General features: G+C 48.1%; 3 protein-coding genes and 1 long non-coding RNA gene across 5 annotated transcripts; 2 read left to right on the top strand and 2 right to left on the bottom strand.

The window, feature by feature from the left end:
• Positions 1-234: 234 nt before the first annotated feature.
• Positions 235-10,136, bottom strand: AVPI1 (arginine vasopressin induced 1). Of its 2 annotated transcripts, XM_003904084.4 has the most exons (3): positions 9,459-10,136; positions 2,312-2,608; positions 235-834 (listed from the first exon to the last, which is right to left on the bottom strand). In XM_003904084.4, exons 2-3 carry the CDS (start codon positions 2,596-2,598, stop codon positions 678-680), a joined length of 444 nt encoding a protein of 147 aa, XP_003904133.1. In that variant the 5' UTR covers positions 2,599-2,608; positions 9,459-10,136; the 3' UTR covers positions 235-677. The 2 variants fall into 2 exon arrangements, with proteins under 2 accessions (XP_003904133.1, XP_021799255.1); XM_021943563.2 differs by lacking the exon at positions 9,459-10,136 and having other exon boundaries at positions 2,312-2,843.
• LOC110744158 lies at positions 1,930-3,216 on the top strand. Its single transcript, XR_002524387.1, has 2 exons — positions 1,930-1,984; positions 2,838-3,216. It is a non-coding gene; the product is annotated as an uncharacterized LOC110744158 (long non-coding RNA).
• Positions 9,987-10,537, bottom strand: LOC110744157. Its single transcript, XM_031652139.1, has one exon. It carries the CDS (start codon positions 10,490-10,492, stop codon positions 9,995-9,997), a length of 498 nt encoding a protein of 165 aa, XP_031507999.1. The 5' UTR covers positions 10,493-10,537; the 3' UTR covers positions 9,987-9,994.
• A 27,109-nt stretch (positions 10,538-37,646) lies between these two features.
• MARVELD1 (MARVEL domain containing 1) lies at positions 37,647-42,883 on the top strand. The gene is made up of 2 exons (XM_003904086.3): positions 37,647-39,941; positions 41,931-42,883. The coding sequence occupies exon 1, from the start codon at positions 37,837-37,839 to the stop codon at positions 38,356-38,358; it is 522 nt and encodes a 173-aa protein (XP_003904135.1). The 5' UTR covers positions 37,647-37,836; the 3' UTR covers positions 38,359-39,941; positions 41,931-42,883.
• Positions 42,884-58,324: the final 15,441 nt, after the last annotated feature.

Here is a 58,324-nt window from a genome sequence, read left to right as displayed (position 1 = left end):
ACAGTCTTTCCCTTCTGATCCTGTGGATCAGGACTGCTGCAGAGACTCTCCCCTCTACTCCCAGTCCAACAGGCTCTGGAAAAGGAAGCTGTGGTCCAGGGGCTTGGCATGGGGCTGAAAGAGGAGAGGGAGGTGAAAAGGAGAGGAAGCCAGCCCTGATGTTTCCTTACTGGGGACACTCTTGCCCCTCCCACTCTGTTTCAGTTCCTCCCCTTCTGTGACAGACTCACACACTCTTGATGCAGATGTTTTTATTTGCCACTGAAACCACGGTTTCCCTGTGGACCCTGATGGTGCGGGAGTGTGGAACAGGCTGCTGGAACCATGGTTTACAGTAGTAGCAGGTAGATTAGTAGCATGAGTGGTGAAATGCTGTGTCTGAGTGCCTGTCACTTGGCTCCCAGGGGAATATCATGCAGCCCAGGAATAGTGTTAGATTGGGAAAGACTGGCAGGAACAGTCACTGTCTCTCCTCATTTTGGTGAGGAATGGGTCGCACGTAATGGAGAGCCCAGCAGAAGCATCCAGTCCTGTTCTGATGGAGCAGACCAGTGGCAGCGGCCTCTTGCTTTCATTTACCCCTTTGGGCTGCTTGCCTAAAGTCTCTCTTCCTTCTTCACCTCCCCAGGCCCTTTGGCAAGAGGGAAGACACTGCCATTCCTGGCTCTTTCCCTGGATCAGTGTCTGATCTGGTGGAGGTAGCTTGTGGGGCCTGGCTTCCTCCAGTTCCGGCGGATCCTGGCACTTGTCCTCCTAGAGTGCAGATACTGCTCACCGGAGGCTGTCTCCGTGGCACTCTGTGGGTCGGCCAGTGGAGAGTGGGGCTCCAGGATTCTGCAGAGAACAAGTGTATGATTAGCCAACATCAATAGGGAGAATGGAATGGGGATTTCAAGAGATTTTGTCATGGCAGACCATAAAACATATGATTTGGAGCAAAATGAGACGGGGGCTCTGGTCTGGTCATTCCTGCTCTGAGAACTGTCTGACTAGACAAAGTTTTCAGATTTCTCGGCAGTAGAAAGGGTTGGACCAGATCAGGTTGTACAAAACTCAACATTTCTTCATCCTCATCCTGTATTCATGGCAGATGTCATTAATTAGTCATGCTATTAAACTGGTTTGATAAGCAGTGACTACTAATCAACTGGAGTTAAATACAAGCTATGACACTGACTTGCCATCTCAGGACCTGATGACCTCCAAAGGCCTGTTCAGGTCTGATGTTCTGATTGTGGGCCCCAGAGAAGGCAGCAGAGAGATGAAGTGCAGAGCATCACCCATAGTGATTGGTTGAGGCCAAGTGGTTCAGCTCCATCCCTTTGGGTTCACTCTTCCTGGGCTGGCAGTGGCCTAGGCAAAGAAGTGGCCGACTAGGGAGACTGGGGAGAGATCTCAAGGTAAAAGTTTTTCAACACTTTTTAACCCATAATGCCTCAACAATACATTCCTAGGCTGTATTCTCTGTAATCCCCAGCCAAGATTTTAATTAGGCTTTTTTTTTTTTTAAGAGATAGGGTCTCACTCTGTCACTCAGGCTGGAGTGCAGTGACAGGATTATTGCTTACTGCAGCCTCAAACTCCTGGCCTCAAGCAATCCTCCTACCTCAGCCCCTGGAGTAGCTAGGACTGCAGGTGCATGCCACCATGCCTGGCTAATTTTTCTTTGTTTTTTTTTTTTTTTTTGTGTGTGTGTGTGTTTCTTCAGAGACAGGATCTCACCGTGTTGCCCAGGCTGGTAAGCTGAGAATCACAGCAAAATGGGGTGGTGCTACTAGGACTCAGGGATCTCTTTCCATGGGAGTTCACAGGGTTGTATATGACTCCACAAGTAACATCTGTCTTTTTTTTTTTTTTTTGAGACAGAGTCTCGCTCTGTCACCCAGGTTGGAGTGCGATGGCACCATCTCGGCTCATTGAAACCTCAGCCTCCCAGGTTCAAGCAATTCTCCTGCCTCACCCTCATGAGTAGCTGGGATTACAGGTGCGCACCACCACACCCAGCTAATTTTTGTAATTTTAGTAGAGACAGGGTTTCACCATGTTGGTCAGGCTGGTCTCAAACTCCTGACCTAGTGATCTGCTTGCCTCGGCCTCCCAAAGTGCTGGGATTACAGGCGTGAACCACCGCACCCACCAACAGCAATCTTGTAAGTGCCAACCAAGTGATGACACTGTGTAGACCTTATAACCACCCTAGTGTTAGGCAGGCACTTTACAGTGAAGCCACTAGCTCCAGGCCACACAGTCAACACAATGGTGGAACAGGCGTTGGTGCTCTTCCCTCAGCCGTCCAGTTCTAGGAACTTACCTGAGCCGGCTGCAGTGGTGTAGCGAGTGGCCCAGGGGTTTCTGCCTTGGGGGCCTCTTCCTGCGCAGCCTCTTGAGGGCCTCAGCCACACGGTGGTCCCCTGCACATTCCCAGATGATCTGTGCCCGTTCCTCGGCCAGCTGGTCCCCGCTGCGTTGAAACAGGCCTTGGATCTGCAGCAGCTCGGCATCCTGGAAGATGTTGGCTGAGGCCTGCTTGCGGCCCCGGGCCTCAATCGGGGCCTGCCAAGGGGGTGGCTCACTGACCACCGAGGCTGGGGTACCCATTGTGGATGCTCTGAGGATGCAAAGCATGGAGACATCAGCAACTCAGCTGGTCCTTCCCAGACCTGGGGGTTCTGGCTAATCCTAGGGCTTCTGATGTTTCCATTCTCCAGGAGCTAAACTGGAGGAAGTCTCTTGCCTTAAAATCACTTAAGTGCTTATGTGTCAGACACCTATATTATCTCATTTAGGATTCACAGCAACCCGTGAGGTAAGAACTATTGTTTATCCTCATTTTACAGATGAAGAAGTGCAACTCAGAGGGGTTAAATGACTTGCCAGTGTCACAAAGCCACGTGCACATGCAGAGCCAGCAGTTGAACCCAGGTCTGTCTAGCTGTAAATTCCATGCAGACACCAGGATGCCCAGTAGCAGCTCAACTGTGTTGAGTACTTATACCAGGCACCTGTAAGAGCTTGCCTTTCATAGTATCAATGAGATGTAACAAGCATAACAGCCCTGTAAGGTAGGTATTTTTATCCTCCTCATTTCACAGATGAGGAATCTGAGGAAAGGTTAAGTCATCCATGGTTATGCAACTAGGATGAGAACCCAGGCCTCTCTGATGCTGAGGCCCAGGTGCTGTAGCACACAGGTAAGAGAGGAGTTGTGGAACTGGGCTACCCAGGTTGGAATCCCACTTTATCCCCCTCCACCACTTATTTGGCGGGGCATCCCCCCTGCCTCAGCTGCCTCCCATGTCAAATTATCACCTGGTACTAGTACCTACTTTGTAGGATTAATATGAAGAGTGAAGGAAGACATAAAGTATATAGAATAGTGGTCAGTGTTTTCAATCTATAAAATTGAGACATCCTGTCTCCTATTTTCAAGACCTTGGGGATGAACCAAATCCATATAATTTAGCAAACATAGTATGAAATAAGCCAATCAGATCTAACCACAGTCCAGTGGACCTAATGAGCCAGAGGTGGAGGCAGAAGAGGAAGCTACAAAGGTTAGAATATACTGTCAAGGGTAGAGGCTGAAATTTATAAGAAGGTTCAATAGAAGTTAGGCTCTGTGTCAATGTCTCCCATCATATCCAGGAAGTGAAAATTAAATGATCTCCTTTGATTCTAGATAGTTCACTTTGAATAATAAAGGCCTAAGAAGCTTACCCACCACATCCTTGTCTCCAGCACAGCCTGGAAACAAGACTGGCATTACACAGAACAGGTTTCGAGTCCCAACTCTGACACCTTAAGCAAGTTACCCAACCTCCTCTCTGAGCCTGTTTCCTTAAATGTCAAATGGGGATAAGATTACCCACTTCTTAGGGTTATAGTAAGGATTAAATGAGCCTAGTATATCAGTTACCCAATAAGAGCTATAGTTGGCCCTCAGCATCTGTGGGTTCTACCTCCAGGGATTCAACCAACCTTGGATAAATAAAAAATTTAAAAATACAATGATATGGCTGGGCATGGTGGCTTACACCTGTAATCCCAGCACTTTGGGAGGTAAGGCGGGCAGATCACCTGAGGTCGGGAGTTCAAGACCAGCCTGACCAACATTGAGAAACTCCGTCTCTAAAAATACAAAATTAGCTGGGAGTGGTGGCGGGTGCCTTTAATCCCAGCTACTTGGGAGGCTGAGGCAGGAGAATCACTTGAACCCAGGAAGCGGAGGTTGCGGTGAGCTGAGATCACACCATTTCACTCCAGCCTGGGCAACAAGAGCAAAACTCCGTCTCAAAAAAAAGAATACAATGATACAACAATAAAAAAAAACAAATAAAAAATAGATTCATTGTAACTACAGAGCATTCACATTGTATTAGGTATAAGTACCCTAGAGATGATTTAAAGCACGCAGGAGGATGTGCACAGTCTATACGCAAACATGGTATTTTATGTAAGTGACTCAAGCATCCCACAGAGGAGCCTGGAACCACCCTCCATGGATACTGAGGAATTTGTAAATGCAAATCCTCCTCTGTTGGCCTCTGTGACCTTTGTACCTGAGTCAGGGGTATAGGTGAACCCTGCTTTCCTCCAAGCTGTGTGGCCACAGCCAGCTGATGACAGCCCTGCGCTCTCACCCCTCTCTCCCAGCCCCAGGCCTTTTGGGGAGAGGAGGAGCAGGTCCTGCTGCTTTCCCAGGGCCTGGCTGCCTGAGTCAGACCTCATTCCACAGCCAGCTACAGAGACAGCAATCAACAGCAACTAGCTTCCAAAGGGGGAAAAGGAACATTAAAATATGTTTAAATTAAAATATTTATATGCTCATCATAAGAGGCAAACAGTACAAAAGCTTATATATAAAAGCTTTTCTAATTTCCTATCAACCCACTTGCAGAAGTAACCCTTCCCCTAACCTGCCTTTTGTTCTCTGTAAGGGTTTGAATTATCTCCGCCCCACTCATACTCCCAAAATATGACTCCCTCCCTTGCCCTGGCTTTCTCCGCTTCTCACCTCAATAGTCACCCTCATTATTCCAATCATTTCTATTCTCACTTTGTCCCAGTTTCCAGGCCTTCTATCATAAAAACTCCACCCTGTTTTCAAAAGATTTAATAACTAAAATAAAGCTGCAGAAGACTTCCAGATGAGTTAACATCATGAAAACTGTACTTTTTATCTGGAAAATGGGAATTTAAAAATCTGCCCCTTCTTAGGTGCTATTATGAAAATCCAGTTAAAACCTAATCTATGTGGTAATTAAGCCCCCAGAGCTGGATGACATAAACACACTGTGACAAGAGGACAACAGTTGGGCCGGGCGCGGTGGCTCAAGCCTGTAATCCCAGCACTTTGGGAGGCCGAGGCGGGCGGATCACGAGGTCAGGAGATCAAGACCACCCTGGCTAACACGGTGAAACCCCGTCTCTACTAAAAATACAAAAAATTAGCCGGGCGTGGTGGCGGGCACCTGTAGTCCCAGCTACTCAGGAGGCTGAGGCAGGAGAATGGGGTGAACCCAGGAGGCGGAGCTTGCAGTGAGCTGAGATCGTGCCACTGCACTCCAGCCTGGGCGGCAGAGTGAGACTCCATCTCAAAAAAACAAAAAAGACAACAGGCACCAGGTAACACTTTTAGGCTGATAAAGAGAAATAAAAGCTAACTATGGGATATTTACTCTGGATCAGGCAATATGGATGATATCCTTTAATCCTCAAAACAATTCTAGGAGTTAGGGACTGTTATCCCATTTCACAGGGAAGTAAAGGGAAGCTGAGATGCAAGTATGACTACCAGTGGCTCAGCCGAAGCCAGAGGTGGTTGAAATGACTGCAGCCATGCTTTTATTTTTATTATTACATATATTTTTGAGAGCGAGTTTTGCTATTGTTGCCCAAGCTGGAGTGCAGTGGTGCAGTCTCAGCTCACTGCAACCTCCACCTCCCGAGTTCAAGTGATTCTCCTGCCTCAGCCTCCCGCGTAGCTGGAATTACAGGCATCCCCCACCACTCCTGGCTAATTTTTTGTGTTTTTAGTAAAGACGGGGTTTCACCATGTTGGTCAGGCTGGTCTTGAACTCCTGACCTCAGGTGATCCTCCCGCCTTGGCCACCCAAAGTGTTGTGATTACAGGCTTGAGCCACTGAGCCTAGTCAGCCCACGCTTCTAAACCCCCGAGCTGGCTTCACAGCCAGGCAGCTTAAAGAACACTTCATGTTTCTATGAAGAGTGCTTTCCTATTCCCACCTAATTCATGAAGGGGAAATCCTGCCAATGGAAAGGGAAGGACAATGAATTATCCCACCCGGTGGAGGCAGGGGTTGAGCTGTGGAATTTTGTTAGTCTGTTCACTAGGGTCTGGGCTCTTTCCTGGGTGGCAGTTAGCTCAGCCTTGAGCTGTAGCACTCTAAAGAGGAAGAGCCCGGCTTCCACAGAAGAAATTGAGAACTGCAACCCAGCCCAGTACACAGAGCCCTGGCTTACGAGTCAGAGGAGTGGGTTCAAGCCCTACTTCTGCCACTCACTGGCTGAAAGGCCTCAGGCAATTCACATCCCCTCTGTGGGTCGGTTTCCCTGTTACTGCTGTCAGAACAGCTTGATGTTGATGGTTTCTGAGGGCCTGCACAGTGCTGGGAGTCAACAATTCCATGCGCAGGTACGTCTGTACAGAAGGAGGAATGGAGCTACTTGTCTGCCAAAGCTAGGGGCAACATGTGTGGACAGGTCTGGCTAACTGGGTGCCAGGAAACTCCCCAGCCAGTAGCTCCCTTTCTCCTCCCTACTCTATGCTGTTTTGCTGCAGTGGGCCCTGGGGTTAGGATCTGGTAGAAAACAGAACTCACAGCTCTAAAGCTCCCTAGTGACCTCAGCTGGCTATGACCAAGCCTGGGGCAGAGGCCTAGGCTGGTCTGGGGTGGTAGGAGAAAGGGTGATATCTGGCCTCACCTCCCCAGGGAAAGAAGGGCAATAAGGATCATGTAGCAGCAGCTGCCTCGGGGAGGAAATGGCTTGGAGCCTGACTTCCCAGCAACCTCTCCCAGGACACCAAGGCTTTGACGCCACAGCTTCAGCGAGCTGCGTTACAAACATACCAAGAAACTCTTGCGGAGAATCTGAGCCTCCAGCCTCAACCATACCCTCCATGAACCTTGGGGAGGGCTTAGCACCTTCAGATTTTGAGGCCCGTCACTCTTTTTTGTTTGTTTGTTTATTTTTCATTTATTTATTTATTTTTTTTTGAGGCAGAGTCTCACTTTGTCACCCAGGCTGGAGTGCAGTGGTGCAAATCTCAGCTCACTGCAACCTCTGCCTCCAAGGCTCAAGCAATTTTCTTGCCTCAACCTCCCAAGTAGCTGGGATTACAGGTGCCCGCCACCACGCCTGACTAATTTTTGTATTTTTAGTAGAGACAAGGTTTCACCATGTTGGCCAGGCTGGTCTTGAACTCCTGACCTCAAGTGATCCACCCACCTCATCCTCCCAGAGTGTTGGGAATACAGGCATGAGCCACCATCACTCTTGGCTCTGCCTCTTATTCTGGGATTCAGACAGCAGAGTGAGGCTGGGAATAAAACTAGGCAGATTCCAGGTAGGATTAGATGGTAAGTTTTGGGAACACCGATGAAATGGCGAATCAGAACACTTTTATTATCAAAAGAAACTTTTCCTGCCTCATTCAATGTGTTCAATAGTTATTTTCCCTCCAATTTCCTGGAGAAGACCTTAGTCCGGGAAAAGTCAGTGTATACTTGAACAATAGTACTTTTGAAAACTAGAAAATGAAACCATGGGGCTATTAGATTACAAATGGACCTTTCATTTCAGAGCTGACATAAAAGAAGATAAGTATGGGTCTGTGTACAAACAAAGACCAATTGCAAAATACTTCAATTTGACACAACTAGGTTGAAAATGAACCCCAAAGGAAATACCAAACGTTGAAAATGACAAAGTTCAACTTGTTTTGAAACAGGCAGTAAGTGAAGAACTGTGGAACCCTAACAAAGAAATATATTTAAAAAGTGACTCACCATGCAATGAATTTGCAATATATAAATATGGTGTGCAATTGAGCACCCTTTGTAATATACGAAGTTCAGTTCAGACAGCTATTCTAGGAGAGTATCTCACTGTAGTCCAGGGAGGCCCAGGTAACCACGAGAGGCAGAACACATTTGAGTGAGCTGGCATCTCCTAGGTCCTCACGCAGGAGGAGGCACCCTTCCAATAACCCAGGTGATAGCAATAATCTCTGTAATCAGGGGCCTAGGGGCTCTTAGAAAAATTACTGGAGGCTCTGGCCCAAGACCCTAATCAACACTTGGGGCCCTGGCCTGCTACCCTACACAGACATGCCACTGGACAGCAGCCAAAATCTGTGACTCCTCAAATGGGAAGCCCAGTTCAAATGGCTGTGGGCTTCCCCACCAGCAGGGCCTAGCCTCAGGGAGGTATGCCTAAAGAACTGGATATACATTGGCCTCCAAATCTGTGCCCCTGGAGGTGGAGAAAGGAACTGGGCCCTTTCCCCAGACCAGTTCTCATATATGACCTGAAAATAAACTGCTACTAGATCTAGGGATAACCCTTTCAAGAGTTCTAGAACCCTGAATTCTGGCTGTGCTGCTAACTGGGTGACCTTGGATAAGTCTCAGTTTCCCCTGCCACAAGTTGCTCATCATCAAAATAGTGGGTATAAGGCCGGGCCCGGTGGCTCATGCCTATAATCCCAGCACTTTGGGAGGCTGAGGTGGGAGGATCGCTTGAGCCCAGGAGTTTGAGACCAGCCTGGTCAACATAGCAAGACTGCCTCTACAAAATTTTAAATAAGCTTTTTAAAATAAATGGTGAGAATAAATAACCCTTAGCAGGAAAAGGGAGATTAAGTTTGCAAGGGCATTCCTTCTAGCACCTGGTATACCACAGACATTCCACGTATGCTGGTTGAATGAATAAATGATGAAGGGAAAGGCTACCTGACTACCAGAGGCTATAGAATCATTGTCATTTTCATCATCACAGCAATCAGCAAATCTGTGTACTTTTAAGTCATAGCTTTATGATTAAAATCATAGAGGCAGCTTGTTCAGTGTCAAGCACAGAACAGAGCACGTTCAGATGGGTGCTTTCTTTCCTCCTCACATGAGGTGGCACTATTGTTACACCCATTTTACAGATGAGAACACTACACCCAAAGTCACACAGCTGGCAGGTGATGGAAGCTGGGATACGAACCCAGGCAGTCTGACCCCAGCACCCGGGCTCTCAAGCCACTGTTATTTTTGTTCCTACCAGATGGCTGAGGAGGTCTTCTGGGGAAAGTCAGGCCCAGAAGCCTTTCGGAAGCTATCTGCTTCTGTAGATTGTGGAAGGCACAGGGATCCAAAGTCAGGGCTCCCAAGCCAGCCTGTGCACTTCTGCACTCCACTGCCCGGTGGAGAATTGGAGAAGGTACTCACCACGCTGAAGGGCAGCTCCGACAGACCTCAAATGGGGATGGGGCAAGCTAAGATGCGCCCACTCCAACCTCTTCCACAGCCTTCAGAAAGGGCGGGCGCAGCTCTGGGCTTCCTGCTGCGAAAGTGCTTCCAGGGCCAGTCGGTGATCACAGGCAGCACAAGAGCGTGGCAGAGGGTATTCTGGCCGAGGTCCTAAAGCGACATCTCCAGCACGAGGAAGCCCCGGGGCTCAGACGTGGCCGCTTCGCAGAACGACGGGGCCCTAAGTGGATCTGGCGGTCGCGTCCCCCGGTGGCACCCCGGCTGACTGTCGCCCTCCGGCTCCCACGGAAGCGCCAAGCTGGGCCGCCGACCTAAGTACCTGGTTGCTTGAGGCGGGCCACACGAAGCTTCAAACTGGTCCAGACCACCTGGGTCACAGCCGCGGTTCCCGGGAGAAAGCGCTCCCCAGCCCCGGAACAGCCAATCCTCGGCCCGAGCCGGGTGTGAGCTCTCAGGCGAGCCTTCCAAACCCAAGGCGGAGTTCCGTGCGCCAATCATAGGCGGGAGACAGGGAGGGGGCGTGTCCATCTCCGCCCCCCGCCTCCGCTGGCCTCGAAAGCAGAGTGCGAAGCTTCCTCGAACCTAATCAGCGGCGGAGCGGCGGCGAGGGGGCGTGTCCACCCGGGCCCTGCCCACCGCCCTCGCCGCCCTAGCGCGGCGCCGGAGGCGCCCCCTTCTTTGACGTCAGTCCCCAGGGCCAGCGCGGTTTTGCCGGCGCGGCGCCGGGCGGGGCTGCATTCCTGCCCCAGGGTGCGGCGGCAGCTGTCCCTGTAGGGTACACGTGACGGTGCCCCTTCTCCTGGGCCCAAGGCCAGCGCGCACGGCACCGACTGACTTACGGCGCGTGGCCCTCTGCAGATCCACAGATTCTGCCTTTCAACTTCCCTCCCAGCCCACCCTTTGGCTCCGGCTTTGGAGAGGAAGGGGCAGTCTGCTGCAGTCCGACCTTGGGCGTCAAAGCCAGAATGTCGTGGGTTCAAATATTGGGTCATTGTGCGACTTTGGGCCGGTTACCTAACCAAGACAGTATTTTAAAGTTTGTATTCATTCGGAAATGTTCATTAGTGACCTGTGCTGTCCGAGTTCCTTGATAGGCAGTAAACAAGAGAGACGGAAAGACCTATAGCCCTTGTCCTGGGGAGTCTACAGCCTAGTAAGGAGGCAGGCGTTAAACAACCTAAAACATGGAGTATGTGATTACAATTGTGATCAATGTTATGGCTATAAGAGGATAATTATGGAGGAACCTAAGCTTCCTCTCGGAGGTTCAGGAGGGCCGAAGAAGCAACATTTAAGCTGAGATATAAAGAAGAGTTGAAATTGGTCAAATGAAGAGGAGTGGGTCTGGGGAAACTGCTTTAAGGAAAGAGGGAAAGGCATTTGGTTGGGCCAGGAGGTAGCTTGGCTCCGGAGGAATTAAATGCGACCCGGAGTAAGGCTAACAAGAGAGAGCACGATGGGAAACAGAAGGCAGAGGCAGGCAGAGAAGGTTGTATGTGATCCTCGGAGGAGTTTAAACAGGGAATGGCATTATATGTACTGTGTTTATGTAATGGGCATTTTATAGTACTTACCACGTACCAGTAGTGTCAGTCAGCACTTTGCAAATTTCATCCTCATGACAAGTTTGTGTTTTTAGAAGGTCACTCCGGCTGCAGCTTGGAACTTGGATTGGAGGGGGCAGGAGTGGATGCAGGGTGTCCAGTGGGCCTCTGATAAATGCTTGTTTTGTCCTTGGAAGATGAGATGTTCGTGCACTTGTTCAGCAATGCTCAGGAAAGGCTTTTGGGTCTCCCTGACTTCCTTTTTATATCATAACTGACCTCCTATCCATTTAAGCTTGATTTTTCTTCTTTAAAAATTCTGGGTGGGAAGAGGAAGAGCCAGCACATGGGGATTTGTGAATTCCTTGCTGCAGGGTGAAGGGGATGTTAGGGAGCTATTCGTCCTCACCCCGTGATCTCCAGTTCCTCTCTCTGTCCTTCTGCACAAAAATAGCATCAGTAAGTGTTGTTGTGCTGTGGCTAAAAGGGTTTTTTGTTCTGTTTTGTTTTTTTGAGACAGAGTCTCACTCTGTTGCCCAAACTGGAGTGCAGTGGCACCACCTCAGCTCACTGCATCTTCTGCCCCCTGGGTTCAAGCGATTCTTCTGCCTCAGCCTCCTGAGTAGCTGGGACTACAGGTGTGTGCCACCACGCCTGGCTAATTTTTGTATTTTTAGTAGAGATGGGGTTTCACCATGTTGGCCAGACTGGTCTTGAACTCTTGACCTCAGGTAATCCACCTGCCTCAGCCTCCCAAAGTGCTGGGATTACAGGCGTGAGCCACCATGCTCGGCCGCTAAAAGGTTTTTTGTTTTTTTTTTTGAAACGGAATCTCACTCTGTTGTCAGACTGGAGTGCAGTGGCACGATCTCGGCTCACTGCAATCTCTGCCTCCTGGGTTCGAGTGATTCTCCTGCTTCAGCCTCCTGAGTAGCTGGGATTACAAGCACATGCCACCACGCCCGGCTAATTTTTGTATTTTTAGTAGAGGCGGGGTTTTACCACGTTGGCCAGGATGGTCTCAATCTATTGATCTCATGATCCTCCCACCTCGGCCTCCCAAAGTGTTGGGATTACAGGCATGAGCCACAGCGCCTGGCCCGTTAAAAGGGTTTTTACAGTGGCTTCTCTTCACTTTTCCTCAAGCCCTGGGGAACTGTTGAAAAAAACAAAGAAATCAGCAATGTTCATCTCCAGTGGAAAGTATTGGTGCAGAGACTTTCAGCCAACTACTTGGCTAAGGAGGGGACTGAACCAAAGGCTGAGCTTCTGAGCCAGTGACTCCCACTGGCCCATTCTAATAAATAGGGAAGCCAGACTCTTGGCATATCGGTGCTGGGTGAACCTAGGAATTCTGATGCCATGAGCTTAGATGAGCATCCCGAGGTAGGAATTGGGAACTTGTGGTTTCTGGGTCAGATGTGACTAAGGCTGGGTAGAGCGTATCTGGTATCTCCAAACATTTTTGCAGGCATGTGACCATGTGCTTACAATGAAACCATTTCTATTGTTACAGCTTTGTGATTCAATACTTCTGGCGAGAAGATGGGGCACTCCACAGTTGTGTGGGCCATGTAAGCCTCACCAGAAGTGGAGTCATCTGAGACTCACAGAATGGTGCTGGAGACAGTAATCACCCCAGACAGGGCCCTGTTTAGAGAAAGTCAACTCTGGGGAATGGAAACCTCATGAAATTCAGGCCCAAACTTGATTTTACCCAGGGCCTAGATTAAAGTGAGTTTAGTGAGGAACTCCTTTCAGGCATAAAATTTAAGAGGGCACCAAAAAACTCAGGAAACCCAAGATAAATAATATCTTAACACAACATTTTTTAAAATCAAAATTAATGCAAAAAATCCATGATGAACAGAATATCAACATTTAAAATATAGGCAGGCTATTGTTTATGACCTTGCATTATTTTGCAATGGGAACAGTCACTACCAATGAGGCTTTATGAGAGTTGACAATAACGTGTGAACAGATTGAATAACATGGAACTTTATATGTAGTCATTTTTTTATTGGAATGCTTTTATCCACTTTTTCTATTTGGTTCAAAATATGGAAGGTAAGTGCATATAGGACATATATTTTTTCTTTTGTCTTGGGCTCAAATATGGTTCAACTCAGTACTGGTTTTTACCCTCAAAGGAAGTAAAGTCTAAGAAGGGAGTTCTAACTGTTTTACCTTAAGCAAATTACTTAATTCCTCTGCCTATTTTCTTGTCCTTTTTTTTTTTTTTTAAGACAGGTCTTGCTCTGTCACCAGGCTGGAGTGCAGTGGCCCAATCTCAGCTCACTTCAACCTCCACCTCCCGGATTCAAGCGATTCTCCTGCCTCAGCCTCCTGAGTAGCTAGGACTACAGGTGTGTGCCACCACGCCCACCTAATTTTTGTATTTTTAGTAGAGACGGGTTTCACTATGTTGGCCAGGATGGTCTCTATCTCTTGACCTCGTGATATGCCCGCCTCGGCCTCCCAAAGTGCTGGGATTACAGACATGAGCCACCTAGCCTGGCCTATTTTTCTTGTCTTTAAAATGAGAATAATCACACCACTTTTCAGTGTTGCTGTGAAGACAACTTGAGGTACTATAGGCTGAGTTCCTAATATACACCTTGCTATAGACACTAAACCAGCACTGGACTCCTTCCCTCTTTCTATCCTGCAAGAATGGTTCCTTGATGGGGCTGACACTTATTCCCATGGGTTTCTTATTGCTATTTGTCCTGTTCTGGGCAAAGTAGAGAGAAGTTTTACACTTAACTGACATGCAACGGTGCAACTTTTGAATTAACTCTGATTTTCTTGATTAATAATCATAGACATTCTAAACTTTTTAATAAAGCCCCTTCTGCTTACAACATTACATAAGGCAACTAGACTATAGCCCTCTTCTATCAACTGACAATCTGGACAGGCCAAAAATAGCAAAGTCCTTATAGAAAAATGGTACATGCCAGGCGCGGTGGCTCACGCCTGCCTGTAATCCCAGCATTCTGGGAGACTGAGGTGGGTGGATCACGAGGTCAGCAGTTTGAGACCAGCCTGACCAACATGGTGAAACCCTGTCTCTACTAAAAATACAAAAAAATTAGCTGGGCGTGGTGGCGGGCGCCTGTAATCCCAGCTACTTGGGAGGCTGAGGCAGGAGAATCACTTGAAACTGGAAGGCTGAGGTTGCAGTGAGCCAAGATTGCACCACTGCACTCTAGACTGGGCAACAACAGCAAAACTCCATCTCCAAAAAAAAAAAAAAAAGAAAGAAAGAAAAAGTAAAGAAAAGAAAAAAGAAAAATAGTACATTATAGAAGCACTAAAAAAGTACACTATTCATGTAGATTAGAATTAAAGGTCAATATTGTGTCTGCCTACTGTAACAAAATACCACAGACTGGGTGGCTTAAACAACATTTATTTTCTCACAGCTCTGAAGGCTGGGAAGTCCAGGCTTAAGATGCCAGCCAATTTAACTTCTGGTGAGGGCTCTCTTCTTGGCTTGTAGATGGCCACCTTCTCACTGTGTCCTCACATGCTGAAAGAGAGACAGAGAGAGCATATGCGAGTGGGCTCTGGGGTCTCTTCTCTTCTTACAAGGACATTCATCCTTATCTTTTCTTTTCTTTCTTTTTTTTTTTGAGACAGAGTCCTGCTCTGTTGCCTAGCCTAGAGGGTAGTGGTGAGATCTCGGTCACTGCAACCTCTGCCTCCCTGGTTCAAGTGATTCTCCTGCCTCAACCTCCCAAGTAGCTGTGATTACAGAGGCATGCCACCATGCCCTGCTAATTTTGTATTTTTAGTAGAGACGGGGTTTCACCACGTTGGCCAGGCTGGTTTCGAATTCCTTTCCTCAAGTGATCCACCCACCCCCGCCTCCCAAATTGCTGAGATTACGGGTGTGAGCCACTGCTCCTGAAAAAGGACACTAATCCTATTGAATCAGGGCTTCACCCTTACAACCCTGTTTAATCTTAATTACTTCCTTGTTCCCAATGGAGTTACACTGGAGGTTAGGGCTTCAACATATGAATTTTGAGGGGACACAATTCAATCCATAGCTAGTATGAACTCATGGTTTTAAAGATATAGATAAATAGATACAAAAATAAATATAACTGGGTGCAGTGGCTCGTGTCTGTAATCCCAGCCACTCAGGAGGCTGAGGTGGGAGAATTGCTTGAACCCAGAAGTTTGAGGCTGCAGTGAGCTATGGTTGTGCCACTGCGCTCTACCCTGGGTGACAGAACAAGACCCTGTCTCTAAAAGTAAATAAAGCCATAAATGTGTGTGTGTGTGTGTGTATATATATTCACATACATGTACATATATGCATATATATGTATATGAACAATCACATTCACACACATATATACTCCCCAGCTCTGTTGGTGAAGAAGGCCTAGAAACAGGGATAGTGTAGTGGGAATAACCACACTTAGCACCCAGATATTGACTTCTCAGTAACCATTCTCTACAAAAAGGGACTATGGATCCTTGGAGAAATGGTTGACTCTAGAATGAAGTTGAGAAGATTCAAGATGAATGAACCTGGAACATCTTGTTGTGCCAGAAGGTAAGGAGGTTCTCAAATAATAATGGAGACATATCAAAGGACCAGGAGTCAGGTTAAAAGGGCTCCCACTGGCCAAAGTGGGGCAATTAGGCATCAAAATAAAATATAACAGTAATAAATTGTAATGTAATAAGAATGTTTAAGTCCGCAATAATATCAATCAGTAAATAAAAAGGGAAAAGAAGAAAGCCCTTCCTTACAGTAGAATGCTCACTCATAAATGTAGAAGGAATGACATAGTTAGAAAATCATCAGTGGTTACTAGAATTAATGGGTGAAAGTTTATTGATTAACAGGGTACTTATATAGTCTAAAAAGTATCTCTTCACAAATTACTTATTAATTCTAAAGAAAAAAGTAGTGACTACAGTGGAGAGACCTAGCAGACACCAAGTTAATCAAAGATCAAAGTTAACATCACCAATGCTGGGGCAAATGATCATAATGTGCCTCCTGATACAATGCACTGGGAAAGACACAGCACCACTTCTGTGATATACCTGCTAAAAAATACATAATCAGTCAGGCTGGGTGCGGTGGCTCATGCCTGTAATCCCAGCACTTTGGGAGGCTGAGGCAGGTGGATCACAAGGTCTGGAGTTTGAGACTATCCTGGCCAACATGGAGAAACCCCATCTCTACTGAAATACAAAAAATGATCCCGGCATGGTGGCGGGTGCTGGTAGTCCCAACTACTCGGGAGGCTGAGGTAGGTGAATCGCTTGAACTCGGGAGGCGGAGGTTGCAGTGAGCCCAGATCGCGCCACTGCATTCCAGCCTGGGCAACAGAGCAAGACTCTGTCTAAACAAACAAACCATAATCAGTCTGGATCAAATCAGAAGGAAACATCAGACAAATCCAAAATGAATGATAGTCTATTAAAGAACTGGCCAGGTGGCCAGTCTTGGTGGCTCATGCCTGTAATCTCAGCACTTTGGGAAGCCAAGGAGGGCAGATCACCTAAGGTCAGGAGTTCGAGACCAGCCTGGCTAACATGGTGAAACCCCGTTTCTACTAAACATACAAAAAATTACCCAGGCATGGTGGCGCACGCCTGTAATCCCAGCTACTAAGGAGGCTGAGGCAGGACAATAGCTTGAACCCGGGAGGCCGAGGTTGCAGTGAGCTGGGATTGCACCACTGCACTCCAGCTTGGACAACAAGAGCAAAGCTCCATCTCAAAAAAAAAAAAAAAAAAAAAAAAAAGAACTGGCCGGGCACAATGACTCATGCCTGCAATTCTAGCACATTGGAAGTCTGAGGCAAGAGGATTGCTTGAAGTCAGGGGTTCGAGACCAGCCTGGGCAATATAGCCAGACCCTGTCTCTAATAAATAAATAAATAAATAAATAAACTGGCCTGTATTCCTCAAAACTGTTGAGGTCAAGAAAAACAAAGGAAGACTGAGGAATAGTTCCAGATTGAAGGAAACTAAAAAGACATGAAAAGTAAATGTAATGTATGATCCTAGATTGGGCTGGGCAAAAAGAAATAGCAATAAAAGACATTGTTTGACAATTGTTGAAATTTGTACATGGACTGTGAGAGAGTATTATACCAATTGAAATCTTCTGATTTTGATAATCATGCTGAAGTTCTGCAAGGGAATGCCCTTGTTCTTAGGAAATACACATTGAAGTATTTGGAGTTAAAGGACAGGATGTTTCCAATTCAATCTCAAGTGGTTCAGAATGAAAGATAGCCTGCTCTGAAAGACAGAGAAAGGGAAAGAGAGAGAGTATCAGAACAACAGTCACATGGAAATTTCTTGCATCATTCTTACAACACTTTTGTAAATTTAAAATTATATTGGCCGGGCGTGGTGGCTTACACCTGTAATCCTAGCACTTTGGGAGGCCAGGGCAGGTGGATCACCTAAGGTCAGGAGTCCAAGACCAGCCTGGCCAACATGGTGAAACCCCGTCTCTACTAATAATACAAAAATTAGCCAGGCATGGTGGGCCACACCTGTAATCCCAGCTACTGGGGAGGCTGAGGCAGGAGAATCACTTGAACCCAAGAGGTGGAGGTTGCAGTGAGCCAAGATTGCGCCATTGCACTCTAGCAGGGGCAACAAGAGTGAAACTCTGTCAAAAAAAAAAAAGAAAAAAGAAAGAAAGAAAGAAAGGAAAAGAAAGGAAGAAAGAAATTAGATCAAAATTAAAAGCAACCAAAAATACACCAGTCAGTCAAATAAGTGTTTACTAGGAACTAGCAAATCAGGGTTAAGCAGTATGGCAAGCAGAGTAAACAATTATTAAGCAGCATCTACTTATATATAAATATAATATAAATGCACACTTTAACAATAGTAATTCCTCCAATCCATGAGCTTGGGATATCTTTCTACTTATTTATGTCTCTTCAATTTATTTGTTTATTTATTTTTGAAAAGAAGGGAATTGTGCCATTTGTACCAGCACGTGTAAACTTGGAGGACATTATGCTAAATAAGGTAAGCCAGCCACAGAAAGGCAAATATTACATGATATCACTTATATGTGGAATCCAAAATAGTTGAACTTAAAGAAACATAGAGTAGAGGAATGGTGTTGCCAACACCTAGGGAGTGGTGGAATGTGAAGGTGTTAGTCAAAAGTACAAGCTTTCAGTTATAAGATGAATAAGTTCTAGAGATCTAATGTACAGTATGGCAACTATACTTAATAATAATAGTATATACTTGAAATTTGCTAGGGGAATAGATCCTAAATGTTCACATCACCTATACACACAAAAAGGTAACTATGTCCGGTGACAAGTATGTTAATTAGCTTAATTGTGAGAATCATTATACAAGGTATATTTATAAGGTATTGAAACACCATGTTGTAACCTTAAGTATATACAATATTCTCTTTTTTCTTTTTCTTTTTCTTTTTTTTTTTTGAGACAGAGTCTTGCTCTGTTGCCCAGGCTGGAGTGCAGTGGCGTGATCTCAGCTCACTGCAAGCTCCGCCTCCCAGGTTCATGCCATTCTCCTGCCTCAGCCTCCCAAGTAGCTGGGACTACAGGCGCCCACCACCATGCCTGGCTAATTTTTAAAATAGTTTTAGTAGAGACGGGGTTTCACTGTGTTAGCCAGGATGGTCTCAATCTCCTGACCTCATGATCTGCCTGCCTTGGCTTCCCAAAGAGCTGGGATTCCAGGTGTGAGCCACCGCACCCGGCCACTTTTTTTCTTTTTTTGAGACAGAGTTTTGCTGTTGTTGCCCAGGCTGGAGTACAATGGCATGATCTCAGCTCACTGCAACCTCCACCACCCGGGTTCAAGCATTCTCCTGCCTCAGCCCCCTGAGTAGCTAAGATTACAGTTGCCCACCACCACACCCAGCTAATTGTTTTGTATTTTTAGAGGATATGGGGTTTCATCATGTTGGTTATGTTTGTCAATCACACCTCAGTAAAGCTGGGGGAAATAAATACATAAATCATATGTAAATTGCTTGAGGTCAGTAGTTCTCTGTTAGAAGACGGAGAACACGTACATCATCAGGATGCTTTTGACTTCAAGTAACAGAAAACCCAACATCATCACTCAAGGTTCTGGCAGGAAACATTCTAACTTACTTCTCTCCCTCCTGTCTCTTTTGGGTGTGTTTTATTGGCCATAGCCAGTTGAAAGCCAGAGGAGAAGGGAAGTCCCTGATGTAACTGAAGTGAGTCAGCCCCCAGGGCAAGAGCAGAGTGGAAAAATGGCAGAAAGTAGATCAAGAGGGGGTAAAAAGAAGATACTGCACCAATTAAACTGAATTACACAGGAGAAGCTTATTCTCATACATATCATGAAGTCCAGAGGCAGGGAGATTACTGGAACGGGTCATTCAGCAGAGCAAAGGTGTCATTCATTTTTCTGCTCTGCTTACTCAGCACACGGGCAGTATCTCTCCTCATGTACCCAAGAGGGCTGCAGCAGTTCTGTGAGTAAAATTCAACCAGGACTATATTCATTCTCACGCATTCCTTTCTTTAAGAAAACGACTACTACAAATAAAAATAATACCTAGAAATTAACCGAAGAGGTGAAAGATTTCTACAATGAAAATTGTGACAACATTGATGCAAGAAATTGAAGAGGACACAGAAAACTGGAAAGTGATTCGCTGTTCATGGATTGAAAGAATCGTTATTGTTCAAATGTCCATACTGCTTAAAGCAATCTACAGATTTAATGCAATCCCTATCAATCAAAATACCAATGACATTCTTCACAGCATTAGAAAAAAACCATGGGAGGCTGAGGCAGGAGAATAGCTTGAACCAGGGATGCAGAGTTTGCGGTGAGCCAAGATCACTCCACTGCACTCCAGCCTGGGCAGCAGAGCGAGACTCCATCTCAAAAAAAAGAAAACAAAGAAAAAACCCTAAAATTTAAACAGAACCACAAAAGACCCAGAATAGCTGAACCATAAAGCCTCACATAAAGCCACAAGAATGGCTTGTACTCTACACTGAACTTAGTACAGAGCCTTCTCTTGCTCTGATCCCAATTCAAAACTGGTAGCCATGGAGGGGACTCCATAAATATGGTGAAGTAGTACACTCAGATGTGGTATGTTGCTTCCGAAATCAGAAAAGATCTACCAAGCATTGTGCTTCTTTTGTCAAGATAGGTGGTGTGAAGTGTAGGTGTCTGTCACCATAGAAGCCCTATTTTCAGATGGTTTAAGCCATTAAATGTGCCAGAAACTTCATATAACATGGGCAGCCCCTGATTTTTTTTTTTTTTTTTTTTTTGAGACAGAGTCTCACTCTATTGCCCAGGCTGAAGTGCAGTGGCTCAATCTCAGCTCACTGCAACCTCCACTGCCCGGGTTCAAGAGATTCTCCTGCCTCAGCCTCCCGAGTAGCTGGGATTACAGGCGCCTGCAACTGCACCCAGCTAGTTTTTGTATTTTTAGTAGAGACAGGGTTTCACCTTGTTGGTCAGGTTGGTTTTGAACTCCTGAGCTCAAGCAATCTGCCTACTTGGTCTCCAAGTGCTGGGATTACAGACTTGAGCCACCGTTTCTAGCCTGCTAGGACTGTATATGACAGAGAGCAGAATTGACAGCATGCTCCAGATGTCTGTCGGCCCCTTTCTCTTGCCTCCCAAGTTCTTGTGCAATGGGCCCATAAACAAAGTGGCCATGGTGGCATAGATGGAGGCTGCCCAGGGATTCAATTATGTGAACTTCACCTTTCCAAAGCTGACCTAGATAACATCACTGTTGAGTGCCTAATCTGCCAACAGCCGAGACCCACAGAAAGCCCTCCAATATGGCACCACTCACAGAGGGGACCAACCAGCCACCAGTGGCAAGTTCATTACACTGCACCTCTTTCATCATGGAAGGGCTGAGATTTGTCCTCACTGCGATAGACACATATTCTGAATATAGATTTGCCTTCCTTGCCCATTATGCTTCTGCCAGGAACAGCACCGATGGACTCACAGAATGCCTTATTTACCATCATGGGCTTCCCTCCCCATAACAATACTTCTGGTCAGATAACTCATTTCACAGCAATGGGTCCATCGTCATGCAATTAACTAGTTTTACCACCTACTTCATCACCTGAAAATGGCCAGGCTAGTTAAAAGGTGGAATGGAGGGCCCGGCACAGTGGCTTACGCCTGTAATCCCAGCACTTTGGGAGGCCGAGCCAGGGGGATCACCTGAGGTCAGGAGTTTGAGACCAGCCTGACTAACATGTAGAAACCCCGTCTCTACTAAAAATACAAAATTAGTTGGGCATGGTGGCGCATGCCTGTAATCCCAGCTACTCAGGAGGCTGAGGCAGAAGAATTGCTTGAACCCGGGAGGTGCAGGTTGTGGTGAGATCACACCATTGCACTCTAGCCTGGGTAACAAGAGCAAAACTCCGTCTCAAACAACAACAACAAACAAACAAACAAAAACAAAGGAAAGGTGGAATGACTTACTGAAGAGTCAGTTACAGTGCTGTTCAGGAGACAAGACACAGAAAGGATGAATTCAGTCTTACAACATGCAATATACACTTTGAATCATTTGATGCTATCTCTTCCATAGCTAGAACTCATGAATCAAGGAATTAAGGGTAGAAGTGGTAGTGGATCCACTTACTACTATCCCCAGTAACCCACTAGCAGAATTTTTTTTTTTTTTGGGACGGAGTCTCACTCTGTTGCCCAGGCTGGAGTTCAGTGGCACAATCTCAGCCCACTACAACCTCTGCCTCCCAGGTTTAAGCGATTCTCATGCCCCAGCCTCCCGAGTAGCTGGGATTACAGGTGCGCACCACCATGCCTGGCTAATTTTTGTATTTTTAGTAGAGATGGGGTTTCACCATGTTGGCCATGCTGGTCTTGAACTCCTGACCTCAGGTGATCCACCCACCTCAGCCTCCCAAAGTGCTGGGATTACAAGCATGAGCCACCACTCCCAGCCCAGAATTTTTTATTCCTGTCTTAACAACCTTGACCCTTGCAGATTTGGGAGTCTTAGTCTACAAGGTGGGAGATGTGGGGAAGATGTTTCACCCAAGTGCCATAACAAAGTTCCATTGCATTGGAAGATGAGACTGTCCATTTTGGTGGTCTGTGCTACTGAGTCAACAAGCAGAAAACAGATTATTCTACTGGATGAAGTGATTGATCCAGATGGTCAGGGGAAATTGGGTTGCTACTACGTAGTGAGGTATATTAGTTTTCTTTTTTTCTTTTTCTGAGATAGAGTCTCAGTTTGTCACCCAGGCTGGAGTGCAGTGGCGTGATCTCAGCTCACTGCAAAATCCGCCCCCCAAGTTCAAGTGATTCTCCTACCTCAGCCCGCCACCACGCCCAGCTAATTTTTGTATTTTTAGTAGAGACAAGGTTTCACCATGTTGGCCAGGCTGGTCTCAAACTCCTGACCTTAGATGACCCACCCACCTTGGCCTCCCAAAGTGCTGGGATTTACAGGTGTGAGCTACTGCACCAGGTGAGTTTTCTACTACTGTGTAACAAATTGCCGCAAACACAGTGGCTTAAAACAACACCCATTTATTGACCCACAGTTTCTGTGGGTCAGGAAAGTTGGTAGGGCTCAGCTGGGTGGTTTGCTGAAGACTCACAGGCTGCAATCAAGGTGTTGGCCAAGGCTGCACCTTGGAGCCTGGAGGCCTGGCAGGGGAAGAAGCCTCTTCCAAGCTCAAAGTGTTGGCAGAATTCATTCCATTCGCCCCGCCCCGCCTCGCCTCTCCTCTTTTTGAGATGGAGTTTTGTTCTTGTTGCCCAGGCTGGGTGCAATGGTTGCTCACGGCAACCTCCACCTCCCAAGTTCAAGCGATTCACCTGCCTCAGCCTCCCAAGTAGCTGGGATTACAGGCATGTACCACCACACCTGGCTAATTTTGTATTTTTAGTAGAGATGGGGTTTCTCCATGTTGGTCAGTCTGTTCTTGAGCTCCTAACCTCAGGTGATCCACCAGCCTTGGCATCCCAAAGTGCTGGGATTACAGGCGTGAGTCATCGTGCCTGGCCATGATTTCTTGCTAGCTGGAGGCTGCTCACAGTTCTCCGGGGGGTTCTACAGTTCTTTTTTTTTTTTTTTTTTGAGACGGAGTCTCGCTCTGTCGCCCAGGCTGGAGTGCAGTGGCCGGATCTCAGCTCACTGCAAGCTCCGCCTCCCGGGTTTACGCCATTCTCCTGCCTCAGCCTCCTGAGTAGCTGGGACTACAGGCGCCCGCCACCTCGCCCGGCTAGTTTTTTGTATTTTTAGTAGAGACGGGGTTTCACCATGTTAGCCAGGATGGTCTCGATCTCCTGACCTTGTGATCCGCCCGTCTCGGCCTCCCAAAGTGCTGGGATTACAGGCTTGAGCCACCGCGCCCGGCCAAGTTCTACAGTTCTTTGCCGCATGGGCTTTTGCCAATGGCCACTTACTTCATCAAGCCAGCAAGGAGAGTCTCTAGAGCAAGTCTACAAACAAGACAGACTCGTAGACTAGCATAACACAACCATGGGACGTCACATAACATAATCATGGGAGTGCTATCAACTTTGTCATGGCCTAGGCTCCTTCTGGTTAGCAGTCAATCTCAGGTCCTGTTCCTATTCAAGGTGTAGGGAACACATAAAAGTGTGAATACCAGGCCAGGCGTTGTGACTCATGCCTGTAATCCCAGCACTTTGGGAGGCCACGGCGGGTGGATCACTTGAGGTCAGGAGTTCAAGACCAGCCTGGCAAACATGGTGAAACCCCATCTCTACTAAAACTACAAAAAATTAGCCAGGTGTGGTGGCATGTGCCTGTAATCCCAGCTACTTGAGAGGCTGAGGCAGGAGATTAGCTTGAATCCAGGAGGAGGAGGTTGCAGTGAGCCAAGATCTCACCACTGCACTCCAATCTGGGCGACAAAGCAAAACTCCATCTCAAACAAAAAAACAAACAAAAACCAAAAAATGTAAATACCAGAAAGCAGACATAGTGGGGAACTACCTTACAGTCTCTCTGCCACATGTGAATAGGAGGACTATGTCTGGAAACCAGAGGATCCTCAGGGTGTACCAAGTGGTACCTCCATGCCCAGTAGTAAAGGTCAATGGAAAACTAGTAGCCAAAAGAAGGTAGGAAGATTGACATCTCAGGCCCTTCAGAAATGAAACTTTAGACCGGGTGTGGTGACTCATGCCTGTAATCCCAGCACTTTGGGAGGCTGAGGTGGGTGGATTACTTGAGTTCAGGAGTTCAAGACCAGGCTGGCCAACATGGTGGAATCCCACCTCTACTAAAAATACAAAAATTAGCCAGACATGATGGCACGTGCATGTAGTCCTACTTGGGAGGCTGAGGCAGCAGAATCGCTTGAACCCGAGAGGTGGAGGCTGCAGTGAGCCAAGATCTCACCACTGCGCTCCAGCCTGAGCGACAGAGCAAGACTCCATCTCAAAAAAAAAAAAAAAGAAAAAAGAAAAAAGAAAAGAAAAAGAAACAAAACTGGGTTACTTCAACACGTAAAAAAATTCACTCATCCGCGATTCTGGCTAAAATTAGGGGAAATACGGAATGAGTAATGAAAGAAGGAAGGCATAGATATCAATTACGGCCTTGTGACCGATTATTAGCCTGGTCTTGTGACCGGCCACCTGGACTATAGTAGTAGTTTTGCATATTTTCTTTCTGTTTGTTATGTATATGTGGGACTTTTTTACATGCTGCCTCAGTCTGTTCAGGGACTGCTATAACAAAATCTCATAGACTAGGTAGTTGCTGCTGCTACTGCTGCTGCTGCTGCTTTTTTTTTTTTTATGGGGGTGGGTAGGGTATAGAGACGAGATCTTGTTCTATTGCCCAGGCTGGTCTCAACCTCCTGGCCTCAAGCGATCCTTCCATCTTGGCCTTCCAAAGTATTGGGATTACAGGCCTGAGCCACTATGCCCAGCCAGCAAGCAGCTTCTAGCCTCTAAACAACAGAAATTTATTTCTTACTATTCTAGAGGTTGAAGTCCAAAATCAAGGCACCGTCAGATTCATTGCCTGGTAAGGGCCTTTTTCCTAATTCGTAGATTGCACCTTCTTGCTGTGTCCTCGCATAGTGGAAGGGCAAGACATCTGTCTGGGGCCTGTTTTATAAGGACAGTTATTCCATCAATGAGGGTTCTGCCCTCATGACATAATCACCTCACAAAAGTCTCTACCTCTTAATACCATCACCTTGTGGGGTTACGATGTCAACATAATAATTTGGGTGGACACAAGCATTCCAATCACAGCACTAACTTTTTTGTTTCTCTTTCTCTCCATTTTAATTTCCTATATAAATTGCTGCATGCAAGCTAATGTTACAATTTAGTCTTTAGGTAAAAAATAATAGAGACCGTGACCACATTTGATAAGTATTTAGTAGAGCCAGTGATGCAATGATTGTTGGGACTGTGTGTCTTCTCATTTTGGAGAGAGGATGAGAACTTCTTCATTTATAAGAAAGACAGTTGGTCTTCTTTAGGTGGAAATATGGAGTTGTTTCATTATTGCATGGAAATTCAAATGTATATAGGAGTGGATATGGAAGCTGAGTGTTGATCCACTGTGCCAATTATCAACTTGTTGCCTCCAGCAACAAATGCACCTTCTGTTGTACAACTCCATGATCCTGGAGAGGAGCCTGGTAAATACTTTTTCTTTTCCAGCTAACACAATGCTCAGCTTTGTTAGTAGAGGGAGCTAGCAGACACTGTAGGAGGCAAGGGTTTAGGGGTTTCTCTCCTTGGTTCCTGTGTGTGCCTCTCATTAGGCTCCTGTGGGTTTTTTTGGTTGCTTTGTTTGTTTTTGAGACAGGGTTTCACTCTGTCGCCCAGGCTGGGGTGCAGTGGTGTGATCACGGCTCACTGCAACCTCAAACTCCTGGGCTCAAGGGATCCTCCCACTTCAGCTTCCCAAGTAGCTGGGACTACAGGCGTGCGCCAACATGCTCAGCTAATTGTGTGCTGGGATTACAGGCGTGTACCACCATGTCTGGCCTCTTGAAACGTTTGAGGTTCCTCTATGGCCTGGCCCCTGGAGCACATTTGGTTCTCCAGCCCAGGCTGCTGCAGCATGGGCTCCTATGATGTGAGCAGCTTCTTCAGTGCCTAGGTCCTACAGTGCATGGCGGTCAGCAACACACTATGGTTAGGAGCTTCCCTTGGCACCTCTTTGGGTGGCTTTGCAGCAGGTTTTGAGATGCAGTACCTCCCTGTGAGCAACTTCCCCAGCACGCCTAAATGGCAGATTTCTAGCAAGTTCCACCAGTGCAGCACCACAATGGCTTCTTTGCCCTTCAGTGACCCACAGCCCCATCCTCTCCAATGAGGTCTGGATTTCAGCCCTGGAGGAAGGGTGGGGAAGGAGCTCTTTTTTGGGTGTCTATCTCAGCCCTAGGTCCTAGGAGCTGCCCCTTATATCTTCTATTCCTTATTCTTCAGCATTCTCCTTGTCTTATAAGCCAATCCCTCACTACTCCAACTCCTTGTTATAGTGAATGAGTCTTTATATCAAACTTTCCCTGTCTAAATGACTGTGTGGAGACTGGACTCTGATATAGTGGGTGATGACAAAACTAGTAGGAAGAAGTGTGAAGAACCTCAAGACAGCAAGTTTTGTCTTACAATCCAGGGATACCCTGGGAACCAATGACCTGGCTGGGTGTCAAAGCTCTTTTAGAAAACAATATTGATGGCTGGGTGCGGTGGCTCAGGCCTGTAATCCCAGCACTTTGGGAGGCCAAGGTGGGCAGATCACCTGAGGTCAGGAGTTTGAGACCAGCCTGACCAACAGGGTGAAACCCCGTCTCTACTAAAAATACAAAATTAGGGTCAAGGCTGTGGCTCACGCCTCTGTAATCCCAGCACTTTTGAGGCCGAGGCGGGAAGGATCACAAGGTCAGGAGATCGAGGCCACAGTGAAACCCCCTGGCTCTCTACTAAAAAATAAAAATTAGCTGGGCGCTGTGGTGGGATGCCTGTAGTCCCAGCTACTCAGGAGGCTGAGGCAGGAGAATGGCGAAACCCGGGAGGCTGAGCTTGCAGTGAGCCGGGATCGGGCCCACTGCACTCCAGCCTGGCGACAGCGAGACCCGGCCTCAAAAAAAAAATTTAAAAAAAAAAAAAAATTAAAAATATTAAAGAATTAGCTTGGGCATGGTGGGTACATGCCTGTAATCCAAGCTACTTGGGAAGCTGAGGAAGGAGAATCGCTTGAACCTGGGAGGCGGAGGTTGCAGTGAGCTGAGATCGCAACACTGCCCTCCAGCCTGGGCGACAGAGCGAGACTCCATCTCAAAAAAAAAAAAGTAAAATGACATACAACTATCGGTAGTGAGGTACAGAAACAACTGGATTGGTTACAGGTTTGCATTTGCCTTATTTGAAGACAGTTTGAACACTCAGCAGTGTAGGAGTGGTTGAAGTATGGCTGCCGGATTGGCCAAGACTCAGTGATTGTTACAGCTGTATACTCATAAATTACATTTTCAATCTTGTGTACCTAATAAGTTAGGTTACAGTTCATCCACAAATACGGGCCAGGTGCGGTGACTCACACCAACTATCCCAGCACTTTGGGAGGCCAAGGTGGGCGGATTGCCTGAGGTCAGGAGTTTGAAACCAGCTTGGCCAACATGGTGAAACCCCATCTCTACTAAAAATACAAAAATTAGGCTGGGCACGGTGGCTCATGCCTGTAATCCCAGCACTTTGGGAGGCTGAGGGGATAGGATAGTTTGAGAGCGGGAGTTCAAGACCAGCTTGGGCAATATGGTGGGACCTCATCTCTACAAAAAACAAATATAAAAACTTAGCCAGGCATGGTGGTGCACACTTGTAGTCCCAGCTACTTGGGAGAGTGAGGCAGGAAGATCTCTTGAGTCCAGGAGTTAGAGGATGCAGTGAGCCATGTTTGCACCACAGCACACCAGCATGGGTGACAGAACAAGACCCTGTCTCTCTAAAAAAAAAGAAAAGAAAAAGAGGCCGGGCACGGTGGCTCAAGCCTGTAATCCCAGCACTTTGGGAGGCCAAGACGGGCGGATCACGAGGTCAGGAGATCGAGACCATCCTGGCTAACCCGGTGAAACCCCGTCTCTACTAAAAAATAAAAAAACTAGCCGGGCGAGGTGGCGGGCGCCTGTAGTCCCAGCTACTCGGGAGGCTGAGGCAGGAGAATGGCGTGAACCCGGGAGGCGGAGCTTGCAGTGAGCTGAGATCTGGCCACTGCACTCCAGCCTGGGTGACAGAGCGAGACTCCGTCTCAAAAAAAAAAGAAAAAGAAAAAGAAAAAGAAAGATGAAGAAAAAAAGAAATTAGCTGGCTCTAGAGGAGGCAGTCCCTCCACTGGTATGCCAGGGCCCAAGGTATCAAAAATACATCTTAAATTACAGAAAGTAAAATAAATGCATTATAAAATACAGAAAAACACCAAACAACAACAACAACAACAACAACAAACCCAAACCATGATCACTACATAGGAATTCAGCCAGAGCACAGCAGGAGGGGCTTGCTTTTGCTCCACAATGTCAGGACCTCAGCTGGGAAGCCTTGAATGCTGAGGTTGACTTGATAGCTGGAGGGGCTGGAACAACCATTTCTTACCCCTTTGGTGCCTAGCCTGAGGAACCCTGAAGACTAGAACTGTTGACTGGAGTGCTTCGGTGGCTTCTCAATGTGACCAGAAGCATGGTGGCCTCAGAACAGCCAGACTTCTTCCATAGTGGCTCAAGGCTTCAAGTGAATTTTTTATTTTGGCAAAGAGGGCAGAAGCTACATTCATTGCCCTTTTTTTTTTTTTTTGAGACACTGTCTCACTCTGTCACCCAGGCTGGAGTGCAGTGGTGTGATCTTGGCTCACTGCAACCTCTGCCTCGCAAGCTCAAGCAATCCTCCTACCTCAGCCTCCCAAGTAGCTGGGACTACAGGCTCATGCCACCACACCCAGGTAAATTTTTTGTTTTTTGTTTTTTTGGTATTTTCGGTAGAGATAGGGTTTTGCCATGTTGCCCAGGCTGGTCTCGAACTCCAGCCTGGTCAGGGCGATCTGCCTACCTTGGCCTCCCAAAGTGCTGGGATTATAGATGTGAGCCACCATGCCGAGGTTGCATTGCCTTTTTTTGACATGACCTAGAAGAGATATAGTGTTGTTACTGCCATTAGTTACAACTGAGTCATACGCCTGCCCAGATTCAAGAGAAGTGGACATAGACCCAGCATCTTGACGGGAGGAGAGTCACAGAATTTCTAGCTATTTCTTTAAAACCCGCTCTCATGGAACCAGGATTCAGATTCTGGCATTTTGGCTGCAGACCCTCCTTGCTTAACTACAGAGTCAATGTAAGGCACAGAAATCTGTTTAAGTTTGCCTAAGAAGTGGGGAGAAAGGTACTGTAAGCCTAAAGTGTGTTCACAGATGTGAAGTCCAGCTGAATGACCTGGAGCAAGTCACAGGCAGCTGTTTTCTGTCTCTCCCTAAGTCTCATCTCTGCACATCTGCTTGTGGTAGTTAATTTTATGTGTCAACTTGACTGGGCCATAGGATGCCCAGCTATTTGCTCAAACATGATTCTGGGTGTTTCAGTGAGGGTGTTTGTGGACGAGATTAACATATACTTTGGTAGACTGAAAGCCAATTGCCCTCCCCATGTGGGTGGGGCTCATCTAATCAGTTGAAGACCTGAATAGAATACAAACCAGCCAGTTTATAGGCTGTCGTGTGGGGTAAGGAGGTGATGCAGATAAACACTCAGCACACAGCGTCATCCAACTCCAGCCCAGCCCTCGGGGGCCATCCTCCTACATTAAAGCTCCTGCTGCCGGGCTCAGTGGCTCACGCCTGTAAACCCAGCACTTTGGGAGGTCGAGGTGGGTGGATCACATGAGGTCAGGAGTTCGAGACCAGCCTGGCCCACATGGTGAAACTCCATCTCTACTCAAAATACAAAAATGAGCCGGGCATGGTGGCAGGCGCCTATAATCCCAGCTACTCAGGAGGCTGAGGCAGGAGAATCACTTGAACCTGGGAGGTGGAGGTTGCAGTGAACCAGGATCACACCATTACACTCCAGTCTGGGTGACAGAGCGAGACCCTATCTCAAACAAAACAAAAACCAAACCAAACCAAACCAAACCAAAAAAAGCTTCTGCTGTGGATAGGATAGGGAGTTAGGGGGCAAATCCCCCATTCCAGGGGCTCCCTAGCATAGCAGGGGCAGACATGGAAATAGCAAACAGAGTCAGGCTCCCAAGTGCAGATCTCAGGGACTGCAGCAACCACACCCACTCTCATGGTCTCTTGCCTGGCCCCACTCACTCTTGGGGCCTCTTGCCCAGCGCTCTACCTCCTGACCCTCCCCACAAAATCAGGACCATTCTCTTTCCTGCCATTCAGGGGCAGTCCTCTGATGTTTTGTCTCCTCCTAGACCAAGGCTGAAGCCTCAGATAAATGCAGTGGTTAAAAGCTCCAATTTGGAATTTCTGTCTCTACTAGCTGTGTGACACTGGATGAGCCACATAACCTCCCTATGTCTTGGGCTCAGGTTCCTCATTTTAAGGTGAGGATTTTTTTGTTTGTTTTGTTTTTGTTTGTTTGTTTTGAGATGGAGTCACGCTCTGTCGCCCAGGCTGGAGTGCAGTGGCGTGATCTCAGCTCCCTGCAATCTCCGCCTCCCGGGTTCAAGCAGTTCTCCTGTTTCAGCCTCCCGAGTAGCTGGTACTACAGGCGCATGCCATGACACCCGGCTACTTTTTGTATTTCTAGTAGAGATGGGGTTTCACCATGTTGGCCAGGCTGGTCTCAAACTCCTGACCTCCGGCGATCCACCCGCCTCGACCTCCCAAAGTGCTGGGATTACAGGGTGTGAGCCACCGCCCCGGCCTAAAATGAGGATGGTTTTAACAGCTCCTACTTTACAGGGCTATTGTGGGAAGTAAATGAGACAAATGCAGAGAGCACCTGGTGTAGTGCCTGGAACACAGTAGGTGCTCTGCAAATGTTAGTTATTACTGTTGAGCCAGCCCCACTTCTACCCAAAGTGGGACTGTCAGAGCAGTGCTGATTACCCAGTCCGTCCTGGCTCAGGGCGTCCAACCACTCAGATGTGGCCCCACTTTCCCCCAGAGTGTGGTCTTCGGGGGTGTGCACATCCCCGTCATGGGTCCCAGCAAGGGCACCTTCAGCACCTCATGGGCAGCCTCTTGATGGCATGGCCTCAGGAGCACCTACCAGAGTTGCCCACAATTACTTAGCCTAAGGGTTCCAGCCTTGCCAGCCAGTGTCCTGGGTGGCTTCACACAAAAATCAGTCTGGGTGGTTTGGGGTCTCGTCCTGGCCGGTGTTCCCTGAGGGGTGAGGGCTGAGTTCTGCCAGAGTCAAATGCCTTCACCAGGTCTGGATCATGAAGGTCAGATCAGGTCCGGACCGTGGCCCCTGACCCCTGCTGCTGCAAACAACTGTCCAGAGTCCAGGCTGCCTCACGGCTCAGGCAAACGCCCAGGTACTCCCTGGGGGCTGGATCAACAAGCTCAAGAGCCACCCAGAGTCCCAGCCAGCACCTCCCAGAAGTGACCCCCAGAGGGGACCTCACTGACTACCCCAGTAGCCTCTGTTCCAACAGCCTGGTGAGAGCCATCCTGGGAACAGGCCAGGAGGAGTGAGCCTCTTGGCCCAGAGATGGGAGTACGTGTCCTGCGCCTGGCTCCACGGTGTTCCTGAACAGAGCCCCCTGCCCTACAGCTCCAGGGAGTTTCCTGTTTGGGTGCCATCCTGATGGTGTCACAGAGTATTGTAGTAACACACCATATTGTGTGTCAGGAGACCTAAACCTGACACTCCCATCATTAACCAGCAGTGTGACCTGGGGCAAGTCGCTTCCCCTCTCTGGGCCTCAGTTCCTCCCTCTGTAAAATGAGAAGCCTGAAGCAAATGATCCTTAAGGCCTCTTCCAGCTCAGGCATCTAATGATAGCATACTGCCAGGTACAAAGTAGCTGCTCAGGGAATGTTTATCTAGTAATTTAATCATAAGACTCAAGGCAGGATTCTGCATGTCCTGCCACCCATCTGCTTTCTTGCTTTGCATTTTGCCTCTGCCATTAGCTGATTTGTGTCTGGTGTCAGCCCAGGGCCTGGTACATAATAGATGTTTAAAAAATGTGAGCTGAGTCTATATATGCAGTACTTTTACAGTAGCCTGGACACAGAACAGGATCTGACTGTGAACCGTAAGTGCTGATCACGGGGTCACAGCATGGGCCACACATTTCTTCTTGTTACAAGTTTCTGGCCTTCCTTTCTGGCCAATTGAAAGTCATTGCACTGAAGCTTAGATAATCAACCAAGCAGCACTACCCTGTTCCCTTAACAGTGTAGGCACTGCTTTTCTCACACTGTTCCTTCTGCCTAGAACGCCTGTCAGGGGCTGGGATTTTACTCCACCAATAAGCTAGCCTGGTGGTGTTTCTTAGATGCTGGTAGAAGACACAGGATTCCTCAGACACAGATAAAGCAGCCTGAGCATCCTAGTTATGTCTGTTCCCCTTGTCCCCAACTCTCACAGGAACAACAACAGAGGGGTGCAGGTGGACATTACACCGGCAGTGTTTGTGACACAGCTGAGAAGCACTGAACTTGGGGAACTCACCACTGTTGCCACTGTTGCCACCACCACCTTTTTTTTTTTTTTTTTTTTTTGAGGCAGAGTCTCGCTCTGTTGCCCCAGTTGGAGTGCGGTGGCGTGATCTTGACTCACTGCAACCTCTGTCTCCTGGGTTCAAGCGATTCTTAAGCCTCAGCCTCCTGAGTGGCTGGGACTACAGGCGTGTGCTACCACGCTAGGCTAATTTTTGAAATTTTAGTAGAGACGGGGTTTCACCATGTTGGCCAGGCTGGTCTCAAACCCCTGACTTCAGATGATCTGCCTGCCCTAGCCTCCCAAAGTGCTGGGATTACAGGAATGAGCCACCACGCCTGGCCACCATCACCATTTTTATTGTAAGCAAGCCTGCTCTTTGGGAGATGTTCCCTTATCTCTTAAGGTTGCTGGCTGCAGACACGACTCTGAAGAATGGCAGGGGAAAGAGCAACCATGGCCTTGCATCTGTGGCATGCCCAGCGATAACATCCAGCTATGCTCTGGACCCATGGCGGGGTGCCACTCCCAGCAACTCTGGTCTCCTACCTCTGCTGGTTCCATCCGGCCTCCAATGACACCTTGTGCTGAAAGATTCCCCAGCCCTCCCCTCACATACTCTCTCCTTCCCTTTTGTATTTCCTTAGAACCCTCATCTACACCTCTCTTTTGTGTCCACAATGGTCCCTCCCCTACCAGCAGAGTGCAACCGCTTTGAGGGCAGAAGTTGGTCCTTTTCATTCCTGCTTTCCACATCCAGATTGTCTGCAGCTAGCAGGTGCCTAGACCATATTCGTTGAGTTGGGCAGAATCAGAATTTTCCTGCATGTTATGCTTTTTCCAGAGAGTCCGCTGGACCGCCCCGTGGAATGTGAAAACATTCCAGGATTCCAGAGGCTAAAAATATCGCCCCAAAGCCGCTGCAGGCGCTTCCTTGTAAGGGGTGATGTGACTCTAGAGGCTGGAAGTTTATGCTCACCAGGTGGCGCCCTGACCCTCAAATCTCCCAATGCCTTTTTTAGAAACGAAAGATTATGTTCTCTCTCTCTTAAAGTTTGTTCATTTAGGTCCCCCACCCACGTTAATCCCCTGTCACCAGCCCAGCACCCAGATTCAGCTCCCAGCTGCCCATCGGAGTCTCCGCCCTACTCAAGACTGGCATATGGAGGGCCCTGAAGATGTCCCCCCAGGGCACAGAGGAATGCTAAGGGATGCTGAGGGGAAAGCCCTGAAACTGGGATCTGAAGACCTAGGTTTGAGTCACGACAATGACACTTACAAGTTGGGTTTCTTTGGGCAAGTCACTTAGCCTTTCCGGGTCCCTGTGAGTGTAGTCAAGAATAAAATGTGGAAATTATATAAATGCACTTTAAATGTGGTATGGAGTCAGCTCCCCTGGGCTGGTGTTTGAGCTGTCACCACCTTCCTGTGAACATAGTCAGCTTCTTCTTCTTCTTTTTTTTTTTTTTTTTTTTTGAGATGGAGTCTTGCTCTGTCGCCAGGCTGGAGTGCAATGGTGCTATCTTGACTCACTGCAACCTCTGACTCCCTAGTTCAAGCGATTCTCCTGCCTTAGCCTCCCGAGTAGCTGGGACTATAGGCGCATGCCACCAGGCTGGGCTAATTTTTGAATCTTTAGCAGAGATGGGGTTTCACCATGTTGGCCAGGCTGGTCTCAAACTCCTGACCTCATGATCCACCCACCTTGGCCTCCCAAAGTGCTGGGATTACAGGGGTTAGCCACCACGCCCAGCCATGGTCAGCTTCTTGAACCCTGTAAGCCCCAATTTCCCCATCAGCAAATCAGAGCGAATAACAATCATTTTATAGCGTTGGTGTAAGGATCAAGTTAAACAACGAATATAAAGTGCTCATCATAGTGCCTAGAATACAGTAAGCATTCAATTAATAAAAATCACATGTATATTGGTCGGGCACGGCGGCTCACGCCTGTAATCCCAGCACTTTGGGAGGCTGAGGTGGGCGGATCATGAGGTCAGGAGATCGAGATCATCCTGGCTAACACGGTGAAACCCCGTCTCTACTGAAAATACAAAAAATTAGCCGGGTGTGGTGGCGGGTGCCTCGGGATGCTGAGGCAGGAAAATGGCCTGAACCGAGGAGGAAGAGCTTACATTGAGCCGAGATCGCGCCACTGCACTCCAGCCTTGATGACAGAGTGAGGCTCCGTCTCAAAAAAAAAAAAAAAAAAAAAAAAAAATCACATTTATATTATGAATCACTGGCCCCTAAAACAGTGCCCAGCATTTAATAGGTGCTCAATATCTATTTGCTGGTAACAGGATTTTAGAGATGAGGAAACTGAGGCACAAAGAGCTCAAGCTTACCCTCCCCGTGGGTTCCAGCACTAAGGAGTAGTGAAGCAGTGATGCATAGCCTGGCAGTCTGACTCCAGGGCCTGCACCTAGAGTCTCTACACCCTGCTGTCACACACGGACAGAGGTGTTATACATCACCATTTGTTCATTTAAAATATGCATTCAAGCCTGTAATCCCAGCACTTTGGGAGGCTGAGGCAGGCAGATCACTTGAGGTCAGGAGTTTGAGACCAGTCTGGCCAACATAGCAAAACCCCATCTGTACTAAAAACACAAAAATTAGCCAGGTATGATGGCACATGCCTGTAGTCCCAGCTAGGCAGGAAGCTGAGGCAGAAGAATCACTTGAACCTGGGAGGCTGAGGCAGGAGAATCACTTGAACCTGGGAGGCTGAGGCAGGAGAATCACTTGAACCTGGGAGGCGGAGGCTGCAGTGAGCTGAGATCCTGCCACTGCACTCCAGCCTGGGTGACAGACTGAGACTCCATCTCAAATGCATGTGTGTGTGTGTGTGTGTATATATATATATATATATGCATTTAGGCCAGGTGCAGTAGCTCATGCCTATAATCCCAACACTTTAGGAGGCTGAGGAGGGAGGATCATTTGAGCCCAGGAGTTTGAAATCAGCCTGGGCAACATGGCAAGATCTCTCTCTCTCTTTTTTTTTTAATGCATTCAGAGCCTTCTTTAAGTGGGCTGAGTTGACAGTGAGAGGCATTACCCGCTGAGAAGCCAGATAGCTTTTCTCTCCCAAGGGGAGCCAGTCTGCTGGAAGAGGACCTGCTCAGCCAGGCCAAAGGCCAGAGGACTCATCTTATGACCGGGAGATGAAGACTAGCTCTGCGGCGTGGGGTCAACTGTAGGTCTGAGGCACGCACAGTCCCCAGGGTAAGAGGGGCCCCCTCAGTTCCACTGCTGCCCCTGCAGCCACTCAGTCATCTGTTCCACATATTTTACTGAGGGTCTCCTACGTGCCAGGCACAGGCAAAGATGGATAAGACATGATATCCAATAGTTATGATGTAGCCAACTCAACACTGCTGCAGAGGGATAGTCCAACGGGGGGCCTAGAAGAGCAGCCTCAGAGGCTGGACCAAAAGGAAGTAGCATTTAAACTGGGCCTTGAAGGATTAATAGGAGTTTTGCTGTCAAGTGGGGTCTGGGAATGCAGGGTATTCTGAGCTTACTTGGGAAACTGGAAAGGATTGGTGGGGTTGGTATGCCAGGTAACAGCATGGGAAAGGGAAGGAAGTGGCAAGCCAGGAAGCTGGAAATTGGTTGGGGACAAATTGTGAAACAGGCCACACAGAAGAGACAGCTTCTGTGCTGTCTCAGTAGGGAAGCAATGTAATGAATAACCAGGTCTGTCTTTTAGAAAGATGTCATGACCTGGCTTGGTGGTTCATGCCTGCAATCCCAGCACTTTGGGAGCCAAGGGGGACAGATCACTTGAGGTCAGGAGCTCGAGACCAGCCTGACCAACATGGCAAAGCCCTGTCTCTACCAAAAAACATACAAAAATTAGCCGGGTGTGGTGGTACTTGCGACTGTAGTCCCAGCTACTTGGGAGACTGAGGCAGGAGAATCACTTGAGCCTGGGAGGCGGAGGTTGCAGTGAGCAGAGATCGCTCCACTGCCCTGCAACCTGGGTGACAGAATAGGACTCTATCCCACTCGCCCCGACCAAAAAAAAAAAAAAAAAGAAAAAGAAACATGCCATGGGCACAAAGGTGCATGAAGGAGAGAACTACTGGCGGTAGTTATCAGCTTCCTGGTCTTCATTCCTCCTCAGTAAAATGAGCGGAGTTGCGTGTATCTGTGGTTGTTTCGAGGGTTAAAAGAGAACGCAGGTAAAGCGGTCGCACGGAATAACAATAATGTAAAGCATCGTTAGCCTCCATCACAAGCAGTTAGGCCTACTAGTTAAGCCCGTGGGCTTTGCTTCCTCTTGGCCCTGGGTTTGTGTCCTGGCCATGTTAGGTAGCGTATTTTGAATCTGGGCAAGACGGGAGGATGGTAAGGAAGGGTTGGATAAAAGAGGGTGTGGACGATAAACTTGTGTCGAGTGGGACGGGTGGCGGTGCCTCTGGTGGGTGATGGATTCTTACTCCCACACGGGGAACTTGGACAGCTTTGGACAGGACAAGGCGGGCCCTGGCAGGAGACTGCCGACGTCCAGGTGACAGTGAATGTCAGTTCAAAACTAGCACTGCTCTCCTCCCGCGCCCAGGAAGAGCCCAGAGGCCCGGGGTGGGCGCTACGGCTGGAGAAAGGGGAAAGGAGGAGGCAGCGCGGGTAGGGGCGGCCCCAGATGTGCAAACTTGGCGCAGCAGCGCACGGGCGGGGAGGGTGGAAGGCCCGCGTCGGGCTGGGAGGTGCGCCCTGCCCTGGCCCGAGGACGAAGGAATCCGAGCTGGGGGCCTGGCGCGGAGGGGAAAGGGGGGCGCCAGGGTGGTGAGCGAGACTGCAAGAGAGATGGCAGGAAGCCGGGAGGAGCGCGCGGGGGAGGAGACCGCGGAGGGGAAGGGGAAGGGAAAGGGGCGGGTGGGAAGGGTGGAGAGCAGGAGAGAGAAGGCAAGGAGAGTCGAGGGGAGGAGAGAGAAGAGGAAGGGTGGGGAAAGGAGGAGAGGAAGAGAGGACTAAGAGGGGAGCAAGGCGAGGAGGCCGCGGCGGGCGCAGCGGGCACCTGGGCCGGGCTGCCCCAGCGAGCAAGGCGCCGCCATTCCGCTGCTCGGGGCGCCGCCGCCGCCGCCACCGCGTCCGGGGGCCATGCTCCCGCCGCCACCGCGCCAGCCGCCGCCCCAGGCGCGTGCGGCCCGCGGCGCGGTGCGCCTGCAGCGGCCCTTCCTGCGCAGCCCGCTGGGCGTGTTGCGGCTGCTGCAGCTGCTGGCCGGCGCCGCCTTCTGGATCACTATCGCCACCAGCAAGTACCAGGGCCCCGTGCACTTCGCGCTCTTCGTGTCGGTGCTCTTCTGGCTGCTTACTCTGGGCCTCTACTTCCTCACGCTGCTGGGCAAGCACGAGCTGGTCCCCGTGCTGGGCTCGCGCTGGCTCGTGGTCAACGTGGCGCACGATGTGCTGGCGGCCGCGCTCTACGGCGCCGCGACCGGCATTATGAGTGACCAGATGCAGCGCCACAGCTACTGCAACCTCAAGGATTACCCGCTGCCCTGCGCCTACCACGCCTTCCTGGCGGCCGCCGTCTGCGGCGGCGTCTGCCACGGCCTCTACCTGCTGTCGGCGCTCTACGGCTGCGGGCGTCGCTGCCAGGGCAAGCAGGAGGTGGCTTGAGGCCGCCCGCGCCCGCCGCGGCCCTGATCGGGGCGGGGGACCCCCGGAGACCAGCGCCCCCAGTCCCTCCCCTCGCCGCCGCCCCGCGCGGGTGCGCCCTGGCACCCTCTCCCTGTTTCCACTGTCGCCCGCGCCCAGGGACCCTGACGCGCAGCTCCTGCCCGACGGTAGCGCCGCCGCCGCCCAGAATCCCAGCCACTGCCCAGAATCCCGACAGCCGCGCCGGACGCGCAGTCTCCCGGGACCAGCGCAGGCTGCGATCCGACGGGCGGATGCACACTCGCAGACCAGCCGCTCCGAGGCGAAACCTCGCGGTTCCTCTTCCCTTCCCTGCTGAGACTAAGACGTGGACGGGCGCCGCGTAGATCCGGAGGAGGCTCCCAAATTGGAACCAGGCTTCCGCCTGCCCCCTTCCCTCCCTCCCTGCGGTCGAAAGAGCACCCCCTTCCCCGGCCGCTCTCCCAGCCTCCGGTGCTGTGAAACGCAGGCGCTGGGCCGCGGGCGGAGCTGAGGACAGGCCTTGGCTGGTCGCAGGATGAGCGAAGAGTTTGGTTTTAGCTGGGGGTTGTGCGGGCATCCTGCGAGGCCCTTCTCAGTCTGTCTCTCGGTGCTTGGTTGTCCTGGGGTGGGGCCCGTCCGCCGAGGTGGGGACGGATAGGAGGAGCCGGTGGGCTGTACACATACACTTGTGGAGTCTCCTCGTGCCTCTGCCTACTCCGCCTTTGTCCTTCAGGTTTTTGCAGGCCAGTCCCGAACACACGCTAACTGTCCTGGCCTCTCTGTGACACAAGTTTCTTCCCAGCCTTCCTCACAGGCTTCTGCCGCCCCCCTCATCCTCATCCCCCCCTATCTGTTTGCATTAGGAGTCCCACGACCATGGCGGAATGTTAAGGTGAACCCCACCCCTTCTTACAGATGGGGACCGAGAGCCTGCTCTTGGGAACAGCCAGAGTAAGATTAGAACCCAGACTTGCAGTCCAGCGCTGTTTTCATTAAAAGGGTGGGTGAGTCAGGACCCCTGGCTCAGGAGCCGCCTCTCCGAAAAGAGGGTTTCAAGGCCAAATAGGTTTGTCAGCGGTGCTGTCTCCCTTTCCTGGAGATGCTCATTAGCTTATCAAAGACTCTGAGAAGTCCCGCTGTTACAGAAATAATTTAGTTTACTGTATTAACTGCTCCTGGGCCTGGAGCAGTATTCCTACCTTGAGGTTCCATGCATCCCTGTGCTGTCCGGGCTCTCATTCATGCCTAAGGGCCCAACCCATTGGCTGTGTTCTGTTTGAAGATTTGGGGAGCGCCTTCTCTTTCTTCCCCAGGGAATTTCTCTAGCAGAGGGAGGGGACCCACCCCATGGAGGAAGGAGATTGCTGCCCCTAGCCAGAGACCCGAACTGGGAAATATGAACATTCCTTTACGTTGTTGGAGAAATGAAGCCAAAGTTGTTCAGATGGTTTTCCCAGTCTAAAGGAAAGTCACCTGCAAGAGATCCCGGCGCTGACCTGAAGCAGCTGGCAGGGTGGATCTCCCTTACCAAAGAGAAGAACCACTCTCTGACGCTGGGGTGACCTGCTGGCTGGGCCTGTAAAGTAAGACGCGTCTTGGTTTTCTGGAAGGGGTCATGGGCATTTGAATAAAAAGCACAGAGCCTACTCCTTTTCCAAAAGTTAAAGGGTTTTTATTCAGAGCAAGTTGGAGAGGTGACAGTAATAACCACAGTATCTACGGAGTTGTGAAGATTCAATCTTTTCGCTAAAATCCTTCAATGGTCTGCTCTTTTATTTTTTCTTTCTTTTTTGTTTTGTTTTTGAGGCAGTCTTATTGTGTCACCTACACTGGAGTGCAGTGGTGTGATTGTGGCGCACTGCAGACCTCCCAGACTCAAGCGATCCTCTCACCTCAGCCTCCCAGGTAGCTGGGACTACAGGCACGTGACACCAAGCCTGGCTAATTTGTAAATTTTTGTAGAGACAGGGCCCCATTATATTTTGTATACTGGTCTTGAACTCCTGGGCTCAAGAGATCCTCCTGTCTCAGCCTCCCAGAGTGTTGGGATTACAGGTGTGAGCCACTGTGCCTGGCCCTGCTGTTTGAAAAGGCTCAACCTTCTCTGGATTAGAAACTAGAAGAGGGGAGGCCATGTGTTTTCGTGAGCTTGTTTTTAAAGTTTAGGTGCACAGGTGTTAGATTTCTCTGTGGAGGTTGCAAAGGTGTAGTTTTAGGGTGTGTGCATGAATGTAATTCTAGATATGTTGCCGTCAGAGCACCTGTGTAGCTCTACTATGTGGCTGGCACATCTCGAAGCATTTTACAGGTATCCACTGATTCTCTCAATAACCCTATTGAGGTGGGTTCTAATGTCATTCCCATATTCCGAATGAGGAAAATGAGTCCCAGAGAGGTTAAATACCTTGCCCAAGGTCTCCCAGCTAATGAGTGGTAGAGGTAGGATTTGAACCCTGGCAGCCTGGCCTCTTCATGACCAGGCTATACTCTATATAGTAGGGTATCAATACATGTTAGATACATGTTAATGTATCTGGTTTTTAATTAACATGTAATGTACATGTTAATATAGCTGTTTTTTAAATTGTGGCAAAATATACTTAAAGTTTACCATCTTAACAGTTTTTAAGTGTATAGTTCAGTGGCATTAAGAACATTCACAGCTAGGCACAGTGGCTCATGTCTGTAATCCCAGCACTTTGGGGACGCTGAGGCTTGAGACTAGCCTTGGCAACATAGCAAGATCGTGTTTCTACAACAAGTTTTTAAAAATTAGCTGAGTGTGGTGGTGTGTGCCTGTGATTCCAGCTGCTTAGGAGGCTGAGGGTGGGGATCGTTTGAGCCCAAGAGGTCGAGGCTGCGGTGAGCCGTGTTGGTGCCACTGTACTCCATCCTGGGTGACAGCGAGACCCTGTCTCAAAAAGAACATTCATATTGTTATGCAGCCATCACCACCACCACCACCATCTATCTTCAGAACTTTTCTCATCTTGTAAAACTGAAACTCTGTACCCAGTAAAATCGTGGGGTTTTTTTGTTTGTTTTTTGTTTTTGTGTGTGTGTGTGTGTGAGACGGAGTCTCGCTGTCACCCAGGCTGGAGTCCAATGGCGTGATCTCAGTTCACTGCAACCTTCGCCTCCCGGGTGCAAGCCATTCTCCTGCCTCAGCCTCCCAAGTAGCTGGGACTACAGGCGCGGGCCAACACACCCAGCTAATTTTTGTATTTTTAGTAGAAACAGAGTTTCACCATGTTGGCTAGGCTGGTCTTGAACTCCTGACCTCAAGTGATCCACCCACCTCAGCCTTCCAAAGTGCTCAGATTACAGGCGTGAGCCACTGCACCCGGCCAAATTGTGGTTGTTTTTGTTGTTTTTTTCTCTTCTCTGGGAAATTCTAGAACACTGATCCCAAAGTCCCCCAACTCCTTCAATGTCTCAGTTAGGCCAGGTCCCACTGCCAAGCTCCAGGAAGGGTAACGTTCCCTCAGCCCCAAGTGCTGATGCGGTGAGAACCTGGGGTGAGACACTTGGGGTGCCTTGGAAGCCCATTGACTTTGGCTCTCCTGTTGCAGGTTTCCATGTTGCTGAGGCCATGGAGATTCCCAGAGCTGGTCACACCAACCACTTTCAGGGCCCGCTGCCCTGAGCTGGCAACACCATTCTGGCCTGGGCCTGCAGAAACTTTCAGAGTCTTCACTGGCAGTAGGGGCAGATGGGGAGAGGAATGACCTCTGCCCAGCAGCTTCCTTTCCACACCATTCAATGGAAGAGCCCAGATGGGTGAAGACTGATTTTGCCTTAACTCAAGAGAATTCCTGTTCTCCTTGTGCTATGATTTGGACACAAGATTCTGGATACCTGGAACTTAGCTGTGTACTCTTGTACCCTAAACAATGGGTTTGAGTTCCAGCCTTTATTCTTTTTTTCATTTTTCAGATCACCATCTAGGTTACATCTTTAGCTCAGGTCCATCCTTCTCAAGATCTCCTTCTTAGCCCCCAGCCCCTGGTGCTGTCTGTGGTCAGATGACCTTACTCAGGAGCAGATATCTCCTTGGCCGCCATGGAGCCTCATCCATCCACACGTGCCTGTAGCATTCCAGAGCTCAGTGCTCTTCTAGATGTGCCTTCCCGCTTGGCTTCCAGCAGCTTGTGCTCCCTCTGTTTGCCAGGTATGAGAAGGACGCGTAAGACCGCCCACGTTCACCCTCCCTCAAGGCCCTGTGCCATAGGGGTGGCACCTGACCTGCCCCCAGAACTTTTGGATACTGGAGGCAGTTGCATAGGCCTCTCTCTCTGGGTACCAGGACTCAGTCCAGCCCAAGACCACTCTGGGCAGCTCCCATCCCAGTCTAGGGCCATTTGCAGACCCAGGAAAGGATTTCTACAGTGTTCTATAAAAGCCAAAAGGGAGAGTGGATTTGGGAAGAGTGAGGGTGGTTGGGGAGGGGGGACCGATGTGCCTCATTGTTGAGTGGTGATTACAAATATGCTTTTCTGGATAAAGTTTGGTTGTTTGCTCTTGGCGTGTGTGTCTTCCGTCCTGGTCTTCTGCAGTATCCCTCCGTGTGAGGTCCTCCCATTCTGTCTCATTGTGCCTCACGCCCTGCTGCTGGCCTCTTTTCTGCCTCTCTGGCTTCCTCTTTCCTTCTAGGAAGGAAAGAGAGTGAGTTCACAGATGTCCGGTGCAATTAGGAGCCTGGACCAGGGGTTGCCTGAGGACAGAAACCAGAGGGAAGAAAACTGCCTGTGTCCCTGATGGAGGCTGGAGGAAATTCCAGAGGCTTTTGTCCCTGTTCTCAATGGGCCCTCTGTTACAGAGCTCCACTGCCTCTCATTCTGGGCGCAGAAAGACCGTAGTTGTGGAGCTAGAGTGTCCTGTTCTAGTCCAACCCCATTGCTTTACAGAAGGGGAAACGAAGTCCAGGGCATGGTGGCAACCTGCCTGATGCTACACAGCTGATGAGGGGCAGAACTGGGGTCTCCTGTAGCCCAGGCCCTGTTTTTTTCCCTGCATACCACTGTGGCCTGCTCTGGTGTTGCCACCTGGGCCACACCCCACCTGCCTTTCCCCCGATTCCCCTCAGATTCTTTGCCCAGCCAGCTGCTGGCTACTGACGGATGCCCTGGAAAGGATGTGAGGGCAGAGTTAAAAGGCTTCCTCCCAGGCTTCTCCTCCCTGTGCCCCGGGCGTGAAATCTGCAGCCAGGAAACAGTATTTTTCAAAACTCACCTGGAACACTCCTCCTCCCTGTGCCCTGGGCGTGACATCTGCAGCCAGGAAACAGGAAGATTTCAAAACTCACCTGGAACAGCTCCAGGTTGGGATCTGATGCCACATGTGTGCACCACACCCACTCTTTTCCAAAGAACCATTCCAGTCCCTGTGCACACAAACATACACACAGGCACACACGCTGTCTTCATAATTTGGTTTGTGACTGGACAGTGGGTGGAGGAAAACACCATCAGCTGCCAAGGCCCCTCCCTTACTCCCCTCTTCCCTCTCCAGTCTGTTTGTGAATTTCAGGCAAAGTAAAAAGTGGCTCTGCTTTCCACAAAGGTACTCTATTTTAGTGGTGGAGCGTTTTGCGTTTTAAAATGTGCTTCTCCCTGCATTACCCTATTTGATCTTCCTTGTAGTCTTTTGTTTTTTTGAGATGGAGTCTCGCTCTGTCACTCAAGCTGTAATGCAATGGCATGTTCTCAGTTCACTGCAACCTGTATCTCCCAGGTTCAAGCAATTCTGCCTCTGCCTTCCAAGTAGCTGGGACTACAGGCGTGCACCACCACGTCCCACCAATTTTTGTATTTTTAGTACAGACAGGGTTTCACTATGTTAGCCAGGCTGGTCTCAAATTCCTGACCTCACATGATCCACCCGGCGCAGTCTCCCAAAGTGCTATAATTACAGGTGTGAGCTACGGCACCCAGTCCCTTCCCAGTAGTCTTATAGGTTGGCATTGTTGCCCCCCACATCTCCTACCCCATTCAATAGAGGAAATGGAGCCCAGAGAATGGAAAGGCCTTATCCATGGTCACACAGCTGGCTAGCGACAGGGCAGGGACTAGAAGGCAGAGGTTTCTTTAAGCGCTGTGGTCCTTTGGCAGGCTCTAAAGCTTATGGGGAGTTTAGTTTTTCTTCCAGGAGACCAGGTGTTTAGGAATGGCCTAATCTGGCATTTCCTGCTTAGTGCACTTTGAAGTAAGACACTGCTTCTCAGACATAATGAGCTCCTTTGAGTGGGAAACCTCAGGGTTTCTGTCTATTACTTTTCCTGCTTTTCTAGGGATGGAGGTGGGGTGGTCAGCAGTAAAAAGCGAGAATAAATGAATATTTTCAGTGATCAAAGGAAAAAGGAGGAATATGAGACAGAAAAGTTTGGTTAGCATGATTTATTTACGTGTTTCTTGTTTGGTCACAATAGTTATTTGTAAAATAAAATAGCAATATATAGCCATAAAAATATAATACCAATATACACCATCAAAAAATGTAAGCAGTATAGATGTGTAAAAAGTAAAAAGAGAAGCTGGGCCAGGTGCAGTGGCTCATGCCTGTAATCCCCAACAGTTTGGGAGACTGAGGTGGGCAGATCACTTAAGCTCAGGAGTTCGAGACCAGCCTGGGCAACGTGGCAAACCCTGTCTCTACAAAAAATATGAAAAAAATCAGCTGGGCATGCTGGCGTGTGCCTGCAGTCGCAGCTATTCAGGAGGCTGATGTGGGAGGATCTCTTGAGGCTGGGAGGTTGAGGCTGTAGTGAGCCATGATTGTGCCACTGCACTCCCACCTGTGCAACAGAGTGAGACCCTCAAAACAATAACAAAAAAGACAAAAAGTAAAAAGAGGCTGGGCGTGGTGGCTCACGCTCTGGGAGGCCGAGGTGGGTGGATCACTTGAGTTCAGGAGTTCGAGACCAGCCTGAGCAACATGGTGAAACCCTGCCTCCACCAAAAAATACAAAAATTAGTTGGGCATGGGGGCATGTGCCTGTAGTCCCCAGCTACTCGGGAGGCTGTGGCAGGAGAATTGTTTGAACCCGGGAGGCAGAGGTTGCAATGAGCTGAGATCATGCCACTGTACTCCAGCCTGGGTAACAGAGTAAAACTCAGTGTCAAAAAAAAAAAAAAGAAAAAAGTAAAAAGAAGTCATTTCACCATCCTAATCTCCTTTTTTTTTTTTGACATGGAGTCTCGCCCTGTCGCCCAGGTTGGAGTGCAGTGGCGCAATCTTGGCCCACTGCAAGCTCCACCTCCTGGGTTCATGCCATTCTCCTGCCTCAGCCTCCTGAGTAGCTGGGACTACAGGCGCCTGCCACCACGCCCGGATAATTTTTTGTATTTTTAGTAGAGACTGGGTTTCACTGCATTAACCAGGCTGGTCTCAAACTCCTGACCTTGTGATCCGCCTGCCTTGGCCTCCCAAAGTGCTGGGATTACAGGCATGAGCTACCATGCCCGGCCTTGACCATCCTAATCTCATACACTAGAGAAAAATCATTGTGTTTTGTTGTTTTGTTTTGTTTTGTTTCGAGACAGAGTCTTACTCTGTCGCCTAGGCTGGAGTACAGTGGCATGATCTTGGTTCACTGCAACCTCCGTCTCCCAGGTTCAGGTGATTCTAGTGCCTCAGCCTCCTGAGTAGCTGAGATTACAGGTGTGTGCCATCACAACCAGCTAATTTTTGTATTTTTAGTAGAGACAGGGTTTCAACATGTTGGCCAGGCTGGTCTCGAACTCCTGATCTCAGATGGTCCATCCACCAAAATTATTGTTAACTATTAACTCTCCTTCCTCTTTTTTCTTTTTGAGACAAGGTTTTCCTCAGTTGTGCAGGTTGGAATGCAGTGGTGTGATCACGACTCACTGTAGCCTTGACCTCCTGGACTCAGGTGATCCTCCCACCTCAGCCTTCCAAGTGGCTGGGACTACAGACACACGCCACCACACCCAGCAAATTTTAATTTTATTTATTTATTTTAGTAGAGACAGGGTTGTACCCTGTTGCCTAGGCTGGTCTTGAAGTCCTAGACTCAAACAATCCGCCGACATCGGCCTCCCAAAGTGTTGGGATTACAGGCATGAGCAACCTCGCCGGACCGCTCTAGTTTTTATAACTAATCAAACATTTATGGATGTGCACGCGTGCGTACACACACACAGACTCTTGTACAACTTGCTTTTTAAAATGTAACAATAATATAGTTCTAACTCTGTATGTCCATAGAAACAGTAGTCAGGGACTGCAAGAATTCTATGGGCTTTCTGGAGCCTTTATAACTTTCTTACACTGGTTAACTTTGTTAGTCCCTTGGCTGTTCCCTATAGAGATCTTAATAAAACCCGTAAAAGGAGGTGGGTCTTTTTCTAGCGACGAGGAAACCGATAGTAGGGGAAAGTGGTTCCCCAGGCCTGTGCCGTTTTTAACTCCTATCCTGCCAAGAGTAGCAAGGATGGGAGAAGCCCTGGAGTGGCTGCATCCCACTCCACAGCCAGTGTTGGGGACAGCAGCCCCAGGGACTAGGGTTAGTGGGGGCAGCTGGAAAGAAATGAGGAGGGCCTGAGACTTTCTGGGCCCCGTGGGGCAAAGTATGCTGGGGAGGTGGTCAGAACCCAAGAAGAGCACTTGGACATGCCCGGCAGGAGGTCTATGGGACCCACCCAGGCCAGCCTCAACAGCCTGTGGAAATTCCTGACTGGTTTCTAATCTTAAGGCCCTTCTGGGCCGGGCGCGGTGGCTCAAGCCTGTAATCCCAGTACTTTGGGAGGCTGAGACGGGCGGATCACGAGGTCAGGAGATCGAGACCATCCTGGCTAACACGGTGAAACCCCGTCTCTACTAAAAAATACAAAAAACTAGCCGGGCAAGGTGGCAGGCGCCTGTAGTCCCAGCTACTCGGGAGGCTGAGGCAGGAGAATGGCGTGAACCCGGGAGGCGGAGCTTGCAGTGAGCTGAGATCCGGCCACTGCACTCCAGCCCGGGCGACAGAGCAAGACTCTGTCTCAAAAAAAAAAAAAAAAAAAAAAGGCCCTTCTGCCCTCCCTAATCCATAGACTCATGGCCTCATTCCTTTTTTTTTTTTTTTTTTTGAGACCAAGTCTCACTCTGTCACCCAGGCTGGAGTGCAGTGGCACAATCTTGGCTCATTGCAACATCTGCCTCCTGGGTTCAAGCGATTCTCCTGCCTCAACCTCCTGAGTAGCTGGGATTATAGGCGCGTGCCACCACGCCCAGCTAATTTTTGAATTTTTAGTAGAGATGGGGTTTTACCCTGTTGGCCAGGCTGGTCTCGAACTCCTGGCCTCAGGTGGTCACCCAGCTCGGCCTCCCAAAGTGCTGGGATTACAGGAATGAGCCGCCGCACCTGGCACCTTGGGATCTGGTAGGCACCAAGGCTGTGCCATTCCTTCCCCAGCACGCATGGGGACAGGAAGCTGCTGGAGGCCGGAGGCTGACCCTCCAGGCTTCATACTTGCCTGTCCCTCCAGCTGGAGGCAAGTTCTCCTTGCTGCCATCTCCAGGATGCCTGAAGGGAGCGCCCTGACACGTAGTTGTGAAGCACTTCTGAGTCAAGGCTGGGAAGAGGGAGAAAGGGAACTAGCTTTAGGAAGGACCTACCACGAGCCAAGAACATAATGGGTGCCTTATATAACATCTCTTATCCTCTCATTCCCACGAAGTAGCAAATACCCCCATTGAAGAGTCGTGGAAACAGGCTCACAGGAGTAGGATGATGTGCCCTGGCACTTGACTGTGTAGTGACTGAAACAAGATTCAAACTCAGGTCTGTGCCACCGTGCCAGCATGCCACCATGCTGCTTCAAGGATTTCCCAGCAGACAGGCTTTTTCCCAGCCATCCAAATACTTCATCCAAACTTCATCCGAGTTTTGAAATATTTACATCTTGAGCTAATGCAGGAAAGAAAGACAAAAGAACAGGCCAGGAGGCCGGGCGTGGTGCCTCACGCCTGTAATCCCAGCAATTTGGGAGGCTGAGGCAGGTGGATCACTTGAGGTCAGGAATTCGACACCAGCCTGGCCAACATGGTGAAACCCCGTCTCTACTACACATACACACACACACACACACACACAATTGGCTGGGTATGGTGGCAGGCATCTGTAATCCTAGCTACTCAGGAGGCTGAGGCAGGAGAATTGCTTGAACCCGGGAGCCAGAGGTTGCAGTGAGATGAGATCATGCCACTGCACTCCAGTCTGGGCGACAGAGCGAGACTCTGTCTCAAAACAAAACAAACAAACAAACAAAAAAAACAAAAAAAAAAACTAGGTGGGGCATGGTGGCTCACACCTGTAATCCCAACACTTGAGGAGGCCAAGGCAGGGGGATTGCTTGAGCTCAGGATTTCGAGACCAGCCTGAGCAACATAGCAAGACTCCATCTCTATAAAAAATAAAAAAAATTAGCTGGGCATGGTGGCACGCAGCAGTAGTCCCAGCTACATGGGTGGCTGAAGTGAGAGGATTGAGCCCAGGAGGTCGAGGCTGTAGTTAGCTATGAGTGCACCAGTGCACAGCCTGGGCGACAGAGCAAGACCCTGTATATATTTTTAAAAAGTTATTACAAATCTGAATTATGTCACTTCTCTCTTCCCACGTTATAATGAAGTTACCTAGTTACCTTTAGATATAAACAGCTTGCTGTGCTGAGGTCACTCTCCCATTCCCTGGAGACCGTCCCTCTGTCTGCAGGATGTGAGAAGGGTATATCAGAGTGCCTCCCAGCCCCTCCTCCCTGTTGTGGCCCTGTGCCAGAGGTGTGAACACCTGACCTGACTCTGAACTCTGGATACTAAAGCCTCTGCCTCTTGCAATCTTGTCCTGTACTCTGTTCTATCTCCTTTTGTGTCTCCCAGGCAGTTAGCATGACTCATTCTAATTTTTGGGTGAGCTCAGGCTATGACATCAGAGGTGAGCTCTCTCTCTTATTAGTTGTTCAGTCTTAGGCAATTTATGAAACCTCTTTGCCTCTCAGCTTCCTCACTTAGTAAACGGGGATAATACTGGTACCTACCTCACTGGGCTGTTGAAAGACCTTCATGAGATGAGGCGTGCCTGACAATTTCGTCAGTGCAATTCAGCCCTCAGCAGTATGTTTGTTGGGAGGATTTCATAAGATATACGTAAAATGCTGGGCTCAACGCCTGACCCAGTCATAGTTAGTGCTCATAAATGTGAATTCCCTCCTGCCCCATTCCACTCTGGGTCTCCCTGCACCTAAGGAATGATAATCTCACCAGCCTAGGCTGATCCTTCTTTCTCATTGGTGTTTACTGTTCTTTCTTGAGTTCTTTCTTGTGGTTTTTTTTTTTTTTTTGAGATGGAGTTTCACTCTTGTCACCCAGGCTGGAGTGCAATGGAGTGATCTCAGCTCACTGCCATTATGGAGGCTAAGGCAGGAGGATCACTTGAGCCCAGGAGTTTGAGGTTGCAGTGAGCTATGACTATGCCACTGTGCTCCAGCAAGACCCTGTCTCAAAAAAAAAAAAAAGAAAAAAAAAGAGAAAGAAAACATATTCATAATGTCCAAAAGCTTCCCTGTGCTCTTCGTACTCCCTCTTCTTTCCTTCCCATCTCCCCTACCCCAGGTAACCACTGATCTACTATGATTATAGAATTCTAGAATTTTATATAATGTATGTATAGTATGTATTCCTTTTGGGAGAGGGCGGTATCTGGCTTCTTTCACTCAGCTTAATTATTTTGAGATTCATTCATGATGTTGCAGTAACAGTAGTTCATTTTCATTGCTGAGTGAATATATAGATATAATTTGTTTAGCCTGTTGTATTGTTTCAAATTTTTGGTTATTGCAAATATAGCTGCTTTGAATGTTCATGTGCACGTCTTTGTGTGGACACATATGCTTTAATTTCCCTTGGGTACATAGCTATCAGTAGAATGGCTCCTCTGTGTGGTAGGCTTATTGTTTTTATTATTTAAAAATTGTCTATATTCCAGATGAAATGTGTGTGTGTGTGTGTGTGTGTGTGTGTTCTTGCTTGGCATTTGTACCAGAGAGGGTGATTCTGGACTCACAGACTAAATTAGGAAGTTTTTCATACTGTTCTATGCTCTGGAATACTTTAACTGTATCTTTTTTAAAAATGGGTTCTGGCTGGCACAGTGGCTCACGCCAGGAATCTCAACACTTTGGGAGGCCAAGGGAGGCAAATCACCGGAGGTCAGGAGTTTGAGACCAGCCTGGTCAACAAGTGTTCAATAAATACATCTTTATGTATTTATTTACTAGACCAACAAGTTTAGTAGAGACCAACCCCGCCTCTCCAAAACACAGAAAAATTCGCTGGGCATGGTGGCGGGCACCTGTAATCCAGCTACTCGGGAGGCTGAGACAGGAGAACTGCTTGAACCCAGGAGGCAGAGGTTGCATTGAGCCGAGATTGTACCACTGCACTCCAGCCTGGGTGACAGAGACAGACTCTGCCTCAAAAAAAAAAAAAAAAAAGGTTTGATAAAATTTGTCTATGAAATAATCTGGGCCTGATGCCTTTTGGGTTTCACATTTTTATTTTTATTTTTAATTCTTTCAATTTTGTAAACAGTTGGTGTATTCAGGTTTTTGGTGGGTCACGTACTGCTCTCCCATGGGTGATATATGTATTCAGGTTGTCTGTCCCACTAGGCTGTAAGCTTTTCAGGAAATAATTCCAAGCTCTTGATCTCTATAATCCCATGAAAGGCATATGATACATAGTCATTGGTGGAATGAATAAATGCTGATGGCTAGCTGCTATAACAAATACACCTCAGCAGTTCAGCAGCTTCATATAATGAAAATCTATTTGTTATTCACATACAAATCAATTTCTTCCTCACATAATTGTCCACTGTGGCTACTCTGAGGCAGAGGGAGACACTCCACCATAGGGTGAGTCAAGGACCCAGGCTCCTTCCACCCTGTGGCTCGGCCATCCGCTCTGCATTGAGCTCGCAGGCGAGGGAGGAGAGGCAGGAAAAGGTTTCTACCTCGATCTAGAAGTAACACTCAGAGCTCCCACTCACCTCCTTGGGAGTAACAGGACCTGCTCTATAAGCAGAGGAGGCTAGGAAATGTAGTCCCTGGCCAGGCAGCTGCTGCTTAGCAACAACTCTATATCATGGTAGGGGGCACAGGACTTTTTGGTGGACAGTTAATTGTCTCTTTCAAGGGTGGCACAAGGTTTTATTGCTGAGGTTTTCATTGCCTTGCTCTGTGAGACTCTGTTAGTGCCAGTGTTTGATGAATGGTTGTTTTCATAGCTGCCAAGAGCTGTTGAGTAAGAATGTAACTGCAGACAGTCATTTCCTTGCTGTGTTTGTCCAACAACCACTGTCTCACAGCTGGAAAACTCATTACTCATGAGTACTTCTTTCCCAGGTACAAGAACATAAAGATGTATTTATTGAACTTTTTAGGGCAATGACACTTCACTGTTAATCCAAAAATCTACACTGGTCAAATGATGAGTTTAAATACCAGGGAAATCCAAATATTAAGGAGAATTTAAAGATATATACCAGTCAAATATTTATTTCATTTGTCTATTCATTTTTTTCTTTTTTTGTTTTGTTGCATCTATTCATTTTAAAAATGGAAACCTAATTCATATACCATAAAATTTCACATAACATAAAAGTTCCCAGTTTTATTTTTTATTTTTATTAATTTTATATTAATAATATAAATATATTAATTTTTATATTTATCAATAATATATTTATTAATAATATATTTATCAATAACTTATTAATTAATTAATTAATTAATTTAGAGACAGAGTCTTGCTCTGTTGCCCAGGCTGGAGTGCAGTGGTGCGATTTCGGCTCACTGTAACCTCTGCCTCTCAGGTTCAAGAGATTCTCCTGCCTCAGCCTCCTGAGTAGCTGGGATTACAGGCACCCAACACCATGCCAGGCTAATGTTTGTATTTTTCATAGAGATGGGGTTTCACCATGTTGACCAGGCTGGTCTTGAACTTCCGACCTCAGGTGATCTGCCTGCCTCAGCCTTCCAAAGTGCTGGGATTACAGGCGAGAGCTGTTGCACCCAGCCAAAAATTCCCAGTTTTAAAGTGCACAATTCAGTAGTTTTCAGTATATTCAGAAGGTTGTACAACCATCACCACCATCTAATTCAAGGACATTTTCATCACCCCAAAGAGAAACCCTGTACCTGTTAGCAGTCACTTCCAGTTCCTCCCTCCCCCAAGTCTCTGGCAACCACTAATTTACTCTGTCTCTATAGACTTGCTTATTTTGGCTGGGCGCGGTGGCTCATGACTGAATCCCAGCACTTTGGGAGGCTGAGGTGGGCAGATCACCTGAGGTCAGGAGTTCAAGACCAGCCTGGCCAACATGGTGAAACCCCATCTCTAGTAAAAATCCAAAAAAAAAAAAAAAAAAAAAGGCCAGGCATGGTGGCTCACACCTGTAATCCCAGCACTTTGGGAGGCCGAGGCGGGCGGATCACGAGGTCAGGAGATTGAGACCATCCTGGCTAACACGGTGAAACCCCATCTCTACTAAAAATACAACAAAATTAGCTGGGCGTGGTGGCGGGTGCCTGTAGTCTCAGCTACTCGGGAGGCTGAGGCAGAAGAATGGCGTGAACCCAGGAGGCGGAGCTTGCAGTGAGCCAAGATCGCGCCACTGCGCTCCAGCCTGGCTGACAGAGCAAGACTCCATCTCAAAAAAAAAAAAAAAAAATTAGCCAGGTGTGGTGGCAGGCACCTGGCAATCTCAGCTACTCAGGAGGCTGAGGCAGGAGAATCGCTTGAACCTGGCAGGCAGAGGTTGCAGTGATCCAAGATCATGCCACTGCATTCCAGCATGAGTGACAGAGCGAGATGCTGTCTCAAAAAAAAAAAAAAAAAATTTGTTTATTCTGGACATTTTACATAAATGGAATAATATGTGGCTTTTATGTCTGGTTTCTTTCACTTAGCACAATGTTTCCAAGGTTCATTCATGTTGTAGCATGTATTAATAACTCATTTCTTTTTTTTTTTGTCTTCCAACATGATCTCAAGACTCATTTTTTATGGTCAATAATATTCCAGTGAATGGATAGAATATGTTTTGTGTATATCATTCACTAATTTTCAATTTTTCTTTTTTTTTTTTTTTTTGAGACAGAGTTTCCCTCTATCACCTAGGCTGGAGTGCAATGGCGTGATCTCAGCTCACTGCAACCTCCACTTTCCAGGCTCAAGTGATTCTTGTGCCTCAGCCTCCTGAGTAGCTGAGATTACAGGCGTGCGCCACCACGCCTGGCTAATTTTTGTATTTTTAGTAGAAATGAGGTTTCGCCATGTTGCCCAGGCTGGTCTTGAACTCCTGGCCTCAAGTGATCTGCAGGCCTTGGCCTCCCAGAGTGCTGGGATTACAGGCATGAGCCATACTGCCCAGCCTCTTAAAATTTTTTTAATTGTAGTAACATACACATAACATAAAATTGACCATTTTCTTTTTTTTTTTTCTAATTATACTTTATGTTCTAGGGTACATGTGCACAACATGCAGGTTTGTTACATATGTATACATGTGCCATGTTGGTGTGCTGCACCCATCAACTCATCATTTACATCAGGTATATCTCTTAATGCTATCCCTCCCCACTCCCCTGATGCCATAACAGGCCCCGGTGTGTGATGTTCCCCTTCCTGTGTCCAAGTGTTCTCATTGTAAATTGACCATTGTCAAGTGTACAGTTCGATGGTATTAAGTCCATTCATATTGTTAAACAACATGGTCTACACTGACTGTTGTGCAACCGTCACCACCATCCATCTCCATGGCTCTTCTCATCTTGCAAAACTAAAACCCTGAACCATGAAACAGTAACTCCCCATTTCCTCCTCCCTACAGCCCCTGGCAATCACCATTCTACTTTCAGTCTCTGAATTTGACTATGGTAGGTACTTCATAGAAGTGGAATCATACTGTACTTACCTTTTCGTCACTAGCTTATTTCATTTAGCATAATGTATTCAAGGGTCATCCATGCTGTAGCATGTGTCAGAATGTCCTTCCTTTTTAAGGCTGAATAATGTTCCGTCTTCTGTATATTCCGCATTTTGTTTATCCATTCATCCATTGATGGACCCCCGGGTTGCTTCTACCTTTTGGCTATTGTGAATAATCTGCGAATGAACATGCATGTACAAATATATCTCTTTGATACCTTGCTTTAAATTCTTTTTTTTTTTTTTTTTTTTTTTTTTTTTGAGACGGAGTCTCGCTCTCTCGCCCAGGCTGGAGTGCAGCAGCGTGATCTCAGCTCACTGCAAGCTCCGCCTCCCGGGCTCATGCCATTCTCCTGCCTCAGCCTCCCGAGTAGCTGGGACTACAGGTGCCCGCCACCACGCCTGGCTAATTTTTTTGTATTTTTAGTAGAGACGAGGTTTCACTATGTTAGCCAGGATGGTCTCAATCTCCTGACCTCGTGATTTGCTCATCTCGGCCTCCCAAAGTGCTGGGATTACAGGCGTGATCCACCGCGCCCGGCCAAGACCTCGCTTTAAATTCTTCTGGGTATATATTCAGAAGTGGAATTACTGGATCAAATGGTAATTCTATGTTTCAATTTTTAAGGAACTGCCACAATGCTTTCCATACCATTTTACATTCTCATTGACAGTGCACAAGGGTTCCAATTTCTCCACATCCCCACCAACTTTTTTTTTTCCCTCAAAGAGGGAGTCTCACTCTGTCGCCCAGGCTGGAGTGCAGTGGTGCAATCTTGGCTCACTGCAACCTTTCGCCTCCCAGGTTCAAGCAGTTCTCCTGCCTCAGCCTCCTGAGTAGCTGGGATTATAGGCATGCGCCACCATGACCGGCTAATTTTTGTATTTTTAGTAGAGACGGGCTTTCACCATGTTGGTCAGGCTGGTCTCAAACTCCTGACCTCATGATGTGCCTGCCTCAGCCTCCCAAAGTGCTGGGATTACAGGCATGAGCCACCGTGCCCAGCCCCCACCAACTTCTTATTTTCCATGTTATTTATTCATTTTTAAACAAGCATTCATTGAGTACCTACTATGCCACAGCTCTATACTTCGTAGAAACTGAGGCTGCCAGAATGTTAAATCTGTTTCCCTGATGTTAGGAACTTAGGAAACAATGGAGAAACAGTCATGTTCAAGAGATAGAGTGAAATGCAAGGTGATAGGTGCCTAATAGAGATGGAATCAATAGTAGATTGGATAAAGAAAACGTGGTACCAGCCAGGTGCTGTGGCTCATGCCTATAATCCTAACACTTTGGGAGACCCAGGCAGGTGGATAGCCTGAGCCCCGGTGTTCGAGACCAGCCTGAGAAACATGGTGAAATCCTGGCTCTACAAAAAAATACAAATATTAACTGGGCTTGTTGATGCATGCCTGTAGTTCCAGCTACCTGGGAGACTGAGGTGGGAGGATCCCCTGAGCCCAAGGAGGTGAAGGCTGCAGTGAACCATGATTGTGCCACTGTACTCCAGCTTGGGTGACAGAATGAGACCTTGTCTCAAAAAAAAAAAAAAAAAAAAAAAAGAAGAAGAAGAAGAAAATATGGTACATATATACCAAGGCCTTAAAAAGAATGAGATCATAGCCTTTGCGGCAACATGGATGGAGCTGGAGGCCATTATCCTAAGTGAGCTAACACAGGAGCAGAAAACCAAGCACTGCATGTTCTTACTTATAAATGGGAGCTAAATACTGAATACACATGGACACAAAGAAGGGAACAGACACCATGGAGACACCAGGGCCTTCTTGAGGATGGAAAGTTGAAGGAGGCTAAGGATTGAAAAATTACCTATAAATACACAGATACTATGCCCGTTAACTGGATGACAAAATAATATGGACACTGAATCCCCATGATTTGGAATTTATCTATAGAACCAACCTGCACATGTACCCCTAAAACAAAAATAAAAGCTAAAAAGAAAAAGAGAGAGATGGAGGCCGGGCGTGGTGGCTCACGCCTGTAATCCCAGCACTTTGGGAGGCTGAGGCGGGTGGCTCACCTGAGGTCAGGAGTTTGAGACCAGCCTAGCCAACATGGGGAAAACCCATCTCCACTGAAAATACAAAAATTAGCTGGACATGGTGGCGGGTGCCTGTAATCCCAGTTACCTGGGAGGCTGAGGCTGGAGAATCGCTTAAACCTAGGAGGCAGAGGTTGCAGTGAGTCGAGATCATGCCACTGTACTCCAGCCTAGGCGACAGAGTTAGACTCCATCTCAACCACCACCCCCCCCCAAAAAAAAGAAAAAAGAAAACGATGGTGTGTGATTTCTGAGGATGCATCAGAAGAGACCTTTGGCTTCCTTCCTGGCTCCATGGTGGATCTCTTATTCTGGGTTAAGGCATTCGCCATGTCAGGAGGACATTCAAGAAGCCCTCAGGAGAGCCCCAAGCAAGAGGACCTGGCACCTCTGCCATCTTGTCACTGTGAGAGAGTGCCAGCATCACCTTGTCAGCCCTGTGAGGAAGCCACCCTGGGAGCTGATCCTCCAGCCCCACTAAGCCTTCAGATGATTGCAGCCTTGGCCAACATGTGACTGCAACCTTATGAAAGTGCCCGAGCCAAAACCATCACCAAGCTGCTCTTGATTTTGACTAAAAACACCCAGAACCCAAAAAACTGTGAGATAATACATGCTTATTGTTGTTTTATTAAGTCATTAAGTTTTGAAATACTTCACTACACAGCAAGAGATAACTAATGCAGCTAGAAGCATGAAAATATCTAGCATAGTGTGGAAATGGTGAGAAGTGCATTGAGGCTGGCACAAGAGCTTAAAGCCAGAAACTTGAAGTTGAAAGAGATGCTTCTGAAACGCCATATTTCTCCATAAGAGTGGGCAAGGGAGCCATCTGGTGGAAGAGGCATGCTTAGACAGTCCCTTCTCTCTTGCCTCATTTCTCCAGCCTGTTCTCAGCATTTCCACCTAGTATTTCTCCAAGGGCCACAGTGAGGTTTGTAAGTCAAGCATGTGGGCCATAAACACTACTTGCTTGTTGATGTAAATACTAACCTCTGCAAAATGTCAAGGTAAGTTATTATCCTCAGTGATTATTTAATTTTCTCCCTTAGTCTCTTCCACCTGTCTGCTATCCAGGGGAAAACATCAGTAGCACCAGGAGTTGAGGCAGAATGCTGGAGGAGGGAAAGAAGGAACTAGAATTTGATTATGGAAAAATCAGAATTAGACTCGAGAGAGCACAGTCAAGCTGGTCTGTCTCTTAATTATAAGGGGAGGCCTTTGTTCATTGATACTGGCCATGACCATTGTCCCTTTCTGGTTTTTAGAGCCTTCTTGTATCCTCCAATATTCCCTCCAAATAATGTCTAGAAGTTCTTGAATAATATCCCTCAATTCTATAGCTGCTGGAAGAGAAAACAAATACTACTACTCTCCACTGTCAGCCTGAGGCCAAGGAGGAGGAATTGCAAATAAACTAAAATTTAGTTTTAATTTTAGTTTATTTGGAGTAAATTACCAGTGGGAGAATTTCAGGTACTTAGGATATATATATTATTATTTTTTTTTTGAGACGGAGTCTTGCTCTGTCGCCCAGCCTGGAGTGCAGTGGCACGATCTCGGCTCACTGCAACCCCTGCCTCCTGGGTTCAAGCAATTCTCCTGTCTCAGCCTCCTAAGTAGCTGGGATTACAGGCATGTGTCACCATGCTCAGCTAATTTTTATTTTTATTTATTTATTTATTTTGAGACCAAGTCTAGCTCTGTTGCCCAGGCTGGAGTGCAGTGGCGCGATCTCGGCTCACTGCAAGCTCCGCCTCCGGGGTTCATGCCATTCTCCGGCCTCAGCCTCCCAAGTAGCTGGGACTACAGACGCCCGCCACCACACCCGGCTAGTTTTTTTGTATTTTTAGTAGAGACCAGGTTTCACTGTGTTAGCCAGAATGGTCGAGGTCTCTTGACCT

This window comes from Papio anubis, chromosome 11 (genome assembly GCF_008728515.1).
Source record: "Papio anubis isolate 15944 chromosome 11, Panubis1.0, whole genome shotgun sequence".
NCBI classification, from domain to species: Eukaryota; Metazoa; Chordata; class Mammalia; order Primates; family Cercopithecidae; genus Papio; species Papio anubis.
Note: the sequence above shows the minus strand (reverse complement) of the source record. Positions and strands in the feature narration are given on the sequence as shown.

Coding starts and splice junctions, on each gene's coding strand:
- AVPI1 (XM_021943563.2), bottom strand. CDS start 2,625: ATGCTTTGCATCCTCAGAGCATCCACAATGGGTACCCCAGCCTCGGTG. Junction 835..2,311: donor CACCACTGCAGCCGGCTCAG/GTAAGTTCCTAG, acceptor TGTTCTCTGCAG/AATCCTGGAGCCCCACTCTC.
- LOC110744157 (XM_031652139.1), bottom strand. CDS start 10,492: ATGACCCAATATTTGAACCCACGACATTCTGGCTTTGACGCCCAAGGT.
- MARVELD1 (XM_003904086.3), top strand. CDS start 37,837: ATGCTCCCGCCGCCACCGCGCCAGCCGCCGCCCCAGGCGCGTGCGGCC.